This window comes from the organism of the source record quoted next, unplaced genomic scaffold, assembly GCF_019419815.1.
Source record: "Pyrus x bretschneideri cultivar Hongxiangsu unplaced genomic scaffold, Pyrus_bretschneideri_v1 Contig22, whole genome shotgun sequence".
NCBI classification, from domain to species: domain Eukaryota; kingdom Viridiplantae; phylum Streptophyta; class Magnoliopsida; order Rosales; family Rosaceae; genus Pyrus; species Pyrus x bretschneideri.
Genome location: NW_025999524.1, coordinates 1,108,914 through 1,160,306, shown reverse-complemented (window position 1 = coordinate 1,160,306; position 51,393 = coordinate 1,108,914). Strand labels below are relative to the sequence as shown.

Below are 51,393 nucleotides of genomic sequence, written 5' to 3'. Positions count from 1 at the left end.
CGCTGACCTTGGGACTTTGGCCTGTGGCCAGTTTGGCGTACAAATCAACATCTTTCCTGGAAAAGAATAACAAAGTTCAAGTCCTTCGTTCAGGTAATAAAGCACAAGGGTAGTTTGGGAAGTTTGACTTGGATCAGGAAAGTGGGGAATTAAGCGAACAGAATATTCGAAGAGCATATTAACTTTGGAGCTTACTCGTATTTCTCCTTCTTGAAATGGGTGAACCCGGTTTTGATCCTCTCGACCGCGTCGGTCGAGTCGGCCGACGTCAGCTCAGCCGTTATCTGCTTGATCTTGGCGGCGGCGACGCCCTCGAGGTCAGCCTTTTCACTGTCAGAAAGCAACGGAAAAACAAGAGTGTCACCCTTAGAAGCCGTCAGATAACACCAAGGTGGGACCCACGGGTGACAGAGGGGATGATCCAAAGCCACTCCGATTGGGGCCCACGTAGCGGCAACAACAAGCGCCTGATTGGCAGAAACAGAAACGCGTCCGAGACGGACGGAAACGAAAAGGGCATAATGACAGAGAAGGACGGCTACGTTCAGGATAATTACAGGAAAGGACATTACAGATCGCGGAACTGGTCGTTTCGTGTTTGTCCGGGCAAGGAAAAAGTACCTTAGGAGCTTGGAAAGTCCGGCAATGGCATCCTTGTACGAGTCCTTCGCCATGTCTTCCTTCTGCAAATTCCCCAAAAAAAAAATCAACCAGTCAGAAACAAAGGCAATTTCAAAACTCTGAAGAGAAAATTATTGAATTAAAAACCATACGATTCTGAAATTTAAAAAAATAAAAATAAAAAAGGGTTCATTTCTTCAACGAATCGACGGATTGACATCTCAGAATTTGCATCATTGTGATTGGACGTGCGAGGAATCGAAGAAATTAAGGAGGAGAAGGTGTGTGTACGGACCTGCGGATCCGGCGTTTGGAAAATTCGAGAGATTTGAATTCTGAGCTAACGAGGATTAGAGGAGGAGGAGGGAGGAGGGTCTGTCAGTCACCAGAAGTTGGGCACTACTCATGTAAAGGTATGATGGTTTGGCATTTAAATTTTGATTTATATGGAATCGCAAATAATAATATTATATTTTTGTGGACTAATTGGGTTACGTTTGACAAATTGGACAATGGGAAATGGACATGAAAGGAGGGGAGAACGCGTTGTTTTTTTTTCGTACATGGTAAATTGCCGTGTGGTTGGGTTTACAATAGGTGTCATGGTCGAAAGGATTATAAGAATACAAATGGATATCCACAGTCCCATACATTCATTTTTACTTTCACATACTCTTTATTAGTTTCTGTCTTTGATTTTTCTTCAATTCATTCAATTCGACGGTCAAAATATAAAAAAATATATGAAAAGTAAAATGAGATGTATGGGTAACACACTCCACACAAAAAAGGAAAATCAATGCCTCTTTCTTTTAAGTTTTAAGTTTTAGGTTTTTGTTTTTGTATATTTTTTTTTTTTTGAACATACGATATTATCTACATGAAGGGGAGATGGTGGGCTTAGCCTCACAATGGACTAGCAATAATGTGGTTCAAATTCGTCTTTGGCAAAAATCGAACCTAAGACCTCTTACTTACAATTAAAGAGAAGTATCACTAGATCGTAACACTAAATAACCGACTTTTGTTTGTTAGAAAACAAAATATTGAGAATGACGAAGGGAGATGATGGAAGGGAGGAAGAAGAAATCAAGAATATTATATGACAGTGAAAATTATTTATACGTCTGCATTAGGCTTGAATTTTTCTTTCTGTATTTTAGATGAATTTGTATAAATTATTGCTTATCTTGTTTTTGGTTTTTTTAGTTTTCTTTTTGGAGAAAAATATTTTTGATTCAATTATAGTTTTGATCATGAACTAAAAATCCATGAGTAGTGAGCTATGAACTCATCATAATGTAGAGCCATGATTTTTTTGAGTAACTCCTTTAGAATTTCTATATCTAATCCCATAGTTAAAACCTTTTATTTAAAATAAAAATTCTAATAATGTTACCCAAAATGACTATATTATGACAAATTAATTGACTAATAGTCATATATAAGTGCATGAATCAAAATTACAATAGGGCGAAAATTTAAAATGTTGTAACTTTGTGTGGCATTCTATGTTTATTTCTTTCACATTACTTCTATTATCTTTCTTTCATCATTCATCATTTCTCTCCCATTCATTTTATTTTCTTCTTTTTTATTTTTTTTCCAAAAGGTAAACATTCATTGTATTTTCTTAATCTTATAACACGCCGATTACCATAAATTGTTTATAGATTGAGTTTTTTTTTTTTTTTTTTTTGTTGGTTAAATTGTTGAACGTTAGGAGGAATAGATGAGGATTCAGCTTACGCCAGAATGCATAAACATTATGATTTTCCACTGGTGCGGTAAAACGCCGTTTGCAACATAGATTAAGCATTGTTTGCACACATTATAGTATTTTTAATGAAATACTAATTACAAGGTTACAAATTTTAAGATGGTAGGCAAACAAGAACTTTGAAAGTAAATTAGATGATTCAACTGAACGCAAAAAAATTAGAGACCAATTGGTAACCATTTTATTTTTGCTTTTTTTTTTAAATAAAAAAAACTGAAAACTTCTTCTTTTTTTTTAAAAAAAAAGATGTTATTTATAGTATAGGGGTGCGGGAGTGGGCACACTAGGCTAACCATAATAATGTGGTTCAAAACCTAAGACCTCTCAATTACAAATGAAGATGAATACCACTAGACTGTAGTACTACTTTCTTAAATTTTCAAAATTTGGTATTGAGTTTTTACATTTTGGTGTATTTTCAATTTTTAAAAACTAATAATAGTTAACAAATAAGATTTTAATTTCTAATGTACAAAAAATAAAAATAAAATAATTATCAAATAATCTCTCAAGTGCTCGGAACCAAAACGAAGAATGTCAAATTAAGACACTATTTGTAAATTCTTTTAGGAAAAATAATGTATAATTATTGTAGTTGTTGGATAAAATTTCAACAGCCCGATAGGCTTGGTCAGGAAAATCCCCACCCTTTGTTCAGGAGAGGATCCTGATCTAGGTGAAGCGTTGTAGGTGGACGCCACGTGATGGGTAGAGGGAACGTGACGACAAGCAATGATGCTTAGAAAATAAAATAAAAACATAAGGCGAGTGAGTGATTAAAAGCAATTATTTGGGAGGCATCCCTATGAACCGTCGAAATTCCAAGTTAAATTGTCGCGTGCGATACCGACCCTGAATTTTTATCAGATATCATCTTCTTCTTCTTCTTCTTGTTTTCATTGTCTTCCTAAAGAAAGACATTTTGGGTTTTGATTAAGAGTCATATTTGGCCACCTCTTCCGAGCGGTCGCATTTCTGATGCACCCTTTCGAAAAAGCTGAAGGCCATTTGCCGCCACTTGTTATCATGACATGTCTTGATGTGCTATCGATTTAACATCAACACGTCTTGATGTGTTATTAGTCTATTTGTGATTTTGATCCTTTCATTTGCATCGTTGTTCATAGAGTACCGAAATAGGTTAGTGAGAGCAGTAAAATGATGAAACAAGGAACCTAATTAAGCTGTTTTAGTATAGTATATATGCATCATGCATGCAAATTGCAATGCTAGATTAGTGTATGAAAGTTATGGAGTTTCGTGAATTAATATATAATTAGTAGTAGCTACTAGACCAGAAGACACAATTAAGTGAGACGGAAGGCTTCGATCTTCTTGCAGATTGCTGAGAGATGTGTTAATCTTGAACTTTAATCCACACGATAATGTCGTCAGTATCTCGTTTTAATTAAACATAATAGTATATTTATGCCTAATTAGATCTGTCTTGGTACTTGGTTTGGGTTGGACTTGGATCCATCATACATTTATTGGGGTCTTTCAATTTGGACCAGGTGTGGGCACATAATATGTTTTCCGAACTCCGGGTGGTTCACACTTCACGATATACATTTGCCTTTGTCTGTACGTAGATTTAAATCGCGATTTAATCTATTTAGTTTAGTAATTGTTCAAATTTAAGACTAATTGCTTGGATCTATAAAAAAATTTGACATAAAAGCTTATAACTGACGGCCGTGTGGGGTAATTTTCTTGACTTAACCACTCACGACTGACGTGTTTGTTAGGTTTAAAAATAGAGCCACTCACGACTGACGTGCTCGTTGGGTTTAAAAATAGGGGAATCAAGTCATTGTCTTTGAGTTGCAACTATTGTTGAGCTTGTAGTTGTAGCTTTCTTTGGTCACCATGACACATGTCCTATTTTTTCTTTAGTGTGATATGAAATGCGATTGAAAACTTGAAAGCAAATACCAATTTAATTATCACTAATAAATACTTTCACATAAGTCAATAAACTTAGAAATTGTTGCTTACTATTAATTTTGTATCAAATAATAATCGAACCGATATTGAATTGAGTAGTGCTATACTTCTCATCTAAATGTACCATCACTTGTATTATGTATTTAAAAGGTAGGGTCTGTCAACGGATCTGGATCTCATCTCCATTAGAGAGATTTTATAAGTGATGGTACAAATAGATGGTAAAAATAACATTTTTTTAATTATTCGTAAAATCTTCTTCAATAAAATGAATAAAATCAAGTTTTAAAGTTCGAGATCGTACCGTGGCCTTCATTGTTGTGCAACATAACAAGCATTTTCTAAGCGTCACAGCCATAACCTTTTCTTTCCTGTTATTTATCGACCTATCATTAATTAAACAAACAAAAAACATACGTTCCCGGTGTGAATTTTGCTTTTCCTTTTTTTTTTTTTTTTTTTTAATACAAATGATGCTACGTGATGAAGTGAGCCAAAAAAGAAAACCCTATCAACTAAGGCAATCCATCACTTACGTAAATTTTCATTATCCGAATCTCTTCTTATTAAGCAATTTGAACATGTACCCAATGAAAATGTTGCGCTCTAATCCTAGCTAGTTAGGCCACTCTCATAAAACATGAGACCTTATAATTTAGTTGGACTCACTCAATCTCATGTTGATTTCATATTTGCTTTATTACTCTAAACAGCTCCATCAAAGTGATTATAAAAACCAAGTGCTAGAATTAGAGGCACACGACGTGTGCGCCGTTAACGCTTACGAGTATCATCGACTCACTGTGGTTCACTTGACACCCTGCCTAGCATAATATGAATGTTCATTGGAAAAAGCAAAGGAGAGGTTAACTGGAAAAGCTACATCAGACAGAATGGACTCCTCAGTCTTCTGCAGTTCACTGTTACACTGGGGGCCGCAGGGCACGTAAAGAAGGGAGGTTCAGCCGTCAGCCGTCAACCACCACTGAAGAAAAAGTCAAGCAGCCATTGCCATCCAATATTTTGCTACTGTTCCTGTACATGTATTGGGGGCAAAACTAATGAAACATTCCTCTAACTTGTATACACCATATTATTCGTAATAAAATCCGAATGGATAGAGGAAGGCTAGGAGCCTCCTATCCGTGTGGAATGAGGATCTCATATTAGGTATGTTACTCCGTCACCCTTGGCTACCAATCCTCTCCCTCCTGGTACTGAAAGAGATGTCTTCTCTGTCCTCATCCCAATTCACACAAAATAACCCCAATCTGTGGGCGCAATTTTCGTTTATCTTGAACACATTCACATATGGTTGTTGTTTTACTTCAATTATACCACATATGACCGTACACAAACGTTCCGCCGAATCCAAACGGCAAGTCGTTCAGCAAAAAGGAGGGAAACTTTTGGGGTGTGGTGTCATAAGCTCCTCTTTGGGAGAATGGTGGGTGATCGTGTGGTGTGTTCATCTATTTACAAAGAGGACCCAATTCAGCAAAAAGCTTGAAGTATGAAGACCATTTAACTGTTGAATGATTAAGGGGTGCGAAGCTGAAAGTTTGCATAAGTGCGCTTGACAGGTATGAAGAATCACTTAAAAAGCTGATTCCTTTTTGTTTATCTTTCCTTTATAATTAGTGGGCTTTCCCATTCCATGCCTTGGTTGATTTGTTAGGAGGAATAGATGAGGGTTGAACTTACACCATAGTGCATAAATATTATGATTTTCCACCAGTGTTGTAAAGCGCCATTTGCAACATAGATTAAACATTGTTTGCACTCATTATAGTATTTTTAATGAAATACTAATTACAATGTTACAAAATTTTAAGATGGTAGGCAAATAAGAACTTTGAAAGTAAATTAGATCATTCAACCAAAAACAAAAAAATTAGGGACCATTTGGTAACCATTTTGTTTTCGTTTTTTATTTTTATTTTTTTGAAAACTGAAAACAATTTATTTTATTTTTTTTTAACAAACGATGTTATTTGCACTATAAGGGTGGGGGAGTGAGCACATTAGGCTAACCATAATAATGTTTTTCAAAACCTAAGACCTCTCAGTTACTAGTGAAGAGAAATAACACTAAACTATATGACTACTTTCTTGAATTTTCAAAATTTGCAATAGAGGTTTTATGTTTTGATTTATTTTCAATTTTTTAAAAATGAAAATAATTAACAAATAAAATTTTAATTTTTAATTTACAAAAATTTAAAACAAAATAATTATCAAATAATCTCTCTCAAGTGCTCGAAACCAAAACGAACAATGTCAAATTAAGACACTATTTGTAAATTCTTTTAGAAAAAATAATGTATTTCTGGTGAAATTTTTTTTCTTTTTTTTAATAGATGTATTTATGGTCAAATGAAAAGAGAGAAAATAATGAAGGGGCACCAAAATAGGTTAGGAGAAGCGTTGTAGATGGACGCCACGTGGTGGGTAAAGGGAACGTGACAAGCAATGATATTAGAAAGGATTATGCTATCCAAACATTCTATTTTACTTTTCACACATTGCTTGATAATTTATATCCGTTGATCTTCTTCAATTCATCCGATCCGACGGTTGAAAATTAAAACGGTGTATGAAAAGCAAAATAAAATTTGTGGATATCACACTCCTATTAAAAAATAAAATAAAAAGCATAAGGCGAGTGAGTGATTAAAAGCAATTATTTATTTCTATTTTTAGCTGGAGGCATTCCTATGAACTGTCGAAATTCCAATTTAAATTGTCGCGTGCAACTGAGACTGAATTTTTATCAGATATTATCTTCTTCTTCTTCTTGTTTTCATCGTCTTCCTAAAGAAAGACATTTGGGTTTTGATTAAGAGTCATATTTGGCCACCTCTCCAGAGCGGTCGCATTTCTGATGCACCCTTTCGAAAAAGCAGAAGGCCATTTGCAACTTGTTATCGTGACATGTCTTGATGTGTTATCGATTTAATATCAACATGTCTTAATGTGTTATTAGTCTATTTGTGATTTTAACTTCTTTCATTTGCTTCGTTGTTCATGGAGTACCATAATAGGTTAGTGAGAGCAGCAAAATGGTAAAACAAGAGACCTAATTAAGCAATTTTAGTATAGCATATATGCATCATGCATGCAAATTGCAATGCTAGATTAGTGTATGAAAGTTATGGAGTTTCGTGAATTAATATATAAGTAGTAGTAGCTACTAGACCAGAAGACACAATTAAGTGAGAAGGGAAGCTTCGATCTTCTTGCAGATTGCTGAGAGATGTGTTGATCTTGAACTTTAACTAAAATGATGATGTCGCCAGCGTCTCGTTTTAATTAAACATTGGGAACTTTAACGAAAAGTTCACGGTACTATTTAGTTTAACGAAAAATCATATTTTTACACTAAAAGTTAATCTTGATACTATTCACTTGATCCTTTATTTTGTCCTTATCATTCAAACTCAAAGTTTTTAAGTCATTTCATTAGTTTTCCTATTATATTTATGCATTTAATTAGATATGTCTTGGTACCTGGTTTGGGTTGGACTTGGATTCATCATACATCTACTGGGGTCTTCCAATTTAGACCGGGGTGGGCACTTATATGTTTTTCGAACTCCGGGTGGTTCACAATATACATTTGCTTTTGTCTGTATTTAGATTTAAATCGCTATTTAATCTATTTAGTTTTAGTACTTGTTCAAATTTGAGACTAATTTCTTGGATCTATAAATTTTTTTGACATAAAAGCTCATGACTGACTGTCGCGAGGAACAATTTTTTCGACTTAACCAGTCACGACTGATGCGCTTGTTGGGTTGAAAAATAGGGGAATCAAATCATTGTCTTTGAGTTGGAACTATTGTTGAGCTTGTAGTTGTAGCTTTCTTTGGTCACCATGACACCAGTCCTATTTTTTCTTTAGAGTGATATGAAATGCTATTGAAAACTTGAAAGCAAACACCAATTTAATTATCACTAATAAATATTTTTACATAAGTCAATAAACTTAGAAATTGTTGCTTGCTGTTAATTTTGTATCAAATAATAATCGGACCAATATTGAATTGAGTAGTGCTATACTTATCATCTAATTGTACCATCATTTGTACCATGTATCTAAGAGATAGGGCCTGTCAACGCATCTGGGTCTCATCTCCATTAGAGAGATGTTATAAGTGATGGTACAAATAGATGGTAAAAATAACATTTTTTTTTTCATTATTCGTAAAATCTTCTTCAATAAAATGAATAAAATCAAGTTTTAAAGTTTCAAGATCGTACCATGGCCTTCGTTGTTGTGCAACATAACAAGCATTTTCTAAGCATCACAGCCATAACCTTTTCTTTTCTATTATTTCTCGACCTGTCATTAATTAAACAAACAAAACATATACGTTCCCGGTGTAAATTTTCATTTTTTTTTTTAATACAAGTGATGCTACATGATGAAGTGAGCTAAAAAAGAAAACCCTACTGACTAAGGCAATCCATCACTTACGTAAATTTCATTCTCCGAATCTCTTCTTATTAAGCAATTTGAACATGTACCCAATGAAAGTGTTGCACTCTAATCCTAGCTAGTTAAGCCACTCTCATAAAATATGAGACACCTTATAATTTGGTTGAACTCACTCAATCTCATGTTGGTTTCATATTTGCTATATTACTCTAGTCAAACAGCTCTATCAAAGTGATTATAAAAAACAAGTGCTAGAATTAGAGGCACACGACGTGTGCACCGTTAACACTTACGAGTATCAACGACTCACTGTGGTTCACTTGACACCCTGCCTAGCATAATATGAATGTTCATGGAAAAAGCAAAAGAGAGGTTACCTAGAAAGGCTACATCAGACTAGAATGGACTCCTCAGTCTTCTGCAGTTCACTGTTAAACTAGGGGCCGCAGGGCACATAAAGAAGGGAGGTTCAGCCGTCAGCCGCCACTGAAGAAAAAGTCAAGCAGCCATTGCCATCCAATATTTTGCTACTGTTCCTGTACATGTATTGGGGGCAAAACTAATGAAACATTCCTCTAACTTGTATACACCATATTATTCGTAATAAAATCCGAATGGATAGAGGAAGGCTAGGAGCCTCCTATCCGTGTGGAATGAGGATCTCATATTAGGTATGTTACTCCGTCACCCTTGGCTACCAATCCTCTCCCTCCTGGTACTGAAAGAGATGTCTTCTCTGTCCTCATCCCAATTCACCCTAAATAACCCCAATCCGTAGAAGCAATTTGAGTTTATCTTGAACACCTTCACGTAGAATTGTTGTTTTACTTAAATTATAATACGTACGTATATATTTGTTTTATATTAATGTACCACTTTTATATACAAAGCAGAGGAAGAGTTGCCCAAAACACTAAAACCCAGCTCCAACAGTCCAATATTTGCTAATGCAATCACTCCGCCTTCCCTGCTGGACTTGGAGCCGAGCAATAACTTCAAGCAATACATTGTTACATGCAAGTGGACTTGTTAAGTGGAGAGAGGTAATCTATTTGGAAAGAAAGACTGGATAAGGTCGCATAATAAGTTCACTACAAATTATGTGTTGGACTCAACATAAATATAATACATTCATTCTTGACATTTATGTGAGTCGAACTTGTAATCTTGTATTTTATCCCTTAAAATTGTCCACCCAAATATAACATGGGGCATGTTAGGCCATCTCCAACCGAGGGTTGGCCAGAAAGCTCGTTTTAGCCATTTGGGCCTTTAAGATATTAATATTTTAATGAACAGTACATGATCATATTTGTCTCCGTCTCCAACCGAGAGCCATAGGGCCAAACATAATTTATTATTTAAATTTAAAAACTACAACAACTTAAATTCAAATCCAACAATAACTTAAATTTAAAAACTACAACTTATAGTTAAAAACTACAATAGTAACTGGCCCAAAAAACCAAAAAAATTAGAACTTAAATTTAATGAATGGTTTAAGTATTTATAGGAAAAAAAAATTAGAATTTTTAAGAATTTAAAAAAAAATTTTTAAAAAAGGCCCAAAAAACCAAAAAAAAATTTAGCTAGCCGTTGGATTCAATTTTTTTTTTTTAAGCATTCATGCTGGTTATAACAGAAAGGAGTTTTTGAATTTTTGGCATAACCCTCGGTTGAAGACGATTTTCGGACTATTTTTGGCCCTCTGGACTTTTCGGTTAGAGATTGCCTTAACAACACATGACCGTACACAAACGTTCCTCCGAATCCAAACGGCAAGTCGTTCAGCAAAAAAGAGGGAAGCTTTAGGAGTCGTACAGTAAAACATGTGGCATGAGCTTGCGGGGTGTGGTGTCATAAGCTCCTCTTTGGGAGAATGGTGGGTGATCGTGTGTTGTGTTCATCTATTTACAAAGAGGACCCAATTCAGCAAAAAGCTTGAAATATGAAAACCATTTAACCGTTGAATGGTAAAGGGATGCGAGGCTGAAAATTTGCATGAGTTCATCTCTTTGCTTGACAGGTATGAAGAATCGCTTAAAAAGCTGATTCCTTTATGTTTATTTTTTCCTTTATAATTAGTGGGCAATCCATAATTTCTGGACTTAATGGTGATTTAGACCCCTTTTCACAAGGGTTTCCGATTCCATGCCTTGGTTGATTTGTTAATGGGTACGTTTTAAGTCCTTATGAATTTGATATCACCGTAAGATAGAGGTGCGACTAGTAGCGGTGATGATGGTGTAAGGTGAAATCAAACTAACGAGTCTTAGTGGTATCCATTAACAACTCAATGAGTTTGATTTGCCACCTCTAGCTGTGTTGTTTTCTCCGGGCCCTTTGAAATTTCAATACCCTTTTGAAATTGTAAAACCAAATGGTGTCTCTGGTATTGTTAGAAATTTCAAGTTAGAGTGGTATAATGGTATTGTTCTAAACTGCATTCCAGTTGGTAAAAGTTACTGAGTGATTAGGATACCTACCATGTCCGATGGTGAAGGTTGTTTATACCAAGTTGTAATATTTTTGTTTGGAACCATCAATCTAAATGGTGACTTGGAATTTTCTCTTTGTTTACTTGTAATGAAGGAAAAGGGCGTTTATAAATGTGGTAATTTGGATTCACAGACTGACGAATGACGTTAATTATAAATTTATAACTCGGCAGTCGAGTTAATTAGTAATTACTCAAGGCAATCAACAAAGAAGTTCTTGATCATAATACAAACAGAAATGCGATTTTTCTGTTTTGATACTGTATGTACTTTGAACTGGGTGATATGTGCATCATAGACATGAGGTGTCCGGAATGGTGTTTGCATCAGGAAGAACAGTTTTCAAATTATGTTTCAATCAAAACTTTTTATTTTCAAATAATGAGTTGGTGTTTTTTTTAGGGAAATCATCTTTCTTAATTTTTTTGTAGCTTCAAATTGGTTTGAATAATAGTGACTGCAGTTTCTCACTCGGTATAAAAAGCCATGGCAGAGAGAAACCATATAAGGTATAGTAATTCCTATCAAGAAGTATATCCACTTCAGCGAACCGTTCACAATTTGGCAAAAGTTAACATCTTTACGGAGATTTTGTTAATTTAGGATTATTATATCATCTCCCTTTTTTTATACAGCGCCAGGGGCATCGATGGGGAAAATCCTAGGTTGTCATCTTTGTGTTCAGTGGAATCTGGCAGTAGTTGCTTCGCGTGTAAATTTCCTGGTCCAAACTTTTTGAAGACAACTAGTGACTATCAGAATATCACAGTTCATTCTGTTACTAAATGCTCTCCTTCACCTGTAATCTCTTGCACAGAAAAGCCTCAAAGTTCTAATATATCACAAGTTATGGACGCAAATACAGAACATGGTCAATCACAGTCTTCTAATAAATCAGCATCATCTGGGGTCCTGCGAGATGTACATATTGTAAAAACTTACTTCAAATGCTGGCTTTTTGTTTTGTAGTTTTATGTGTTTCGTGCAAACTATTTTTTCTGCATTGAGCATTGATATTTGATAATTAATTGTTATACTTATTTTTTCAGTCAGCTCGGTTAATGGAAGATTTCCTTGATCTTGCTAAAGAAAACACGGAGAAGGATCTAGAAACCTGCGGGATTCTTGGCGCTTTTCTTGTAAGATTCACACTGTGCATTGTTTCTAAAAGCGTTTGTTTGTTGCATTTGAAACTATCTTCAGATCTTCAGACTTTTTCTTCCGTCTCCAAATCTTGTTTAAAGTAACCCAAATCTCTCTCAGTTTCTCACCATTTGCAATTTCAAAATCAGTACGGGTGTGATTACTCTAGTCCTTTAGTCCATATGTACACATTCACAATGGTATATGATATCTTTCCTTGAAAAGTAATGTATAATTTTTTTTTCTGTGTATGTATAGAAAAATGGAACATTCTATGTGACAACTCTGATCATACCCAAACAGGAATCAACTTCCAGCTCTGTAAGTCCTTACAGCCCTTTACTCATCTTGTTTGGACTTAAGACCATTCCTGTTGCCCATGCCGCGTCTAACCACATGGTGTGATCTCATTTCTGTTTTCTTATGACTACAAAATATGACAGTGTCAGGCAACTAACGATGAGGAAGCTTTTGCCATACAAAACGAACACTCACTTTTTCCGGTTGGATGGATCCATGTAGGTCATAATTTTATTTTCTTCTGCTGCTTGCATCCTCCTTTGTCGCTCTATAATTGACCACAGTTTCTTGTTCACTTTGTTAACCATTTGTTTTCAGACACATCCTTCTCAACGTTGTTTCATGTCATCAGTGGATTTGCACACTCATTATTCGTATCAGGTTGGGGAACCGCTTCCATTCTTTAGTTGCAAAATTTATATAGTCTTAGAATTTTATTTTCTTGCAATTGTTTAAGATAAAATATTTGAATTTCAACGTTAGGCATACATAGGTTAGAAGAACTTAAAATTAGATACAGTAACATTATGAACTTCATACCATTTCCCATGTTGGCTTGTTCTGAAATGCTGAATTGCCTTCTTGGGTGTGGTTTTGTCTGCTTCAATTAGGGACTATGGGTAACATGTTAATCTGGTTCCTCGATATGCTGTCATATGCGACAACTTTTAACTTTTCTCTTTCCAACTTTTGTCTTCAGGTTATGATACCTGAGGCTTTTGCCATTGTCATGGCTCCAACTGATACCTCAAGGTATGCTGCAACACTAATTACAAGGTTCAGTCGTTCTGCTTTAAACAAAATTTGGCAATTTCATTGTAGTAGCGGTAAGAGTCAAGTCTTAAATGTTCAATCTCCTTCCATCTATATTTCGGCCCACAAGCTTTAGATGCTGTCGTCCATTCCCTCGGTCTTTGTCCTTGCCTTTGTTCTTGTAGCATCTTCATTCTTCACTAAGAACGGTAACACCCTTTGTTGTGGTCATGAGTCTTTATTATGCACGGCCATGCCACACTGACGTTCTGACACTGACATAAAAATTTCGGTCAGTTGTCACAAACAAGCATAAAAGGGAATGAAGGAGAGAATGCAGTAATTTGAAAGGGTATCTGTTCACCAGTTTCCCCTTGAAAATGTGACCGGTACGCCAAACCGCATTGGTAGCGAAATAAGAACTCCATTGCAGAACTAATTAAGTATTCCAGTTGAATATCCAACTGCATCTGCATGAATATCTCATGGTTCATATTTTGTACCGAAAATGTTTCAAAATGTAAGTCATAGTGCCCAAAAATACAGATAACTAAGAGAGAGCTCGAGTATACTTCTAAGAACGCTACATAAAGGGTAGCAATCGAAGTTTGTACAAATAATATATTTTCCTAGTATCTTTCTACACAGCCATGTTAACAAATTTGTGTTGGGATTTCTCCAGGAGCTATGGAATATTTCGGCTATCTGATCCTGGCGGGATGAGTGTCGTGAAAGCGTGCCAGGAGCAAGGATTTCATCCTCACGGAGAAACAACTGACGGGAGTCCCGTTTTCGAGCACTGCTCTAATGTATACAAGAATTCAAATCTGAGGTTCGAAATCTTCGACTTGCGTTGACATAATGCCTGTTTAGAATTTGCAAGAATTTGGCACAGTGAACCCTTGGAACAGAGCTTTAGATAAGGTTTGTATGACATAATAATGCAGATAAACCCTACCGTGACAGTAATATGTAATATAGGTAACGAACGGTAAAAATGTATCTGCATAATTAACCAGTGTAAAACTGTAAATAACGTTTTGAAATTAAGGATGCGAAGGAAGAGAAGATGCAGCAATGCTTGAAGATCAACTGGTGGTGGGTCAAATGTTTCTCTTTTATTCTGAACTTCTTGTTTTAACTTTTTACCCGTTGTATAATAATTATGTATCAGTTTCTCTCGTCACACGATAACAAATTTCGTATATGTTCCTAATCAAAGAAAGGGAAGCTTTCAAATGCGGTATTTCATCAGGCTGTTGCTTGTAATGGAATAAAAGAGATAGACACAAGTCTGTATGCAACCGGTGAGACTCGAGCATCTCTCGTATGAGTTTTGATGCTCAATAATTAGCATTTTGAAGCTTCAACTAACCCTGCCGGGTTGGCTGTGGGAGTTTTTACGCTGGGTTCAAGTACAATAATGGTGCTGGCTGCCAGAGTCGGTGGTGGTCCACGCTGTATTATTATGGAGCCGTCCACACACAATTATGGTTTCTCTCCGGCCTTGTAGGGGCAGGTACTGGACAACTAGTACCATTTCCCTTTATGTTTTTGCTGGCATAATGTCTTCTTCCATGGGCTTTAAAAAGGCTTTTTATCATGCTTTTGTAGCCCAATAATATATATATATCTTTTTTTTTTTTTTTTAGCACACGATGTAATCTATATTAAGGGTGAGGGAAATAGGCTTAGTTTCATAATAGACTAGCAATAATGTGGTTTAAATTTACTTTTGGAAAGAGTTGAAACTTTTCACTTACAAGTGAAGAAGAATATCACTAGACCATAGTATTATGTGGCAGGAGTCTAATAATATATTGACTTTGCAAGTTTTTCTTACATATGACAATGCATTGTTACATGTAAATTGCTCTTCATGTTTGGGCTTACATCAAAGCTTTGACTTCTAGGATCATCATCATTTAGCAATGATTTTCATTTGGGAATTTTCTATGGAAATCTTTTGAACTTAATACTTTGTTTCGACTTGAGACAAATTGACACGTTTTAAATAATTAAAAGAGCTCAAAATTAAATTTTAAATCAACACGTTTTGAAAAGTTAAGAAAGTCCAAAATTAAATTGGAAGTTGTGGTTGCAGATCCAGAGAAGGTTTTTATGTTGATGAGAATTTTTCTTTCATTTAATGATTTCATCATTTCTTCTTGTACATTTGAAAGAGAAAAGAATATTATCAGCTCAATACAATATAAAATTATAAATGATTGTGCGTTCCTAATAATATCATTGGGAAATTTTTAGTTGTGACGGAACATGAATATTACACCACATATTTTTATGTAAATAGTGAAAATTTTTAATTTTTAAGTTATTAACTTTTTTAAAACACATATTCCACTATTTATATAAAAACGCGTGATATACTACTTCGTGTGACGGTTATATTAAAAAATGTCTCTCATATCATCAACCACCCCAAAACAAAAGATTTCGTTTTCTCCGTTCCCAATAATTTACACAACTTTGCTATCAAAAATAATTTACATAAATTAGTTAAACAATTAAACAACCCAAAAGAAACTAAACAAAATTTAATGACCGGTATATCCCTCAGAAAGGATGAACGTTTCTGCTCAATACGTTCACATTGGTGAAGAACCCAACCACCGGCCGATACGGCAAGTACGACCGCCGTTTATCCCCCTCCTTCTTCTCTCTGTTCTTCACGTAATGTTTTTCGTGCGCAGACGATACCGTTTCAACTTTCTTAGCCTTCCCCTTTACCTTCTCCGCCGTCTTTTGAATCTCAGCGCTGCTCTTCCCATCCGCCGCCGATTCCTGGCTCGGCTTCGGGCTCGCCGCCGACTTAGGGTTCAGGAAGACGAAAGCGTCTTTGCCGTCGCTGTTGCTCCGGAGCTTCAAGTCTCTGACTCTCCACAGCTTCGAGGATCCCGTGGAATTGCTCTTGTTCCGGAGCTCCGGCGCCGCCTCCACCGGCTTCCTTGACCACTCGCAGAACGTTCCTTCCTGGACTCCTTCGAGCTCGTCCAACTCGGACGCCGACGACGGCTGCGTGTCCCGCTCTTCGAAGAAGAGCTTCTTCAACGGCGGCCTTAGAGACGAGGACGAAGTTGCAGACGAGGCCGCTCTGGCTCTGGAAGCATCGCCGTCATTCGCTTCGGCGAAGAGAAGATCTCGGTTGAAAATCGGAAATACCGGCCGGATCTGGCCGTTTTGGAATATATCGTCCGCGGAAATCGGCGAACCGTCGGCGTTGGTGGGGGCGAAAGAGAAATCGTCTTCGTTTTCGCTCTCGCATTCGCCGCCATGGTCCACGCTTTGAGCCTCTCTATATTCCATTTCTGCCTTCTCAGCGTCCTCGAATTCAAAATCGCCGCCGGAACCGGTGACTTGGAGCTGGGAGCTGAAATTCGCAGAGAGCTGCGCGTATTCGGCTTCGAAATCGTTCACGGAATCGTTGGAATTGAAGCTCGGCGACACGGAAAATACGGAAACCGCTTGCATTTTCAATTTTGTTCGATCGAGAATTTAGGGTTTTTGAAGTTGAGACTTGACAGAGAGAGAGAGAGAGAGAGAGGCAGATGATGAAATTAATTAAAGTTTGAAAGATATGGTTTGTACTTGGCGGTGGAAAATGACACCAGCTGGGGGTGGCTTATATATAAGCCGTGGGGCAATATTGGCGGGTGACGACTTTTTGACGGTCGTTGGGGCATTCGGACATGGGAGCTTCGGATTCACACGGTGCACGTGTTTATTACCACGCGGATGATGTCTGGAGCAGCCACTTGTGAATTTCGTCGAACCTAGGGGAAAGGGCTCTGTACTACGTGTCAGTAAATCATTTGTTGTTATGCGGACCATTGAAATTAATTTTGACGACCGTAATTTTGATTTATAGCGATCATGAATTATAATTTTACATTAACTATTGTGTTAATATTATGAAATATTATATTACAAATATAAGTGGCATCAAGTTTATAAGGAGTCTCATTAATATTTTTTTCCTAAATTTTGGTGGATATTTTAATAGATACGATATTATCTATATTAAAAAATTAGGGAGTAGACTAGTCATATTAATTTAAGTTGAATTCACCTTTGACAATAATTTAACTTAAAACTTCTTGCTTACAGAAATACCAACTTAAAATCTCTCACTTATAAAAGTATCACTATACCGTAATACTGACAATTTTGATGGATATTAAAAAGAGAAGAAAAACGTGAACGCAAGAGGTAGTGTAGTAAGTTGTAAAATAAAACTTTTAAGGATCGTAACAATTCACTACTTAGTCATGTGCTTGGGATGGGGTTGACTTGCTTGGGGAGGGAGATTAGAAAGTCAATGAGGTGTATCGTGGGGTGGGTTGTAGTGGATTTTTTTTCCTCTTAAAAAATAGATATTATCTATATGAGAAGTGAACTAAGTCTCACAAAGAGTTAGTAATAATATGGTTTAAATTTACCTTTAATGAGAATCGAACCTAAAATTTTTAACTTACATCACTAGTTCGTAATAATAAATTGCGCTGCAGTGAATTAGATATTAAAAAGATGTGGGTTGGGGAGCAGGAGGAAGAGACATGTCATGGGCGAAGTACTAAATGCTCATGTGATTGGGGCTGTGACTTGTAGTTGCATGGCAATTCAGGGATTTCACCTTTATCTCCTTATCGAACAGCAACAAAAAAAAAATAAATAAATAAAATTATTTTTCATGTTTTTTGGTTGGATCTTTTAGTATTTGAAAAAGGGCCCAAGGAAAAATATATTTGGTAGGATTCGTTGAGGTGGCTGGAACTTGGGCAGAAAGTATCGTGGGGGAAAGAAAAGTGGAAAAGTCCAAATTGTGAGCTGGTTGAAAAAAGCGAAAAGTAAAAGGTGGATAAGAATCTGATAATCTTATAGAAAATAGAATAAAGGTTAAGGGGTGCCTAAATCTCGGATAAGAATTGCCTGCCCTTTCATTTCCGACATTTTTTTGTTTGTGTAATCACGATTAAGTCACGTTAATATTTTATATTATTATTTATTTTTATCTTATTATCTCTATAAAAAAAAAAACAATATAAAATGTTGACGTGGTTTAACCATGACCATACAAAATAGGAGGGCACTGAAAGTGGGAGGGCAGACAATCCTTGTCCCTAAATCTTATCTGTTATTTTCCATCCATCTTCGCATCAATACCTGAATTAACAATTGTATTAGGGCTAGTTTGGTATTGTTGTGGTCTTAAAAATAAAAAATTTCTACTGTACTGTAAGAATAAATAGATGTAAAATAAAGTTGTTTTGTATTTGGTAAATTTTTTTTGTAAAAATGCTTTTAATAAAAAAAAAAAAACAGTACTTATTAAACTTTTATATAAATTGTTTTGAATATGTTAAATGATTAAAAATGATATAGTATTAATGTGATACAATAATTATCAAAAACAATAATGTAGGGGGAAAATTGTAATTTTGTAAAACATATATGGGTATATTTGTCATTTAAAAATTTCATTAAATGAGCATTGATTATTTGCATATTACATAATAATTCAGTTTTTATTAAATCATAAGAAAAACTAGTGGTTCCTAATCACATGAGTCCGACAGAATAACATTTTCCCATCGATATATATGTATTTGGATTATATATATGCATGAATTATCAGTTTCTTCTGGAATTTCAGTCCTAACTTATCTTAACAGAAATTAATAGGGTGATGACTTACTATCTTTAGCACGTGATATTGCCTTAAATATTTATTTTGTGTAATATATATATATATATATAATTGTTATTAGCATTTCACAAATTTCATTATACACTTCTCATAAGTGTATTTTTCTTTCTAATTATAGAAAATTTAGAGTGCAAAATGAGATTTTTGAAATGTTAATAATAATTCCTTATATATATATATATATATATATATATATATATGTTTGAAATTCTTTTCCTTCTAGATGGATACTTGCTTATAATTATCTACTCCTTATCCCTTATGGACTAAGGTTTTTGAGCTTTCTGACTTTCTTTCTGGTCACGAGAGGAATTCGCAGGACAAGTCAAAACCCCACTTGTTCTCATCTTTAGCTTGTTAATCTTGTTTTGACAAACAATATATACATCATTTTTATAACTGCTCAATGCATCAACGACAAAGTAACGTCATCATAATTTACATATGTTTATAAATAATTAGACTACTTCTTATGTTGTTAATGAATTTTATAATGAAACATTAATTTTGTTAAACTTATATAATATATCCTCGCATTCTTACAAGTTGAAGAATTCTAAACAGGATACCGAAGACTTGTTGTACCTAGCTAGTATGCGTCTCTCAAGTTGTCAACACTAAACAATATTGGAACAAGGAACAACTCACTAAGCACTTAATTAATGGTGTATTAACAGATAAAATATTTAAGTTTGAACCGACTGGGTCATTATTCCTTAATCCTTCATGTGTAGGAGACTTGCGACCCAGGCAATAAAAGTATAAAACCCCCTCCTCAAATTCGACTTTCTGGATTAGTTGATGCCCGTTTACTATTTCGTTGGTCGTACCAAGCACATACAGCGCACACAAACAAACCACATAATGAGGATCATCTCCAAATCCTCTTTGTGAGGATTCACGATATCCTTTAATCGTGTCCGTTTGTCATAAACTGTTCGGTAATTTTTCGTCAAACACTATTTGTATTCAATTTTAAATGATTTATAACCATATAATGTACGATGAATGAACACGATTAAAGAATTTGAAGAGGATCCTCATTCCAAAACACAAACTTGGCCCACGTTATTGTCGCCCTTGGTTTGGCGCAGCAGAGCAGAATCCTACGGTCAACATTTTTTTTTCTGCGAGGATGAAAAAAGAAGATTCGGATATCCATGGAAATTGAATTGACATTCCTCACACGTTTTCGTAGCAATATACGCCCACAAAAAGGGAAGAAATCAAATTGTTCATCTTGTTTCAACAAAAGCAAATGAATTAAGTAATTGCAAATTGTCCAGGAAAATTAGAAATAAGTTTGGCTATTGTTGACCCTAAAAACTACAAAATCTACGTGATGCGCAAGTCGAGTAACTAATAAGGTAACTACGTCCTTCGATTGAATGCGGGGTGTGCCAACTCGTCGGCAGAGGAGTAAAATTTGTTGACGTTGCGTTGAGCACGTTGCTGACTTGTTTATCTTGCGACTGCAGGCCGATGAAGGAACAAATCTCAGCCTTTGGATTCTCGAGCCTGAAGACAAGGTTGTTGGTTCTGCAAAGTTAACGAATCATCGGCGTCGGATTCAGTCACAGTGATTATATTCGTGAGAGTATAAACACGTCGAATCGACACCAGACTATATGAACACAAATATTCAAAGGTGACGTGTGTTTGGTAAATATGGTTCGACCGTCAAAATGTCGAACTTTGAAACTCACTTGGAGTATCTAATCATAAAATCACTCAGCGTTTAATGCGCCGAATGTCGTAACTCGTAACACCTTACTTCGCTGAGAAGGCTAATAAGATGACCTCTGCCAATAAGGATTCGGAAACACTTCTCAACCGAGACTTGGATAGGTAATCAGTCGGCCTCGATGCAGTGCTGTTTATCCAAACTGAAGGTGTTTCGCGGTCAGTTGATTCTACGACGACAGTGCTGTTTATCCAAACTGAAGATGTTCATCGGTTGCCTTCACAGTGTTATTTATCCAAACTGAAGGTGTGTTGGTGGAAAAAGAAAAATGAAAAATCTCAAGTTGTTTGAGAGCGTTGCGCAGGGCAATTGTGTGTTCAATTGGATGGCCTTGATTGTTGCATGATGTCTTGTATTTATAGCACCAAATCCTCCTTGGGATCAAGTCAAAATCATACCTGGATTGGGACTTCTTGTTCTGTTCCAACTCCACTTCGACCAATCCTACTCCTATTAGGACTTTGAACTCACCCATTTTTAAGGTCGTATTCATTGCTGGTCGAGAATCCAAATTGCACTAAGACCCTTTATCGTATCAGGACTTCTTCGACCCCTTCGCTCATCCGAACTACTCCTTCTTGAGATAGGATTCGACCATCCTTGCTGAACGGCTTAGGACCACCAGGTAGGCCATAGTATATTGAAAAACTTTGAGTCGAACATAAATCCACACTCGCCCCAATAATATTATTTTGGGCCCGAACCTAAACAGCTATATACCCAACTTCCATACAGAAAAATGTGTTACAAGAAATTAAATTATTAAGCTACTAAGCTTGGTTTCATACATCCATTAGGAGTTTATGAATTGTATATTAGTTTAGTGATATTCATTTTTTTAATTTTTAAACTTGAAAGAGTTTCTATAGTCGAATCTCTTAACTATTGTCCTCACCGGTAGTCCAACCGTATATCTAGTAATATATATATATATATATATATATATATCAAAAAAATTGCTAGACTATAACATATTCCGCACCCAGGGTTGGAGTCCATTCTTTTACAATTGGTCATAAAAAACTAATCACATTGTTGACCACATGTAAATCCATCACTCTATGTGAGAGTCATATATATAAGGGAGGTGATCTTTTTTTTTTTTTTTTTTTGTAAAAGGACTAGCTGATGACTTCGCCATGACAATCCATCATTTCAAGGACTAGGAAGACTCACAAAGACATTTCATTCTTTTTCTAGTCACTATCGTATGATTCACTGACGCTATAAATCGAACTCAGGACGTGCCGTGTAAAATCGGGTATGATATTCATCCCTAGCCCCTAAGCTGCCGTGTAGTGATTAAGAGTAAGCAATTTTGTGCTCTAAATATCATTTTTCAATGACTTATGACTAGTGTTCTAAAAAAACGACCTAAGCGTTGGGCAGTGGTGATCTGATGTGTTTTCTTGCAAATTGGTTAGGCTTTAGGCGGGCTAGCAGTGCTAGGTAGTTTTTTTTTTTTTTAATTAGAAAAAAAATCCTATCTACATTACTATATTTCCTTATTTTCCTCATATTTTGCATTTTATGTGGTTTTAAATTGTGAACTTATTGTACATGTATCATCCTACAATACTCATCAATATGGTTATATGGCATATATGCTTAATGTGTTCTTAAATTTTGGACTTGTTTGATACTCTTTTTGCATTTTATTATCTTATTCATGAATTTCATACAAGTATAATTTTTTGTAAGTGTCAATATGAACTTATTTACAAGATATACAAGAAATTTACTTAAATCCGCTTAGGCGCCTGCCTAGACCCTGCCTAGTAGCCTAGACGCTAAGCGACAGCCTGCCATCTGACTAATGCTTAGCGTTTTTTAAAACCTTGCTTATGACAGACGCCATCTAATCAGATTAATATTACTCAAACGTTAATTTCTTTATTTGAATCCTTTATGTGCAAATCGACATCTCCAGATAAGAAGCACTTAAGACGGTTTGACCAAAACAGGCTATAAAATTGGGCTGGGTAAATGAAAGACAGGCCGAATATGACTTAATCATTTTGGGCCCAATAATCAAGAAATCGCAGGAGGCGGGAAGTTCGGGAACGAAAGGCCTGAAGAAAACAATTACGCGCGCACTTGTCTAATCTAATTAATAGCTGGAGCCCCAATACTTCACTAAACACAGCATTTCTCCATTTTTGTTGACAATTTATTTATTGTTTTTCTTTCAGGTAATTTATTTATATATTGTTCTGCAAACAATTTTTTTTCCATTAAAATAATTTATTTATTTGACAAAAAAAAAAATACAATAATAAATTTATAAAGATATTTGAACAAGTCTCACTTTAAAATTATCAGAAGGAAGTAAAAATCAACAATTAGTGAATTACTCTAATAGTTAAGATATTCTATTGAACTCATTTTTTTCTGATTGAAACGCTAATTTCTCCTCTTAGCCATACTTCCCTTGAAGAGAAAATACATCATTATATATAAAAGAAATTTAAACTTAAATTGCACATCAAACTTGTCATAATAATAGGAATTGAATCTTCTCCTGAACTCCGGCTCAACAACCTCTTAACTAAAATACAAGGATTGGTTAATCATTATTTGTGTGTTGGTCAGGCTCTGAGCCCAAACTCAGGAGAGCATCCAATTCCATAATAATGCAGTACGGAACTCTCAAATCACAATTCACGAAAATAACACTTAAAATCTTTTAACTTGCAGGCAGTTAAATACTGAATTAGTGATAGTACTAGAATTTGCACCCGCGCGTTGCTGCGGGATTGAAAATTATATGAAAGATTATGCACCTGCAATCTTTATAAACAATGTTCGAGTCAAAAACTGAGTTACAAATGCAAATGCAATTTATACACAACCTCATCATGAATGAAACAAATGTAAACATCTAAAGAGAATTCTATTTCTTCAAAGCAGAAAGGGGAAAATAATTGTTTCCTTAACTATTGAGGGAATACCTGCCAAATAAAGCTTACTACATTCTTAAGACTTTTCATGTGCTACATGCAACGAACGTAAAGCTTGGATACCAGACTTGCTCCCAGTTTGAGTTGTATCCAAAGAAGGGATAACTGACATTATTTTGCAATAAATTGCAGAAAGTGCCTTGTACAGCTCTCCATGCTGCAGAAGAAAACAAAGACAGTAGTCAACTAATGATGTACGATGATAAAACCATAAGGCAAATCAAAAGGTGACAGTGATAATAAAAAAAAAAAAATGCATGACAACTTCAAATTTGAGTTTTGGAGAGAGAGAAAAAGAGCAGAGAGAGGTTGTAAGTAAAGACCAAATATATAAGACTTTTCATTTACATGCATCCCAAATTAGAGTTCCAAAATCACAATAATTCTGGAAATTCAGGTTCCAACATTCCAGAAATAATTAAACAAAAAGAAAAAATTAAGAGAAGAGAGGGAGGAATAATGCATACCAAGGAAGAGAAAAAGCTGGAATGGATCGAGATGTTTGAGGACTGAAGTGAATTGGTATCTGGGTCTGTTTTGTTTTTTCTTGAAGTTATAGTAATTTGTATGCACCATCCATTTGTATTTATAGTAATTACCTGCACAAATCTCAATCACCTTACAATCTATCACTACACACACATAGTTCATACAAAATTGCAGGAATAATTTAAACTAACAAATTAAAAGAAAGGGACAAATAATGCATACCAAGGAAAAGAAAAAGCTGGAACCGACCCTGCCATGGTATATAGGCATCTCAATTTTCAATACCAATTACCCTTCTCAAATCTAAACATCTCTCTCTAGTCCTCCCTCCCATACCAAAGTCCTCTCACCACCGCATCACATAGTAACACAAAATCGAGTTATTCATGATTACTCAAATCCCAAGTTGGGTGAGTGACTATAAATTCTCAAGGCATCTAGTGACCAAGAGAATGACGCTCGGTCTTACCTTCAAAAATAGCCATGTTAGGTTATTGTAAAAATTATGATCCACTTTTATCATATTTATTAAACTCTAAATAAAAGATTATGAACCATTGTGTTATTTACATGTACCAACATGCAGGAAAAACATAGGGTTTCATATTCCAAGAGAAAAATAAGTTAAGGAAAAACCTCAACACCTAACCTTATTATAATGGTGGCTGCTGAGTACAACATCTGATCGTCTCAAGGACCTCTTTGAAACCACCGTGGAAACATGTGATTGGGAATCTAGATGACAGCCTAGAACAACATTGTATTTCAAAGCCTGATATTCATAAAAACCTGTGTCAGCTTTAAAAAATCTAACTATTTTCTGAATCACAGCTACAATTCTTTAAAATCATTTTCCTGGAAACAAAGATCATTCAAATGTCACTATTATTAAACCTATTAGCAGGAACAAAGATTCTTAAACTTCCTATCTCCATATATGAATTTAAGGAGGAGAGAAAAACAGAGTTATGCAAGTATAGAGGTGCAGTTCAGTTGATTTTAAGTTGTCAATGGGAGAAAATACCTGGAGTTGAAGATAAACTTGGTGAAAGTAAAAATCTTCAAGCTGCAAACAAATTGATCCTGGTTTTTGTCACAGAATGTCCTTTCATCAGAGAAAATTATAGCAAAACTTTTAAAACTAAACAAAATTGTGTGAAATGATTAGGAAAGCAGAATTTTTCCAGACTATGCAGAGAAATAAAATTTAAATTAAAAAAAAAATGTGAGTTCAAATAGAATTATATAGAGGTACACTGAGCAGAAAATCTTATTTAATGATAGTCTTTTAATTTATCATAGGTTTTTTTGTTACCAAAATTTAACAATTCAAATTAAATTCACCAAAAAAGCATACATGTTTTTTCGTTAACTTGTACATACATTTGTGAATAATTAAAGAAAAACTGCAGTTTAAAAATCTCACTTCTTCAACAGAATTTTGTAGGTGGATATAAGTATTTTGATTTTGTAGAAGCAAGTTGGATAACGTGTAAACATACATAGATTACAATGCTGAGAAAATAAGTCTTTATCTTTTATAGTAATAAACTATAATTTTAAGAAATTTAATTACCATTTCATTCGAGAGTAAAGTTTGAACGCCTTGAAATTTGTGGAAGCTCAAAACCTGCAATATGAATAGTGACAAAAAGGGCTCAATTGTTAAGAGGAACTCAACATTGGACCTCTAGCAATCACATAACTTTGCACAAAACACTCAGGTAACTTTACCAGGATTACACAAAAGAGACAAAAACAGAAGAATAATTCCATACCTCTGAATCTCATATGGGAGACCAGTAGATTCAAATAAATTGAATGGTGGAGGCACATTACCACCCTAGCAAAAGATGTAAATCAGATCACTCTGAGCAAATAAAAAATTGATATCAGACATCCAGAGAACAGATCATCATTCAGGACAAAGTTGAGTTTGAAGTTCTTTGAACACCATTCAGAACAAATTCCCATGTTACCTTCATTTAGGACAATAAATTTACAAAATTAAAGTTGGGTTTTTCATATTCTCTATTGGGTATCGAAAGTCCTGGGGAAAGATTGGAAACAACCAAACCAACATCCAATTTAGCACACACCTAAGAAAAATAGAAGCAAGAAACAAAACAATGAAAGATCATAAAAGGTTCAACAATACTAAACAAAATTACAGTTGGATTTAAAGATGCATACTCAAGCAGCTCCTTAGTGCTTTCAAATATGGCCAGGTCTTCTTCCTTGAGATTCAAGGATACTTCTATGCCATCTTCATCTCGTGTATCCATTAACACAATCAGATTCTTGAACTCCGTACCTGAAGTCACCCATGGTGGCTTTCCCCATCCAAAATCAGGTTCATAGAAAGGAAACCTGCATCAACTGCTGCAGCTATAAGTTTCTACATCACTCCTTACCATGAGATTCCAATAATCCTTGAAAAATTCCCATACATCGTCCCCACCAATACCAATACCATATTTTATTTTAAATTCCCTTAAATATTCTAACACATTGATATGTACAAATTTTCACAGAATTAATGTAAAAATTACCTTTTTTTGGAGACCACAACCTCAAAAACCGCTACTTAAGCCAGAAATTTAATCACAAAAAATTCTGCAAAACCTAAAAAAATTTATTAAACTGACATAAAACCAAACCCAGAAATATAAAGGTACAATTCTACAAACCCACCAATTTAATGAAGAATTCTCCAAAACCCAGAACCCTCTGCCAAATGAAATGGTCAAAGCATGGAAAGTAGACTCGAGAAATCCAATCGTTAAAAGCTATCAGAGGAAAGGTTGAAATATAGCTATAAAAACTGGTCCAACCAAGTAAAGTAATCCACTTGGTTATTAAACGTAAAATTCTACAAAATCACTAAAAACTTGTTAAAATTCAATTATATTAAATCACAAATTTGAAGCTGATTTTGACATGCAATAGGTCTAAAAGGTACCTGAGGTGATAAGTTATGGTTTGACATCTTCTTTCTTCACCTCCTTCTAAGTTGCTCTTTGCATAAACTACAGTACTTAAAAAAATAACCCAATTACGTTGTATTAATCTGTAAATACAATTAAAGGTCCACCAGAAAATTATATAACTCAAAATTAAACAACACCAAGATGAATTTAAGCAAAACCTAGATCAGATTCTAAAAGGGTTTATCAAAAATAATAATTTAATCAGAAATTAACACTAACAATAAATAAAAAACCAAAATTTTATCGTTTCTTTTCACCTTTTAAGTTCCTGAGAGTGCTGGAAAGCTCTCGCTTTGCCATATTAGCTTTCTGGGCTTCTACTCTGGAATCTAAGTGAGAACTGAAGGCCCTGCGAGAGCAGAAGAGAAAGCAACCTCTAGCAACAGAGAAAGCAGTGAAGGTTTTTTAGCAAGAAAGTGCGGTTGGTAACTTGTGAGACAAAGATCGCACGGTGGAAAAGGGAGAGAAGGTAGCCTTGGAGAGCGAAAGGAATCGAGGTTCAAGAGCGACAGAAGCAGGGAATTGTGAGAGAGAAAAGTGGAACGGAGGGAAAAGTAGAGAAGAAAGGTCGAGAAGTAGTCGATGTGGAGCGATGATCGACGCGTGGACAAACGGCATAATGGAGAAGAAACAGAGGGCATTTATGCCATTGAAAATGACAGAAGCTGAGGAGTGATCGACAGGTGGAGATGGAAGGCAAAGTCGTCTTTTTACTGTTAAAAAAAGGAAAAAAGGGCAGATAACAAATGAATTGGAGGGCAATTTCGTCCGCTTACTGTTAATGAACAGTAATTTCATCTTGTTGAGTATTAGTATATACACACACATGTATGTATATTTCTCTGCCACTTTGCATTTATTATCCCTTTTTCGAGGAATGGGCCTTCATTGCTGCCACCAGACAATGGCAATGGCATCCCCCTTTTCCTCTTGCCTCTTTCTCAAATGGAAAAAAAACAGTGAGAGAGAAATAAAATAATAACATGCATAAAAAAGAAAATCCACTTTCAGAGAGAGCTGCAACAGTCGGTGAGGGAGTTCTTGAGAAAAACAATTATGTATATATAATAAACAAAACAATCATCAATTGTTCTACCCCATGGATAAACACATTGGTTTTTGGACAAAAAAAATGATAAACAAATAGACTGCAGGACAAAACAAATAATTATAGTTGTCAGGAGTTAAATCCAGCCACATAGTTTGTGGCGCCAAAAAGGATAAAAAATTATAAAAATATTGTTTGGGTTTTTAAAAGCAAAGAACCGCGGATGATGGAGAACGGCACCAGAAAGCGGAAAGAACAAAATGGCCAACTCACTGCACAATTCTAGAAAAGGACAAACAATTGCTCAGCAGGTGAGGGACTAAACCGGGTGGGCACTGTTAATGAACAGTGCCAATCCGTGAGCTTTAGTATATATAGAAAGCAAAAGGGGCAAAGTTGAAATAAAAGAAGAATGGGCGAGGACAAAATGGGAAGTCCACTGGTCATCCACAGTGACCAACCCTTACGGGTTTTAGTATATATGATATGTCGTAATCTACAAATCTGAAAAAGGAAAAAACCCTCCACTGGTAGTCTCTCTGACTCTGATTGATTTGAATATAAAATATCCTTCAGAAATATCTTTTGATTGCACCAAAGCAAGGTGAGTCACGGAAAGGGCGAGTGAGGGCTTTGAGGAGGAAGCACAAAGGGACAAACCCTCACGGAGTTTCGAGTTTATTGGCGGATTCGTCGAAACAAGTCATTGGATTCATCTCTCTGCATATTTTAATCCCCGCCCATTTCTCCTTCTTCTTCGTCTTCCTCCTCTGTCACCTTGTTGCAGCCTTCCAGGGCTTCCTGCTGTAATCTTCTACTTCTGCATTTTTTTCCACCATTTTAATCACTGAGTTTGCTTTATTATTGGGTTTAATTTGCAAATTAATTAGCTTTATCTTATATTTTTTTTATCTGTGTGATTTTTAATTTTGTAGGGAGCAAAAGCAGGAGGGGTTTTGATTGTTGATGACGTACTACTACAGTTAAAAAAGCCATGGAATTTTTACCCAAAAAGGACTTTCCGGTGAACCCAAAAGACTACAAACTGTACGAAGAAGTTGGTCAGGGCGTGAGCGCCACCGTCTACAGAGCTCTCTGCATTCCACTTAATCAAACCGTCGCTATCAAAGTCCTCGACCTTGAGAAATGCGGGAACGACTTGGTATTTTTCATTCCCCACTCCCTCTTCAACTTCCCTTTCCATTTTTTGGTTTTTATCTTGCACACTTCCCCCAGTTTTGTTGTAAATTGCAATTTTCACCCTGCATCCACAGGACGCTATTCGGAGAGAAGTGCAGACCATGATCCTGCTTGACCATCCGAATCTGCTCAAGGCTCACTGCTCTTTCACTGCCGGCAGTAGCCTCTGGATCGTCACGCCTTACATGGCCTCTGGATCGTGTCTTCACATCATGAAATCTGCCCACCCTGATGGTTTTGAGCAGCCCGTTATCGCGACTTTGTTGTATGCGGTTCTCAAAGCCCTTGCTTATCTGCATTGCCATGGACACATTCATAGAGATGTTAAGGTATGTTAATAGCACTCAGCCTTGTATTTGTGTTATGAACTTATGGTGTTTTTTGGACTCTCCGTTTGGATTTAGCTTACTACTATTTGCATATCGGGGCAAAATGTTAAATACAAGTGTTGCTATATGCACATTTATGGCTAGCCATGAGTGGTTGTATTGGCACATAGTAGTTTACTAGATTTGATCATCCATATGTTTGATTGCATTTACTACAAGTCCATGTATGTATGTATATTTTCTCTACAAAGCCAACTTGACCAAATGTGTCTTATTAAAGCTTTTTAACCCTATTATTTACAGGCTGGTAATATACTGGTTGATACAAAAGGTGCAGTTAAGTTAGCAGACTTTGGAGTTTCAGCGAGCTTGTTCGACACTGGCCACAGACAACATGCAAGAAAAACGTTTGTTGGAACTCCTTGCTGGTGATGGCCTGGACCTTCTCTGTCTACATATCGTCTATCGACTATTGGGAACTATTTCAAAAATATATAATGTTCGAGTTGGTCTTCGAACTCCTTGCATTTCATATTTAACAGTGTGACCCCCTTTTTTTCACAGGATGGCTCCGGAAGTTATGCAGCAATTGCATGGATATGACTTTAAGTGAGTGGATGATTTGTTTACAGTTGGTCATGGAAGAATACTTATTGATGTGTATATTTGATAATCTTGAATTTCATTTCTTTAAGCTTTCTCTAACTTTAACTTGTCGTTCAAATCCTCGTGGGGTCTGTTATTCGTATCCAAACAGAGCAGACATCTGGTCTTTTGGGATAACAGCACTGGAACTTGCTCATGGTCATGCTCCATTTTCCAAGTACCCACCAATGAAGGTAAATCTCATTACTCTTCGTAGTTAGATTGCATGGGACATGGAGCTATTGAATTTTTCGTAAAATTAAAATCAAACATTACAAAATTCTTACCGAGATTGCATTGTGTGCATGCACATTTATTAAACACCTGTTTGTGTTATTTTTATTTATGGTAATTGACATGGTCATGGTTATATTATTTATTCACGAAACATAGCTCAAAATAGTGCCTTTCTTTTCTTGAGGAAATCATTGTTTTTATTAACTTTTGGTATGTGGTATCCCTATTATTATTGCCTTTGTAGGTTTTGTTAATGACCTTACAGAATGCTCCTCCTGGCCTTGACTATGAGAGGGACAAGAAATTTTCAAAGGTGTGACTCCAGTAATAATCTTTATATGGTCACTATTTTTACAACCTGCTCTGAAATCAATTTTCACCTGTAGTCATTTAAAGAGATAGTTGCTGCCTGCTTAGTTAAGGATCCAAAGAAGCGTCCTACTGCAGAAAAGCTCTTGAATCACCGTTTCTTCAAACATGTGCATTCAAAGGAGCTTATAGCGGAGTCAATTCTTAATGGTCTTTCTCCCCTTGGAGATCGTTTTAGAATGTTGAAGGTTGGCATTCCATTTCAGACTTGTATGGCTTTCATAAAGTTCTACTATTCTGTAGTTTTTCTATATTGCATGTTTTGATGTGCCTTCTTTTTATCAGGAAAAAGAGGCTGAGTTCTTTGCACAAAGTGAGTCTTTTTATGGTGACAAAGACCATTTATCACAGGTAATGACTAATATTAATTTGTAACAGTTCTTTTACAAAAGTTCACAATGTTATGTATATATTTTGTTTCTTTTAAATTCAAATTTTATATATGATTTAAAAATTTCTTTATTCCAGCAAGAGTATATACGAGGCATCAGTGCATGGAATTTTGATGTAGATGATTTGAAAAGACAGGCTGCTATTGTGAGTAGGTCATTTCTAATATGTATATGTCTTTCTTTTTACTTTGCGGAACGGTCTGCAAGAGGCTAAGAGTTTTTTATTGCATAACTTAAGGTGATTCATACTCAGATGAATACTATTTTCTGTGTTTAGATTCAAGATGATGATGGCATCACCATTGCTGAAAACCAAGACTGGAGCTGCAAACAGAATGGTGGATTTGGTAAATCAGCTGGTCTGACAGAAAGGTGTGTGGGGGGAAAGGCAAACGTAAATTGTTTAATTCTGCACAATCTATAATGTCTTAGGAAGTATTAATACTGTGCTAAGTTGTATGCAGAGATCCCATTAATGCACATGTGGATAGTTTCAATTATAGTAGAAAAGATTCTGGCCTTGGGGAAATTGAAGAAATTGCTGATTTATCACCATCAGTGCAAGGAAAAAAGAGTGGCTATTTTGGTGTTGATTTGGAAAGAATAGTACCTTCCTCAAAAACCGATCATTCCCCTTCTGTCAGTGGTGATGAGGGCAGGCAAGTTCAGAACTCTGATTACTTTTAATATTTTTCTTGTTTCAAAGCAACCATAATTTTTCCACTTAGCGATACTTCCACTGCTTGGTTGTGTTTATGAAGCCTTTGCTTGATTACTTCTTCATGCACCTCAAGTGAATGTAACTTGTTTCAGATACATCTCAAGTCAATGTAACTTGTATCAAATGCTTGTACACGTAGGTTGGAAACATCACATGCTAAACTTCCTTCCCCCACCCACCCCCACCCCCACACCCCCCCCCCCCCAATATGGACGTTTGTTTCGTGCATTCATCATGTTGACTAGTTTAATGATTTGCATTTTGATTACCCTTTTTGTTTTACTATGATATTGGAGAAAACTAATTCAGTATCTGGATTTTGTTAACCGAGGGATTCCTCAAATCTACTTGTTGATCTTGAGCAGTGATCACTTAGAACGTCATCAGAAGAGAGATGGTAGTTGTTCTTCATATGGTATTTATATTTCTCTATCTATATCATCGGTTCACATCCTTATTGAAATTGAATGTTTCTTTGTCATAACATAAGAAAAATTCTTATCAATTTTATCTGGGGTTAACAGAGACCGCATCAGATGACCAAGGGTTGCAGGGGCGATTCAATAGCACGGTCCCATATTCCAGTCCTAAGGTGTGCTGGCCTATAACATTTAGTGTAATAAGTTATCATGGAACATGAGTTATCTTTTAACAATCTACATGCAGATGATTAGGAAAAACTGATGTTTTACTATGCATATGAAAACTTTTAACTTGCTTTCTATAAGTGTTTCTCAGTGTAAACCTTAAAACAATCATCTTCTCTTCCTCTAAATTTTAAATTGATTGAATAATTGTTTGTTTTTGGGATATTTATGAAGCACTGGCACTTATGTCGTAATTCTTATTGATGTTTCCCTTCAGGACACTCCAAACGGCTTTATAATCTCTTCTGTAATTGGTACATCTGCTTCCATTATTCCTGCGCTCCATTATATTTTGCAGAAAAACGCCATGCAAAAGGTGCACATTGAAACCTTTTCTTTCACATACTTGAGAAATTATGTTTTGGTATTCTTACTATTATTGTAATTCTAACAGGAAGAAACAATGAGATTGATTGAAATTGTAGATCAAATCACTGGTGAGTGGTGATTCTCCTGTCATTTATCAGTAGTATTTTGAGATTTTTTATTTGTTTTTAAAATTGACTTTCTTGTATTTTATACGTTAATGTATTTTCTTTAATTTTCTCAATGACAGGAAATCATACAGAGATCACAGAGGCAGTAACCAGTATCAAGAACTTGCAGGTATTGGATCTTTATGTGGCTTCTGAACCTGTGCATTATAGCTGACTGGTTAAAAACCCGGTACAGTGGTTTTCAAACTTCAGTTCGATACACAAATCAAATGAGGTCTAGTCTGCAGTTTGTATACACCAGAGTCCAGACGTACTTATATTGATTATCTTGTTGTACTGTTGCAGATGTGTACGGCTTCTGCAAGAGAGAGAGTCTTAGAATCCCATGTGATTGGTATTCAACAAAGGTGCGCGAGATTTCTTCTATTATTTCCAAGAAGCATGCTCCATTCAATAATCTAATCTTGTTTGATAATCTTATCAGAATTGACAAACTTGTCGAAGAGTTGCAGATACAGAAAACAAGGAATGTCAAGGTTTGTACCCATTACCGGACTTCCCCTGGTTGTTTACGCGCGCCTTCTATTAATATGCTTTTCCTATACGGATGCCTGAATAGCAAATTTGAATTGGAGATAGGATGTAATAATGTATTTAGGTTGTTAGTTTTGGAAAAAAAACGTGTTTCGATAATAACAGCGTGCGAAGATGTTTAAAACCCTAATCATTGTTTATATTGATCTTAGTTTTGTTTCTTTTACACAGCTGGAGAGGCGATTAAGTGCTTTGGGTGATAAGAAGTAGGAGTTGTCGGGCCTTCTTTCCATATTCAAGAGGATTTACATTTGTTCTTGTTAGGAAAACAAAACTTCACGTTGTATATCGGCGAGGGCATACGTCATTGTAATTATAAGAACTCATTTGTAAACTAATCTTTGGTTCTACCTTAACCCGTTCGGCTTGTTTGAACAGTCAATAAATCTGGCCTTCTACTATGGAAATGAGATAAGTTATACAATTACACATCAACTTTTTTAACTTTTTCAAATTTTGTACAATCTGGCCTTGTAAAAAAGAGTACAACCACCACCCTTATCTCACTAAGTAGCGTCAGCGGTATGAATCATAGAACGTCATTGTGCTCGATTTTATCTTCATTTTTTACTTCAATTCTTAATTGGTTTTTGCTGTCTACCCTCATCTCCTCTTTCTTCATGTAAAGGCAACCAATTTCTCATTTTATTTTTTTTATGCTTGCTGATCAAGCAATTGATTAATATTCTCAGCCGGCCAAGGGCGACGAAAGTCAAACACAATAAAGGGCCGCTATAATTCAAAGTCGGTCACAACTTGCTACGCTCTTCACGTATCTGCCAATTCAAAGTCGGTCACTGCTACACATGAAGAAACAACCAGAAACCACCAATTTTGAGAACCAATCTGTATATTTTGATTTTGATTTTTCGTTACAGGGCAGAGTTTGATGCAATGAAGAAGGAAACCGGCTTGAATTTTGCTAATATTCGACATTTGGAAAAACAAAAAACCTGTGGTGACTTGTCTGTCTAAATCATCTCTAAATCTGTGTATCCAAAAAGTAAAGCCCTAAGGGTTGTTCAACAAAAAACTACACCAACAACGTCATGCATTTGCCCCGGCATCAGTCTGCCTCTTGACAGATTTGATCACTCCAATCAACAGCCTGTCACCGGCAATCTGCCTCACTCTCTGTATCAGCTGCGGGCGTGTTATCTTCTTCGCCTGTAAATCCATCGAACACACATAAGCACAATGAATAACCAGAGAGTTCGAAATTAGGCGTCGCCATTCATGAAAATTAAACATGCTAAATAGAAAATTCCATAAAAACTTACTCTGAATTCGTTGTGACAAACAACGAGCAACTGCATTTTCGTTGGAGGCAAGAACTTTGAGAGAATGGACAGCAGAGCAGGGAAGCTCATCCATGGAGACGTGGGGGGTGGTCTCAAAGCACTCCGCTGCATTGTTGGAACACCTGAAACAACTGAACATACGAAACCAGAGTCAAATCTCATTTCGAAAACCCGAAATCTCCATCGAACAAATCAAAAGAAATAACAGAAACCAAATCACCAATTCGACTTTCGAATTGCGCTACTAACCATTTGGGAGAGTACTAGGAGCTTTGAAGCTGATCAAATAGCAAGGGTATATGTGAGAGTTCATGATAGCACTCCAACAACATATCTTCTTGGATTGACCAAATTGTCCACTCCAGTGTCCACCTCCTTGGAGCTTGGTTGTGATTGCTTCGACCCCGGCGCCACCGGTTCCGCCTTCCCCAATATCACACGGCACAGCAACATGTGCTTCAGCCCACTTTCATCAACAACCGAGGACAATGCCCTACCCAAACGCTCAATACAACCCATCAATTCTTCGATAAAAATGAAACGCTTCGATTTCAAAGATATCAAATTTCTCAAAGATCAAACACAAACAAGAAATGGGTACAAATAAAAAAACTCACCCATCACATGTAAATTCGGCAGGAATCATATGAACACCGACACCGTACGACACTTCATTTGGAGCAGGCTCCCTGCACCGACTGAAGCCATGGACCAAAACATCACAAAGCTCCTCCTTCGATCCGCCGTACCAACCGTACTTAACGTTGGCGTTCCCGCCGCATTTCCGAGCCACCGCCCGAGTGAAAATCTTAAACGACTCGAACCTCGCCCTCCTCGTCGGATCGGAGCTGAAGTTCTTGTGCACCGCCACAATATTCGTGTCCCTCCCGGCCAAACCCATGCCCAAAACAAAGCTCTTCCTGATGATCTCGTGCTCGAAACTCTCGTCGTCCACCCGGACCATCCCGCTCCGGGTGAAAACCCCAAACCGACCCGAAACTGCGTTGTTCGAATCGCCCCCATCAGACCCAGAATCCAGAATTTCTTCGTCATTATCAATAGTCATCGAGATTTGGTCTTCGAATTCAAACTCATCGGTCGACATCGCTGCTAAACTTACGAATTAAGCGACCGGATCGGCGAGAAATTGAAAGAAAAATAACTACAAATAACTCTGTATACAAAATTTTTTTTAAAAAAAATCCAGAAGCAAGAAACGGTTCAAAATCTGAGAATCCGGGACCAAATGGATCAGGAAAGGTTTTATTTATCGGAGGCACTTCGGAGATTCGTGGCGGTTTAGAGTTTTAATTTACGGCGGAGTCGCTGTACGTAACTAGTCTCAGGCGGTGGGAACCTTTCGTGGCCTCTAGAAAATAGGATTTTGAATTGTATGGATTGTCTAATTTGCACAGCGGCAAATTAGATATGGCGCCCGAGAAGGGACCGTTTTGTGGACCGTTGATAGGGATATTTTAGGTATCTGCGGGTTTGGTGGGAGGGTGGTTTGGTAATTTCGGGAATTTAATGCCGGTCATGCGGGACGTGGGTTGTTTTTCATCCGTTTACTTTCGAAGCAAGTTTTCCTTCTCAGATTTGGATTTGGTTTCCAATTTGCATGAGGAAATATTTAATAAAATTTAAATAAGAGTTTATAAATAAAATTTGGATTGGACCTTGAGTGGGTCCATAGTCCAATTGGGACGTGGGCTATAGAGAATTGTTCGTTTTTGTCGCACGTGGGGTACCCAAAACATAATAGTGTGTTGTTTTGGTTACGTGACATGTCATCATCTTTTCTTCAGTCCCAAGCAACAGAGGTTTCAAAGTATATGGTATTTTGTGCTATTTCAGGGAAAATAACTCCCTGAATAAATTGAATTTAAAATTCTTGTTGGTTTAAAAATCACTTAAGAAGTGTAGTGTGCTTGAGGCCATGCTGATAATCGTAGTAAGAAACACGTAAAGTATCAAATTATGAAGAAAATTACTTATTAATGGGTAATGTTGAATGTAGATTCTAAGAGATTTTCAATCTTCAAATTAGTGTTTGAGTGTTATGATGTGATGCACATTTAGATTGCTAAAGACAATCTCTCCCAAATTTGCCCATTGTTCTACAAGTTTTCTTTGGCAATATGGTGCTGGTTTTTATTTTGGCAATGTAACTTCGATTCGTAAGAACAAATATTACATTTTAGTGACGTGAGTTTTTTGGTTTCTCTATGCTATTTTTGTCAAGTTTATTTTATCTTTTTTAAGTTGTTGCTTTTGCAATCCCTTTAATACTTATCATTGATGTTGCTATGCACATTCTTAAATTCTTACTATACTCTTGATTTGATAATTGGTGTTTTTGAGACACGTAAGAGCAACTCCAGCGTGGGAACCCTCCCTCTAGGCTATTCACTATTCAATCCACCTAGTGAACAGTAACTGCCTTTTGCATCTCCATCGTTGCACTTGAATAGCCTTAGTAATAGGCAATAAAATAATAGTATTTTATTTATTTATAAAATAATAGTATTTTTTTTCACAAAACTTGTCTTAACCGTTGCATCTCCATCGTTGATTTCATTTGTTGCTGCTGCTTTTGTCTCTACCGAAGCGGGTCGACGGAACCCTTTTGTCCTCCCTCACCGGCTTCCTCTGCCAAGCATGCATCAAATCTCACCCCAATTCCTCCCACCCTCTGCAATGCCGAGCCTTGGAGCTCTGCTTCAGTGTTGCTCTGGAGCGGTTGCCCACTGCCCAAAACATGAGTCCCGGTATGGAGCCCCCCATCTCTAATGCTATCATGGCTGCCTTGAAGCGAGCTCAGGCTCACCAGCACTGCGGCTGCCCCGAACAGCAGCAACAACCTCTGTGGCCCTCAAAAAGCGTGGAGACGTCGTCCTGATGTCAACCCACGTCAGATTGCCTTCGGGCGCTCGGGCCGGCACAAATCGACGCACCTGGCGCTCGAGCCTACTAGAGCTCCCTCGCCAGCCAACACTGGACTTCCTCCCTCGGGCAATCCAACCCTGTTCCGGAGCCCGTCCCTCGAGCAGGAGCTCCCGCTGGAGCTGCTCTAATAAGATACCCATTTGGGATCCTATAATTCGTGGATATTACCATTCACAAGTACAATTTTTGTAGCAAATGGGTGGTGCTGTATACACCAAATTCGTACAACAAATTATGTGACATATTTTACATCATAAATTCTTTTATTGCAATTATTAGTCGAATTTTAACTAGAATTAAAGTACAGATTAAGTTGGGTTACCTAGTATTACGCATGTGGTCCAATATCTTAGTGGATAGGGTGTTGGTTTTCTACACATGCGCCCAGGTTCGAAACTTCTCTCTTTCTTAAATTATTATAATAGTTTCAAACCCTCCCATCTCTTCATCCCTCCTCCCTTTAATGATAATAAAAAAAAATTCTATTAGTAGGGAGACATTATCTTTCCTCTTTTAGCGAAAAGGCGAAGAAAAAAACACGATCTTTCCTCAAAAAAATCGATGAGCATTATTTATGCTTATTTTAGCTATACTTTCTGAAACTCGATTTTGATCTCACTTTACTCTTGTAACTAAAAAATCATCATTTTATTCCCTAAAACTCAAAATCCATTCCACTTTAACTAGTGGACTCTCTCTCTTTCTTACTAAAACTCAAAAATGACTTCCTGGAACATTTATGGGAACCATAACCCAATAAGACTAGCTATGCCACATGTGTAAGTGGATTTGATTATAAATCTCTACTATGCGTTAACATTCAACTTTTAAGAGAAAATATTAAGTTTAAAAGAAGAAACTAAAATTTTGGAATTTTTGGATGGATGTGCTTGAGTTGCAGAGATGAAAGAAATAAAAAAAATAAAAATTGATTAGCATGGTGCACCCAAACGAAACTTACCTAATGAAATCAACATAATTAAGGCGATGTGGAGCGAATTTTTAGTTTTATAGAGTCAGAAGTTGACTTTTGAGTTTTATGAGGCAAAATGGGGTTTCCCGGGGTGAGGCAAATTGGAGTAGATTTTAAGCTTTAGGGAATAAAATGACGACTTTTGAGTTAGAGGAAGAAAAATGAGATTGAAATCGAGTTTGAGTTAGAGGAACAAACACATTCACCACGACGCCGATTCCGATCCTGCTCGACCCGACCGGCACGACTTGGCGTGACACAAAAGCATTACCCACCATCCCGTTTAGGTTGGACGGTAACCCGACATACAAGGAGGAGCAGCACCTCAGAAATAAGAGAGAGCGACAGTTGGGGTTTAACCAACCCAAAAAAACCACAAAATACACACATACAAAAAACACCTTAATAAGAAAAACCAAGAGAGAAATTTTCGGGATTGTTTTTTTTACCTTTTTCAAATCATTTTTCTTTATTTTTAATTTGGTTGTTTTTGGTGGCATTAGGTGGTGGTGTGGGTGGTGTTGAATGCTTTTCAGTTCTCTCACAACCACCCTCTCGATCTGTATCCATCTCTGTATAATCTCTCTAATTCCGCTCTCTCTCTCTCGGAACGCAAACACAATTAATTTGTTTGAACTAGAGAGATAGGTTTTTGTTTAATCGTACGTACGTGCATGGTTGCTTGCATGCAGACGCAGTTGAGGCCATTGTACGTACGTGAAGTTGTACGTAGCTGCTACCGCATCCATGCAAACCTATCCAACGTAAAATTTGCATTATTGCATGTACAGGTTCTTGTTGCTTTTTTCGTTTTTTGCGAGCTTGAAACCTTTGCCGCATTACATAGGATTATTGGGTTTATTATTATTATTATTATTTGTTTAGGCCTTTTTTTCCTCTGGTAAATATTGGATTTAATGAAAGGTTTAGTTAATTAATCTTGTGCTAAACTAATTATTACAGGGGAAACTGGGAAGGAGGAAACCTTGATAGAAAGAAAAAGGGAGAGAGGTTACGAATTAAAGGAAGGAGAATTATGTCGGAATCAAATGAGCATGAATCTCACCCTCCTGACCCACATTCACCACCTCATCATGACTCACCAATCGCGGCAACGTTAAGTGACAGCAAGATCACAGCGCAGCCCCACGATAGTACCGAGGACAGCAAATCAACACCGTCTACGCCTTCCCCACCTCCGCCATCACAAGCGCCCCCTCCGAAATCAGAGTCTCCGCCTCCAAAATCAGACTCACCTGCCCCAAAGTCTTCACCATCCCCCAAACCTTCACCACCACCACCATCTCCGCCGCCATCATCACCTCCACCATCGTCACCACCTCCGTCTTCACCACCACCATCATCATCGCCACCAAAGTCACCTCCTCCTCCTCGCTCACCACCACCTTCACCCTCAAAAGACAAGGGATCGCCATCTGGATCATCGTCGCCTTCTCCTCCAGCTTCTCCACCGCCACCTAGCGGTTCTTCCGATGAGAATGCTCCTCAACCATCATCCTCTGGCGGCAGTTCATCATCTAAATCACCACCAACTGATTCATCACAAGGCGGAGGCTCCTCTCAATCCTCACCTAGTGACTCTCAGTCGCCTCCAGCCTCTCCACCTCCAGGTACACCTTCAACCAACCCTACCACCCCATCTCCTCCTACAGTGCCTAGCCCTCCAGCGGTTCCAGGTTCAGGAACTACAACTCAGCCTCTCCCTCGCCCTGCTAATTCCGCCCCCACCCTCTCCCCTCCCTCAACCAGAAGTCGGTCTGCAGCTTCAGACGACTCAGGGGGTAGTAGTAGTAGGCATACAGGCACTGTCATTGGCTTGACGTTAGCTGGAGTTTTCCTCATTGCCTTGGTAGCCCTCATTGTTGTGTTTGTAAGGAAGAGAAAGAAGCAGGCCCAACCATACCCCCCAAATTACATGCCTCCCACCCCTGGTCCCCCCGGCACTAACTTATCAACTCCAGGTAAAGATTGTCCGTTAATTGTGTACATTGTTGACTCATTTATACACCCTATTCTGTAATGACATTGTAAAGATAATATTATTTTGAAGTGGCTAATGCCGCACTAGTTATACTCAGTTTTTCTTCTAGTGGTGGTCTAACATAGGATAATATAAAGTGTACGTAGAATGAGCTCAATAATTGTGCTTCGTATGTGATGCAGGTGCATATTATCATGCGCAGCAACAGAGTTCTGCAGCTTCTGGTCCAACAGAAAGCTTCTATTCGAGTGGACAGCCCGGACCTTCCCCGCAGAGTTCTGGAGATTCCGGTCTCATTGCTGCTAACAAGGTTCATTTCACCTACGAAGAGCTGATGGAGATAACGAATGGATTTTCACGTCAAAACGTTCTCGGTGAGGGTGGTTTCGGATGTGTGTACATGGGCTGGATGCCGGACGGAAGAGTTGTGGCAGTCAAGCAGCTCAAGGCTGGTAGCGGACAGGGAGAGAAGGAATTTAGGGCTGAAGTTGAGATTATTAGTCGCGTGCATCATCGTTACTTGCTCTCTCTGGTGGGATACTGCATCTCTGAACAGCAAAGATTGCTTATCTATGAATTTGTTCCCAATAAAACTCTTGAGCACCATTTGCATGGTAGGTGATCCAGTCTAATTAACCTCATCTTTTGATGTTATTAGTTTTATTTCTCCTATATTCAGCTACTTGTTATGGTACTTCAAAATGTTGATTTGTTATCTAATTTCAGGTGCCGGAATGCCGGTGTTGGAATGGACCAAGAGACTCAAGATTGCTTTGGGGTCTGCAAAAGGCTTGGCATATTTACACGAAGACTGTACGTACCTATATGCATCTTTGTGACTTTGTGTTATTAGATCCGATAATAGTCACTGACATTAGCGATACATAATGGAGTGGGTAAAAGACGTATCAGTGGCTAATAACGCTATTAGCCACAGGTATGCATCTTTTACGCGCCTCATTAGCCGCTTGTAGGCCTTTTGCCCACTCCCTCAGTGGCCATTGTCAGCGCTTTCTGTCCAAATTATCTCACTTTGTCCATTTTCCTTGTACGATTTGTTTGAAGGCCATCCAAAAATCATTCACAGAGACATTAAATCGGCAAACATTCTGCTGGATGATGCCTTTGAAGCACAGGCATGTCTATACCTGTTCATTTCATGTTGTACTGATTTTGTTTTTATGACAGCGAGCCTCTAGTTTCTAAATCTTGAATTTCTTCAAACACAGGTTGCAGACTTTGGGCTTGCCAAACTTACAAACGACATGAATACTCACGTATCCACTCGGGTCATGGGAACATTCGGGTAAAACAGACCTTGTAAACTCGGGAACTATTGCCTGATGACCGCATTGCTTATCTGTGACACTTAAATCACAACCTTGGAACTTATGTTCGATTTGTTTTCAGGTACATGGCACCTGAGTATGCAAATAGTGGCAAATTGACAGACAGATCAGATGTATATTCGTTCGGAGTTGTGCTTCTAGAGCTTGTAACTGGGCGGAAACCTGTTGATCCAAGTCGACCTTTAGGGGATGAGAGTTTGGTTGAATGGGTATGAACACCTTTCGCTTTGCAAACATGTCAAAATGCAGCTCGTCACTGATTTAGCAATCCACTTTGTTTTCACATTCAATAAATTTCTGTCTAAAATTTCGCAGGCTCGTCCGCTTCTTATTCAAGCCCTTGAAACTGGAGATTTGAGTGAATTAGTAGATCCTCGGCTTGAGAAACATTATGTGGAGGGTGAAATGTTCAGAATGATCGAGGCTGCTGTTGCGTGCGTGCGTCATTCTGCTATAAAACGACCACGAATGGCGCAGGTGAATACTAATAAACAGAACAATGATGACAATTATTTGCGTATTGGACTTATTGTCACCACTACAGACTTACTGGATGATTTATTTTTCAGGTGGTAAGAGCATTGGACTGTGAAGGCGAATTATCTGATCTAACGAACGGAGTGAAAGTTGGGCAGAGTACTGCATATGACTCTGGCCAGTACAATGAAGACATTAATAGATTCAGAAGGATGGCATTAGGAAGCGGAGGCAGCTCAGAGATATCCAGTGCAGATTTCACTTCCAGAGAGGTATCAGGACCCCAAAGTCTATGGACTCGCCAGGATCCTTCAAGTGATGAATCAGATACTCGAGCTTTTACCATGCGTGGTGGTGAGCAGATAATCAGTGGAAATCAAGGCAGACGGTTCTGAATAGAAAGAGTGGCGAAATAATTGTGAATTGATTTCTGAATGTCCACACACTCGTCATCTTGACATTGTTAACTCATGGTACTCCACAGAGAGTTTGAGAGAGAGAGCGAAAGAAACAGGGAGACAGTAGACCACATTCGTTAAATTTATTGACTAAATCTGACATATTAGTGTAAATTAAGCTGCTGCTTGTTTTTTTTCTTCTCCATTTTTCCTTGATGAAGGTCGTTCCCTAGACGCATTACCAGCAGGGAAGAGCTTGTAAAGTTTACTCAAGGTACTTTTTTTAGTCATTACTATGAAGAATCTGTATTGATACTAGAGGTAGAGCAATAAGATTTCAATTAAATGTGCCTAATTTTTGTATTTACACACTTTTGGGATCTCGGAATGTATCAATCATATGAATTTAGCATTGATTAATCGACGATGCAATCATTAGCAGAATATTTTACTGTAATTGTACTTCATTAGACCCAGCAATCTATTTTTAAAAGGTCCTTGAAGAATGAGTTTGCTCATATATGAGGAGATGAAATGGAAAAACCTGTTATGTTGGCCTCCAAAACTTCCATACTTCCGACGATAAATGAAAGAAGAATAATCTTTCATACTTTGACATGGCTAAAGGAGCTGTTTAGATGTTCTTGGATGAAACCTTTGGTATTCTGAAATCAACGATAATCGATCAGATTATCCCTTTATGAACAGTCTGATTTGTCCCCCTTGTTAGCTGGATTAAACTGTCTCTCAATTTCTTTGCCTGAATGTCTTTGTTTGCCTGTGGATGAACACAACAATGCAATGTGTATTTAAGAAAAATGAGCAAAATAAATTGTTCTTACTCACTCGATAAGTCATGATTTCTTATGAAAGGTTCAAATACAGGATGAATTTTCTTTATTGGAATATTACCTCAACCTTGAGAATATTTAGGACATTTCCGTCGAATGTGGTGACGTTGGCATCAACAACTTGAAGTCCTAAGGAATCCATATTCTCCATCAACCTTGCAAACCCGCCTCGGTTATGCTCAGAGAACAGCTTAATCAAGCAATCTCTTTTGCCAATCTGGTTCACTTCCACTTGCACCTAAGAAAAAGCAGGACATAAATGAACTGAAACGTATCTAGTGTGTAAGTTGGATGTGAAAGCTCAAGTAGGTGCGATGATAAATTAAAAGCTATGCATACAACGGTTGGACTTTTTCGGACAAAACTGGAGGAACTCTTGTTTTGCTCTGCAGAAGTCAAGCAAATTCTGCCTTCTTTTCTCTCGTCCAAGGCCAAAACTTTCATATCCGCTTTGGTCTTGGTGAGGTCCTCCTCTTCGTCAAGTTCCCTGAGCTCATCTTGAAGTTCTTTCTCCTTCTTCTGCAACTCTTCTATATATTCAATAGCATCTCCTATAATAGCAGCTGTATTCATCTACAATAATTCAACGGACGGATGATAAGATCAAAAGATAAATAAAAAGCAAAGAAAAAGTATTTCATAGATAAGAGGGTCTCAACCTTGGTTATTTTCGGGACTAGAGAACGCAGAGCAAAGAGTCCGTCTTTGATCTTCGTCCTCCTATTTCTCTCAGCTATGAGATTCTTGGATCGGTAGTGCCCGCTTTGTTTCCTGTTAACCTTTGCATTATGTTCCTCTTCCACACTGCCACTGCCCGAAGCAAAGCCTGCTGGTTGCTGGATCAAGTTGTCGCCACACTTAGACTTTTTAGAGTGCGAAGACAGCAATGGATGTTGATGACTTGAAGGGTTCGAACCGCTGGATGATCCCTCAGGGCAGGAGGTGGATGGGGAAACTGAGGGGAAAACGTGTGGCCTAGGAATGACGCTTGCAAAACTCAAAGAAGGTAGCACCCTTTGTGGTTCACTAGCATTGAGGCTCACACTGGCATAATCATGTGCAGATATGACTTCTTGTTTTACAGAGACATTAAATGAAGCCGTAAACAACTCTACCATCTTTCGATTTTCCGGAATCTGAAAAGCGCAATGTACGTTATTCAAGTTGGAGAAAATGTATACCGCAGTCTGAATACAATTAGAAAAGACAGGAATTAAAATCGTACATTCTTTGTGGAGAAGAGCTCAATAAGGCCACTAAGCATTGGGATCAATACTCGGGTTCCAGTTGAATCCTGTCAAAAGTAAGATTATTCCATGTTAAGAAGAAGGTCCAACTCCCACCCAGTGTAGGAAAACATCTAATGAGCTGTTTGGTTTCCGGGAAAATTTGGAAACGAAACAGAAAATGAAAAGATCATTTTTCAGTAAACAATTTATAGAGGTACTTTCAGAAGCCCGGAGCTGGGGGTTTTCTCTGTTTTCACTGAAAACAATGCAACTATTTGAATGATTGTGACCAACCTCGAAAACCCATATTTTAAAACACAAAGCCTACGTACTGTTTGGTTGCCGAGAAAAAGTGATGAGAAAAGAAAAAAGTGAGAGACTTGTGGGGTACCCACGTGAGATTGAGAAGGATTTGAAGCCGAGGCATTGGGATGCCCACAGAGCCACCTGGGTTGCATCGATATCACCACCTCCGTATGAATCCTGCGTTTAATCTCTCATAAGCAAAAACACAAACACATAAAACGCAACCCAAAACAAAGAGAGCTAAAAACTTACCCAGAATACAGAGGCATGGAACAAGGAAGCTGAGCAAGCGCCTCACAAGCCTTAGTCCTGATCGAGTGCTTCAGAAACCCATCTCTGCAAACCCGAGTCTCATCGCTCTCTCCTTCTTCCACCTTGACAGTACCGCCGTCGTACCCGCCGCCGCAGCAGCAACCCATCAGCTCAATAAATCTGCAAATTTTCAATAAGCACATAAAAAGTACAAATTCAAACCTTTAACGAAAAGATAAAAAAAAAGATTGGACGTGGGGTTCTGGTGGTAAACTTACCTGGAGGGGTCGTCGCCGAGTTTCCAGACGACACAGTAGTCCCATTGCTTGGCTTCTACGAGGGGTCGAAGCCTTTCCATTGCTCCCTCCAAACCTATCAATCTCATTGATTTTCCTTCTCTCCTTTTTGTGACGGTTTACTGTGACTAATGGGTTGGAGTGGTGAGTCCACGCTAATGAATTTTGGGGTACATGGTACACGACAAGGCTAACAAACTTCTCTCTGCTTTTGGAATGGGGACCCTGGGAGTGAATCGTTTTGATCAGAGGGGCAAATCTGTGACAGTGGCAATCTGTACCACCAGCAGAGAGAGAGAGGAAGGGACAGTTTTGACTGACTAAAGCCAGTGTCCAAAAAACGACCACCGAATGGTTCAAACGATCCCAATGGAATTGAAAGCTACCCTTAACTGGAACAGGTAAAAAAGATACTAAAGTGTTTCTTTCTTGGGTAAGAAGAATCGAAATGGTTAATAAGCAATATCTTTTTAAAGTAAGATAAGACTGCGTATAATAGACGTTTTCATTTGTCATTCGCAAAGCAAAGAGCTTTATTAATTTGAAGTCACCTTTTTAATAAACAAAAAGAGTCTAATCTTGAGTCATGACAGTCGAAATGAATGAGCTTACATCAATTAGATTAATTGGTTGTGTCTGTCCCCTTCACTTAAGTTCGAATTCCCTCAAACGTATTTTGGAACATTGCATTGTCTAAAAATAATACATAAATGCAAAATAGAACTTGGTAAAAATGTCGGGTCTATAGTCATAATTTTTCCAAAACAATCATTTCTTGAGTAAAAAAAATGCAGGCTCATCTCTCATGTATGTGTGGTGAATTGGGTTCGGTACGCGTAGCATTACAATTTTTACACTTTCCTTTCTCCCGTGCACTCAGCTTTCTTTTTAAACCTTGATTGAATAAAGCATAGAAAATTTAACAGACAAAAATAAAAATAAAGATAGAGTGCATAATGAAAAAACGAAAGCGTGAAAATCACTAAAATTTATGTAAGAAGCGTGGTAATGCAATATTTTGAGGTGGAAATATTGAAAGAAACCCAAATGTAATTGTGGTGGAGGATAAAAACAAAATTTTGGAAAAAAAAATATTAGCTAGAAGGTACATATCACAGTATACGTTGTCTGTCTTTCGCCGGACGGTTACAATTCTCTGATAATTCCTCAACAGTACTGTTTGAGGCAGTTGTGTACAGATGAAGCCAGTGATATAATTGGGCCTCTTACTGGGCCTGGGTTTAAGGCCCAGATACATGATGACAGCCTACTTGCTGTCTTATACATACACATAACTTCAGCCTAAGCCCAAGTTCCATGAAAGATTGGGTATATTTGCAGTGAATGTTCAAGGCTTTTGAGAAAAAATGATCATTGAGATATGTATAATTTCTTACTTTAGTCTATGATAATGAAAATCGATAGGAATTATCTTTGAATTTGTCCATCGTAAATCATTTTGATTATTTCGTAAAAAATCTTCTTATGAACTGTTGTTGCTTGTTTGTGAATTTGTCGTCAATATAATTGATCGGGGCATGGACAGTGGTTGGTTCCATTTTGTTTGGGCGGAAATCTGAAAATGGAGAAAGACTTACCTACAATTTTCGGGATGCAAACTATGGCATTATAAATTAGTAACAAGATGCCGCGTGTTTAAATTTTTCATATGACATTGAATGGTTGGTTAGAGACACTTACCTTCTTGTCCCTGTTTTAAACCACTTTTTCACTTTAGAATAAGCCCGTTGCATTTTTTTTAGTATAACAGTCACGTGATATTACTAATACATGTAACGATCAGGGTTTTCCACTTTCATTTTTACGAGAGAAGTTATTTTCTTTTTTATCTATGCAAAGAGTGTCGATCATTGATCAAGGTTTTGGCCTTCTGTGATTGAAGATCATGCCATGCCATAAATTTGTACACTAGTCCATAATATGCCACAAACGTTTTAACATTACCTATATTAGCACTTGAAGTTTCAGAGTTGGAAACAAATTAAATATAAAAGAAAAAAAATAACACGAACATAGAAAACAGGAAGATTAATTTAGAAAGGAAAGCCAATCCAGCTACAACAAGTTACTAATCTGATCATCATTTCATCCACTGGCTCTGGGATCTCCCATTCCAACGTGATGCTCGCCGTCGCCGCCAGGATGCTGGTTCATTTCACCCTTCAGGTGATGATCCATTTCACCATTTCCGTTATGATGTGGTTTATTGTGATGATGATTCATGTATCCTCTGCCCTCTCCTCTGCTGCTGCTATTCCCATTCGGGTTTTTCCTATCGAATCCGAATTCGACGTCTGCTACTTTCGGGCCTGCTCGAAAGCTTGGAGCCCTGCCAAACTCCATGTGATGATCTCCACCACCGCCATCAGCACGGCCAGCTTCTTTCTTGGGACGAAAGTTATGCTGCGGTTGCCTATGGGGTCTCGAGCTGTTGAGGCGGCGGTTGCAGAGCCTTCCTAGAAAGCAAGCGATGGCGGAGATGACGATTATAACGGCCAGCACGATGAAAACAGTCCCGAATGAGCCGTTTGAATGGTGGGAAGATGAAGGCTGCTTGTTGACATTGTTAGGGTAAACAAGAACAGGGCCAACAGGCTGCTGCTGCTGCTGCTGGGCTGCAAGGAGGACATGATGATGGTATGGATAGGATAATACAGAGGATATGGGATTTAGGGATTCATTAGTGTTAAAGTCTCGGCAGGTCTTTGTTCTTTGAGTGCAGACAAAGGGAGAGAATTGGGTTTACCCATGGATCAAGCAATGAACATTAATATGATTGCATGTGAGATTGGGCCATGCGAATATTAATATTAAAATCAACATAATATGAGAGCGTGTCAGCGTGTCAGCCTACTATACATGGACACGATGGTATTATCTCGTATTCCCGTGTTATGTTGTGTCGTATTCTCTCGGGATCATACAACAATTCTTCTTGTTAATTTAACGTATTTTCGTATCGTACTATATCTTCTGTCCATGTTCATGCATTATAGCCAACGGTGTGATGAGTTTTATGCGGCTAAATAACGTTACTTTAACACCGGGATTCAATTGTTTGGTATTTGTGTTTAACAAGTAGGAAATTAACTTTCTTTAATAAAGAGACAAGTAAAGATATTCCCTGTTGATCACTTTACTGTGGAAGAAGGAGCTGCAAGAGATTGCTTTGTATGGAGAGAAAGCAAGATTTTGGAGCCTTTGGAGTTTGGACAGTGCAATGGTGTTTCTCGGAAGGCCCCCTTGAGAAATAAAAGTAGCATTTGTTTGCTAGGGAATCGCATAATTGAGCATATGATTGGAATAAATTCAGCACATATCCATCTCAGCCCTTGATCTGGGAATATATAAGTACATCTTTCCAAACTGTTATTGCACTTACATATGATTGTTTTAATATGTTCATCCAAAAATATTTTACCCAAAAAAAAAAGATAAATGCTAAAGAGACTCTCTAAAAAAATATGACTTCATAGACTATCTGTCACCTCATTTTTTTTGTCAATGTTTTATAATATTGATACAAGAGTTAATGTTCAACAGTGAGGTGGCAGATAGTCCATGAAAAGTTTCACTTTAAAATAATCTTCTTAGCATTTCTCGAAAAGAAAAAAATGTTCATCCAAAAATCATTTAGGGTGCAATTTGAACATAATAATTGTCAAGACATCAACTTGTTTGAAAATTTGTTATTTGTTGTGAATAAATAAGTATCAAAGTGAGACTTTACAAAAAATAAATGAAATGGTATTTTAAAAATTGGTGCTTTTAGTGCCAGCCTTTATAATTTAAACTATCATGAAGCATTTTACTCAGTGCTCACTCATTGCCATCTTTATTCCTTTTTTTTATTTTTTATAAAGGAACGATTCTGCTACGTGGGTTCAGTTTGGATTTAGGTTTTTTTTTTATTATTATTTTTTATATTATGATTAGAGAAAACCTAAGAGTGTATGCACATTATTTGTGACACTAATTGGGAATTGTTATACTCGTTTGAGAAGTACATAATTAAATTTTTGAAGTTTTAATAATAGTTTTTTATTTTTATTTTGTCATGACGTTCATCAATTAATATACAATATAGTACTATAGTAACGTAAGAGGAAATAGAGTTAGCTGAAGTGTGATCTGTCCACTTGAAATTTGAAAATATATGTCATTAACGGTCTAATCCCTACCTCAACCCCTTCCTTAAACCTACCATGTAGAAAAGGAATGTCTTTACATCTAACACCTCCTAAGTTCTAACAAACATAATAAGTCCTGGCATGGTTTGAATGTCAAAAAATCAGCTCAAACGTGTGACTCTAGTCAATCCTAATTTCATTTCAATGGGCGCTGGCTGGTCAAAAAGTGTGTTTATCCAAACACTCAAGGTTAAAGTGGGATTACATATAGAAACAGCTCAATTACGTGATTGATTAGGTTATTTCTGACTTTTTAGTATTTAGTTTTAATTTAGCTTTACAATTGCTAATGCACAAATGTCATGAGAGTGTCACATCAATGATGTAAGTCAGTTGTCGTATCAATTTTTTTTTTTTTTAATCCTTCAATAATAAGATGAGAAACTGTAATTTAGTAGGTGAAACAAGCAAAATCATTGAGGTATTAGCAGTAGTCTCTCTCATTATTAAATTGAAATTACAAAGGCAATAGAAATAATAAATTGTGTATCTTCTATATGATATATTTGGGAGCTAATAGGCTTTTATATAGAAAAACGTATACTTCTCTGCTAAGGTTAAGGATTGTGAAAATAGCACATGCTACACAAGGCTGGCAGCACAAAATTCAACATCTATTGGTTATGGATGCCTATTTCTTAAGGTGGAACATCCACTTTTATAATACAAAATAATAACTTAACTTTTGTGATCTAAATTTAAACCACAGAGAGAGAAAAAAAGACGTGTAAAGAAATGTGAACACGTCTTTCTCTCTACTTTGCATAAAATCCAATAGAAAACATAAAGTTA

The 51,393-nt window shown here is 37.1% G+C and overlaps 10 protein-coding genes across 17 annotated transcripts in view; 4 read left to right on the top strand and 6 right to left on the bottom strand.

Moving 5' to 3' along the window:
* The window catches only part of LOC125477853 (carbonic anhydrase 2-like), a 3,931-nt gene extending 2,853 nt beyond the window's left edge, over positions 1-1,078 (bottom strand). The window contains exons 1-4 of the mRNA XM_048585361.1: positions 917-1,078; positions 622-683; positions 196-330; positions 8-56 (exon numbers count right to left, since the gene is read on the bottom strand). Of these exons, the coding sequence (XP_048441318.1) occupies positions 8-56; positions 196-330; positions 622-674 (237 nt within the window). The 5' untranslated portion in view covers positions 675-683; positions 917-1,078. The remainder of the gene's footprint in view (positions 1-7; positions 57-195; positions 331-621; positions 684-916) is intronic.
* Positions 1,079-10,638: 9,560 nt separating this feature from the next.
* LOC125477653 (AMSH-like ubiquitin thioesterase 2) lies at positions 10,639-14,669 on the top strand. Of its 4 annotated transcripts, none has more exons than XM_048585030.1 (9): positions 10,674-10,815; positions 11,719-11,796; positions 11,923-12,217; positions 12,337-12,426; positions 12,689-12,751; positions 12,874-12,948; positions 13,049-13,111; positions 13,431-13,483; positions 14,166-14,669. In XM_048585030.1, exons 2-9 carry the CDS (start codon positions 11,774-11,776, stop codon positions 14,338-14,340), a joined length of 837 nt encoding a protein of 278 aa, XP_048440987.1. In that variant the 5' UTR covers positions 10,674-10,815; positions 11,719-11,773; the 3' UTR covers positions 14,341-14,669. The 4 variants fall into 4 exon arrangements, with proteins under 4 accessions (XP_048440986.1, XP_048440985.1, XP_048440987.1 ...); XM_048585031.1 differs by having other exon boundaries at positions 10,681-10,815; positions 11,690-11,796; XM_048585029.1 differs by lacking the exon at positions 11,719-11,796 and having other exon boundaries at positions 10,639-10,815; positions 11,923-12,208.
* Positions 14,670-16,057: 1,388 nt separating this feature from the next.
* LOC125477708 lies at positions 16,058-16,972 on the bottom strand. Its single transcript, XM_048585122.1, has one exon. It carries the CDS (start codon positions 16,970-16,972, stop codon positions 16,058-16,060), a length of 915 nt encoding a protein of 304 aa, XP_048441079.1.
* A 6,703-nt stretch (positions 16,973-23,675) lies between these two features.
* LOC125477542 lies at positions 23,676-27,907 on the bottom strand. Of its 4 annotated transcripts, XR_007258574.1 has the most exons (13): positions 27,649-27,895; positions 27,364-27,430; positions 27,096-27,273; positions 26,954-27,017; positions 26,595-26,780; positions 26,180-26,244; positions 25,978-26,031; positions 25,426-25,484; positions 25,051-25,173; positions 24,624-24,870; positions 24,380-24,511; positions 23,904-24,069; positions 23,676-23,742 (listed from the first exon to the last, which is right to left on the bottom strand). XR_007258574.1 is itself a non-coding variant. In XM_048584721.1 (6 exons), exons 2-6 carry the CDS (start codon positions 25,978-25,980, stop codon positions 23,929-23,931), a joined length of 441 nt encoding a protein of 146 aa, XP_048440678.1. In that variant the 5' UTR covers positions 25,981-26,031; positions 26,180-26,235; the 3' UTR covers positions 23,676-23,928. The 4 variants fall into 4 exon arrangements, 1 of the variants encoding a protein (XP_048440678.1); XR_007258572.1 differs by having other exon boundaries at positions 23,676-24,069; positions 27,649-27,907; XR_007258573.1 differs by having other exon boundaries at positions 23,676-24,069; positions 24,624-24,865; positions 27,649-27,907.
* Positions 27,908-28,987: 1,080 nt separating this feature from the next.
* On the top strand, positions 28,988-34,445 carry LOC125477809 (serine/threonine-protein kinase fray2-like). 2 transcript variants are annotated; one of them, XM_048585286.1, is made up of 20 exons: positions 29,005-29,245; positions 29,375-29,601; positions 29,714-29,968; positions 30,272-30,396; positions 30,533-30,577; positions 30,726-30,807; positions 31,095-31,163; positions 31,237-31,407; positions 31,505-31,570; positions 31,688-31,756; positions 31,889-31,983; positions 32,076-32,270; positions 32,698-32,747; positions 32,857-32,924; positions 33,197-33,295; positions 33,374-33,416; positions 33,536-33,585; positions 33,762-33,823; positions 33,901-33,952; positions 34,182-34,445. In XM_048585286.1, the coding sequence occupies exons 2-20, from the start codon at positions 29,434-29,436 to the stop codon at positions 34,218-34,220; spliced, it is 1,803 nt and encodes a 600-aa protein (XP_048441243.1). In that variant the 5' UTR covers positions 29,005-29,245; positions 29,375-29,433; the 3' UTR covers positions 34,221-34,445. The 2 variants fall into 2 exon arrangements, 1 of the variants encoding a protein (XP_048441243.1); XR_007258716.1 differs by lacking the exon at positions 34,182-34,445 and having other exon boundaries at positions 28,988-29,245; positions 33,536-33,645; positions 33,901-33,945.
* Positions 34,446-34,616: 171 nt separating this feature from the next.
* LOC125477810 (probable inactive poly [ADP-ribose] polymerase SRO2) lies at positions 34,617-36,740 on the bottom strand. Its single transcript, XM_048585287.1, is given in 5 exon segments — positions 34,617-35,177; positions 35,291-35,442; positions 35,561-35,638; positions 35,641-35,804; positions 35,929-36,740. Coding segments are annotated over 5 exon segments (1,002 nt in total). The 5' UTR covers positions 36,417-36,740; the 3' UTR covers positions 34,617-35,057.
* A 3,526-nt stretch (positions 36,741-40,266) lies between these two features.
* Positions 40,267-41,125, top strand: LOC125477707 (vegetative cell wall protein gp1-like). The gene is made up of 2 exons (XM_048585120.1): positions 40,267-41,058; positions 41,105-41,125. Exons 1-2 carry the CDS (start codon positions 40,267-40,269, stop codon positions 41,123-41,125), a joined length of 813 nt encoding a protein of 270 aa, XP_048441077.1.
* LOC125477579 (proline-rich receptor-like protein kinase PERK12) lies at positions 40,399-43,885 on the top strand. Its single transcript, XM_048584819.1, is given in 9 exon segments — positions 40,399-41,212; positions 41,415-41,846; positions 41,959-42,008; positions 42,010-42,049; positions 42,298-42,368; positions 42,462-42,538; positions 42,643-42,790; positions 42,897-43,058; positions 43,151-43,885. Coding segments are annotated over 9 exon segments (1,329 nt in total). The 5' UTR covers positions 40,399-41,166; the 3' UTR covers positions 43,454-43,885.
* On the bottom strand, positions 43,845-46,730 carry LOC125477578 (transcription factor bHLH90). The gene is made up of 8 exons (XM_048584818.1): positions 46,373-46,730; positions 46,095-46,274; positions 45,932-46,019; positions 45,533-45,601; positions 44,967-45,443; positions 44,647-44,880; positions 44,369-44,545; positions 43,845-44,234 (listed from the first exon to the last, which is right to left on the bottom strand). The coding sequence occupies exons 1-8, from the start codon at positions 46,477-46,479 to the stop codon at positions 44,142-44,144; spliced, it is 1,425 nt and encodes a 474-aa protein (XP_048440775.1). The 5' UTR covers positions 46,480-46,730; the 3' UTR covers positions 43,845-44,141.
* Positions 46,731-48,496: 1,766 nt separating this feature from the next.
* On the bottom strand, positions 48,497-49,161 carry LOC125477706. The gene is made up of 2 exons (XM_048585119.1): positions 49,158-49,161; positions 48,497-49,026 (listed from the first exon to the last, which is right to left on the bottom strand). Exons 1-2 carry the CDS (start codon positions 49,159-49,161, stop codon positions 48,497-48,499), a joined length of 534 nt encoding a protein of 177 aa, XP_048441076.1.
* Positions 49,162-51,393: the final 2,232 nt, after the last annotated feature.

Coding starts and splice junctions, on each gene's coding strand:
- LOC125477653 (XM_048585028.1), top strand. CDS start 10,760: ATGGTAAAGGGATGCGAGGCTGAAAATTTGCATGAGTTCATCTCTTTG. Junction 12,427..12,688: donor GGATTCTTGGCGCTTTTCTT/GTAAGATTCACA, acceptor GTGTATGTATAG/AAAAATGGAACATTCTATGT. Junction 12,752..12,873: donor AGGAATCAACTTCCAGCTCT/GTAAGTCCTTAC, acceptor AAAATATGACAG/TGTCAGGCAACTAACGATGA.
- LOC125477708 (XM_048585122.1), bottom strand. CDS start 16,972: ATGCAAGCGGTTTCCGTATTTTCCGTGTCGCCGAGCTTCAATTCCAAC.
- LOC125477542 (XM_048584721.1), bottom strand. Junction 25,174..25,425: donor AAGTTTATCTTCAACTCCAG/GTATTTTCTCCC, acceptor TATGAATATCAG/GCTTTGAAATACAATGTTGT. Junction 24,512..25,050: donor GCAGCCACCATTATAATAAG/GTTAGGTGTTGA, acceptor AGATTTGTGCAG/GTAATTACTATAAATACAAA.
- LOC125477809 (XM_048585286.1), top strand. CDS start 29,434: ATGGAATTTTTACCCAAAAAGGACTTTCCGGTGAACCCAAAAGACTAC. Junction 30,578..30,725: donor TTGCATGGATATGACTTTAA/GTGAGTGGATGA, acceptor GTATCCAAACAG/AGCAGACATCTGGTCTTTTG. Junction 33,296..33,373: donor AGAAAAACGCCATGCAAAAG/GTGCACATTGAA, acceptor TAATTCTAACAG/GAAGAAACAATGAGATTGAT.
- LOC125477707 (XM_048585120.1), top strand. CDS start 40,267: ATGTCGGAATCAAATGAGCATGAATCTCACCCTCCTGACCCACATTCA. Junction 41,059..41,104: donor GTAGTAGGCATACAGGCACT/GTCATTGGCTTG, acceptor TTGCCTTGGTAG/CCCTCATTGTTGTGTTTGTA.
- LOC125477578 (XM_048584818.1), bottom strand. CDS start 46,479: ATGAGATTGATAGGTTTGGAGGGAGCAATGGAAAGGCTTCGACCCCTC. Junction 46,020..46,094: donor TCCATGCCTCTGTATTCTGG/GTAAGTTTTTAG, acceptor GATTAAACGCAG/GATTCATACGGAGGTGGTGA. Junction 44,546..44,646: donor TCCGAAAAAGTCCAACCGTT/GTATGCATAGCT, acceptor GCTTTTTCTTAG/GTGCAAGTGGAAGTGAACCA.